Genomic DNA, 68,606 nt, shown 5'->3' with positions numbered 1-68,606 from the left:
TGAACCCACCTTTACTGTATAGATCCATCAACTTCCAATAGTAGATTTCTCCTTCGGTAACTGGACCAATTCCCAGGTGTTATTGGTCTGTAAAGCATTCATTTCTTCAATCATAGCATTTCTCCACCCTGGATGTTATAGTTCTTCGCTAACATTCTTTGGTATAGGTACATTAGATATGGTAGATACAAAGATATAATATAATAGGGACTACCGATGATAACTTAAACAGTTATATCTCTCTGGTTGTTGATTTCGAGTAATGCGTAGACCTTTACATATGACTATTGGTAGGGTCACTGCAACTGATGAAGGTATGATTGGAGAAGGTGATGAAGGAGCATGAGATGAGTCATCAAGAGATACCAGTGCATCTGGACTAGGAGTAGTACTATCATTAGTACTATTAAGAGGACGATCACGTCGGATGTATACTTGAAGAGGACAGGGAGGAATGGTTTGGGGGTTGTCTGGAAGACTGATTTGTTGTAGAGAAAGTATGGGTACTAGTAAAACTTGAGGAATTAAACTACTACTTCTAGTGCTTAGTGTAAAATAGGGAGATATTTCAAAACATGTCACATTTGCACTGATAAAATATTTATTCGATTTTAGATCATAGCACTTGTAACTTTTTTGGTGATGTGAGTATCCTAGAAAGACACTTAATTAATTTCGGTTGGAGTTTGTCATTTCTATTACATTGATCATTGACAAAGCAAGTACATCCAAACATTCTCAAAGGTAGATGATAAAGATTTTGACCAGGAAAGAGAACTAAGTAAGAACTTTGTTGTTGCAACACATTAGAAGGCATTCTATTTATCAAATAACAAGCTGTGAGGACAGCATCCCCCTAAAAATGAAGAGGAACATAATGGTGTAAGAGTAAAGTTCGAGCTATCTCAATGAGATGTCTATTTTTACATTCGGCAACTCCATTTTGTTGAGGAGTATATGCGCAAGAAGTTTGATAAGTGATTCCCTTAGACGACATGAAACTGGCAAAGGGTGAAGATAAGTACTCCTTTGAATTGTCACTGCGTAATACCTTAATTGAAACACCAAATTAATTGTTTATTTTAGCATAGAATTTTTGAAAAATAGAGAATACTTTAGAACAATTTTCCATTCAAAATACCCACGTGCAATGAGAAACATCATCAATAAAGGTAACGAAATACTGAAATCCTAAACTTGAAACAACACGACTAGGACCCCATACATCTGAATGAATAATGTCAAACATATACGTGGCCCTTTTATTGACTCTTTTGGGAAATAAAGTGCAACTATATTTTCCGATTTGACAAGACTCGCATTCAAATGAAGACAAAGTGGAAAGACTAGGAATTAATTTTTGAAGTTTTGCTAGACTCGGGTGACCAAAACGGTTGTAGAGAAGATCAGTTGAGGCAGCAGAAGTGAATGCAACTGGTGGTGGTAACTTTGACATGTGATATAGTCCCTATGACCCATATACTGTTCCAATCGTCTTCCCCGTTCTCCGGTCCTATACAACAACATATTCAGCCAAAAAAGTGAAACTACAGTTTAGGTGTTTGGTTAATTTGCTAACAGAAATCAAATTAAATGAACATTCAGGAGCAAATAAAACTGAGTTTAAGGAAATATAGGGAAGAATTTTCATGTCCCCTATTCCTTTTATTGCAGTTCAGGATCCATTAGCAAGGGTAACTGTGGTGAGGGTTGTGGAATGAATAAGATTTGAGAAAAGATTCTGATTACCAAAGGTATGGACAGATGCACCAGAATCCAATATCCAATGGCAGGAGGGTGAAGATCTGGTAAGACAAGCAAAGAAATCAGTTTTTGGGGTGCCAGATAAAGGTGATACTCATGTAGCCACTTTATACTGGAAGTAAGCACTATAATCTACTCCAGACAATTTAATAGAATTGAAAAGTTTACCATCTATGTCTTTACGGTCTGAACCATGTGAGCTATACTAGAATTGTTAGTACGTGGTGTTCGACCATGCAATTTCCAACAAGTTTGTCGAGTATGTCCTAGCTTATCACAATAGTTGCAAAAGGGTCTAGAGGTTTTAATGTTCCCCCTTTCCTAGACATTTTGATTCTGTGGATTTGCATTTTTCAAAGCTAATACAGATGTCTCGACATTATTGGTATCATTTGTTTCTTAACCAATATGCGATAATTGAGCTAAAACATCGATTAAGGAAGGAATTAATGAACTTGGAAATATTTGATCCCATATAGGACTCAAATCAGATCGAAGTCCTTTCAGCGCTAGAACCATAAAGAATTATCTCTTTGTTGCTCCTGTGTGCTGACACTTTCAGAAAGTGGCATGAGAGAGTCAAATTGATCTTTCAAGGTTTCTATTTGTCGTAAATAAGTCGCCATATCTTGATTATTCTGCTGAAGTTGGACCAAGTCTGATACAACCTTGTGTATGCATTGTATGTCAATTGTATGCAAAGTCTTAGCTTTAGCCCAAACTTTATAGCAAGTTTTACAATATTGAAATAGATTGAGTAATTTAGGATTGAAAGAGTTCCATATGAGATTGCATAATTGAGCATCAATTCGAGTCCACTTAGTAATTTCACTCGCAACAATATCACTACTATTTTTAACTAAATGGTCCTCATATCCTTGTCCCAGAAACTGCATCTAAACAGATGAAGACCATGGTGTGTAATTATTACTACCTTCTAATTTCATGGTAGTAATAACAGGAGAACTTGAAATGGAGGAAAACATTGATTTGAATCACTTGATTCAATATTGTATGTGACATTGGTTACTAGAGATTCGCCCTTCTCTGCCATTATGACTTTGACAGCAAAACGAAATACCAAGCAAAAGATTGGTTAAAAGAAATAAAAACAGAGGAAGGAAAAGATCAAGGCTCCTCTTGATGACGGTAGATATGGTAGAAACTTTTTTTCAGATCTGTACTGAACAAGAAACTTGCAGGAAAAAGAAGAAGCAGCCGATGTAGATCTGCTTTTGCTGGAAAATTTTCTGGTTGCTGAAAATTATAGGAGTGTTCGGTAAAACTAGAATGAATGAGTGAGATGGATGGAAAAGAGAAAAGAAAAAAAAATTCTAGAAGTGGCTACAATTAAGAGAGCTTTGATACCACGTTAATGATGCAAGTGTATTTCACTTCAAGCTTAAAATGATAGATTACATCAACAATATATACACAAAGCTAGACATAAAAGGTCAAGAGCATATCCCTAAGATCATGTTTCTACCTACAATAATTGACTAACACACAATCTGAAAAATACTGCCATATCTTGACATTTATACACTATCTTGACTTCAACAACCACCATATCTTGAAAGCAACCAACTCAAATAAAAGCTTTATGTGTTGTATACAACACACTTTATTTATGTCTCCAACAGGTGACAGCTAGATCATTCATGATCAATGGAGAAAATGTGAAAGAGAAATTCAACATTATTGATCCATTAGTCTTTTCATTGTTGTTGTTGCTCTTATTTATAGACAGGTTGTTGAGTTGAGTGAGCTTCTATTCAGCTCATTGCCAGCTCAGCATAACCGACTAACAACCTAACAACTTGTCTAACAACTTCTACAACTAACTATGACTCACCAATTAACCACCTAACTAACTACTTCATCAATGTAACAGTAACTCTGTACATTTGCATATACAAGCATTGATGCATTGTGGATTGAAACACTCCCCCTCAAGCTGCAGGGTGCATTATGTTAAGCACACCAAGCTTGCATAACAAGTGTGTATGTTGAGCTTTACTCAATCCCTTGGTGAGAAGCTCATCAACTTGATCATGAGTGTTAACATATGTAGCCTGTATTAAGCCATTCTTGATCTTGTCCCTGATGAAATGGCAATCTATTTAAATGTGTTTTGTTCTTTCATGAATCACAAGATTATTGGCCAATTGTATAGCTGAATCGCTATCATTGAATACTAAAATGGGCAAGGTAATGGGATTATTGAGTTCCTAAAATAATCCAACCAACCAGGTTATCTCTGCAACTGCTGAAGCCATGCTTCTATATTCATCTTTTGTAGTACTTCTGACACAGTGTGTTGTTTCATGGACTTCCAAGAGATTAGTTATCCACCAAAATAGATAGCATATCCAGTAACTTAACGTCTAGTGTTAGGGAAGGCATCCCAATCTGAGTCACACCAACAAGTAAGAGTGGCATAAGGGTCAGCTTTCAACTAAATGCCTTGACCCAATGAACCCTTCAGGTATCTGACTACCCTAATAACAGCCTCTCAATGTGAGTGTTTAGGATGTTGCATGAACTGGCTGAGGATTTGGACAACAGATATAATATCAGGTCTTGTGATAGTAGCATACATGACATGAGTTTGCCTATCAGTCTTTGATAAGAGGAAACATTAGACAGTAACTCATCTCCTTGTACACCTGTGGATTGGACTCTAAAGGAGTGAAGGCAGGCTTAGATCCACTAAGTCAGTAGATACTGCAGAATACAGGAAGTTTTGGACATGGCAAGGCAATGAGCAACAACATGTGGAAAATCAAGAAATCAAAACTTAGAGGTAAGAATGTGAAAACAAAAAGAGTTGTGGTGTAAAGAACTGGTTAATTCGGAAAATCTTTGAAGAACGGAGGTTGACTTTGTACTGTATTGAAAGAAGTGAAATTTAGGAACATAGTTATCTTTATTCTTCATTGATCATTGAGGGACCTATAGGTCACAGCATATTCAAGTCATGAAATCAGTCACTGATGTTTGTGTCAGGCAAGTTGCCTGTATTACAATCCTTGGGTGTGACACTTGTCTATATCTTGCGTGAATGCAAGATGCTTCGTGTACCAAGCTACCTTTTTTTGTCATTGCTCTTTCTGTTTGTTGTCTTGATGTTATATGTCATCAGTGTTTCCCATGTAAAACATTTACTGTATTAATTTCTATTTGTATTCATGTTTATTCCTCTTAACAATTTTAAAAATTCTGCTTGAGATTTTCAAGAGGATTAATTTGGTTTTTGTTATTCAATTTATATTTACAAGTTCCACCATTTTGTAACGTTAATATTATGAGGAAATCAAGTGCTAAAACAAAGCAAAGAAAGAAATGTTTACATTATTCCACTAATTTAGCAAATATTTGCAACAAACAAGTGACTTGAAACAATGAGAGATTCTAAGAACATGCTTAGCATGCAAGAAGTGGATTCTTGATCTTCTGCAGCATCACTACAACATCTTTCATGTTAGTCCTTCTTGCCGGAGATTTAGCACAACAATCTAATGCCACTTTCATGATTGATGCCACAACATCTAGCTCCTTCTGTAAGCGATTGACAGTTGATGTTAGCAAGTTGGCATCTACCACGTCCATTACTGCCTCTGGAAGTGAATAACTCACCCATTGCTTTAAGCTAAGATCTCCCTCAAACTCATTAGGCTTTCTCCTAGTCAACGTTTCCAGCAACATGATCCCGTAACTGTAGACATCGCATTTTGTTGACACTAGTCCATCCAGTCCATACTCTATAGTCAAATAATTCATTTAAAGATGCAATATGCTTTATAAGTGGGGAAAAAAAAGAAAGGAATAATTAATGTTCAAATAATTTGCAAAACAAAGAGATGTACCCGGAGCAATATAACCCAATGTTGCTAAGGTTTCAGTGTATAAATCCCTCTCAGCATCACCAAGTAGTTTTGAAATGCCAAAGTCGCTTAGGTGGGCAACCATATCCTCATCCAGCAAGACATTCTGGGGTTTAGATCACAGTGAATCACAACCGACGGGCACCCATGATGGAGATATTCCACATACTTGTTTCCTGTAGATTCTGATTACTCATTTGCAGAACTACTACTAATTGGTATACGGCTTTGCTATTGTTTCTCACACCATTACTTGGACAGCTATATAGCTTTGTATTCATAAAGTTAACTCTACCTTGATCACAAACTAGTTGGTATGGAATGAATCGCAGGTCTCCATTCCGCTCTATTAAGAACATTTTGTTACACTAAAAAAATTAAGTTCTCTAAAACTTAACATCCTCTATGTCATCTACAGAAATAAAATTACTCCATTAAGACAACCAATTGCAACCAAGATAACCCATAGAACTGAACAGGTGTCATTTTCCTTTATGTGTTGTTCTCCTCGTATCTAACTTTTCTAAGTTGCCTTTCACAGGTAAACAAAGAGGTGGATCATCTGATGTTAAAATAGGTACTCTCGGCTATCCCAATCTATAATATGATCATTTTTTCAGGTATTGAATCATACGATTCTGAGCATCCTGCTTTTAACATTCATTCTACAAAACCAAAACGAGACCTTTCCTTGCTGGTTGGTGAAAACCTTTGTGTTATTTTTCTTGTCTATTTGCTTTGTGTTCTAGTTAATCCACAATCTTTCGCAACAGCCATATGCCAATTATGTTGTGAAAGATGGACCAATAATGCATCATAAAAGTATTACTTATTACTTGACCGCAAATGAAAAACAAAACTATCGAAATGATCGGTACTTCACTACCTAATAATGGTCACTTAGCTCTTCCTGATCCATCACAATTTCGGCAAGAGACTGATCTTCCAAATCATCAATGTCATTTCTAGTTTCTTCATCAACATCATTGTTTCGAGGAGTTAATGTAGATGTTTACAGAGGAAAAACATACAACAAATGAAGAGGAAAAGAGAGATCTTATTTTGCTGCAAAGAAGCTGTTTAAATACAGAAAATCCTAACAAACTGCAGCGACAAATGCAGTAACACAAAAAAACTGAACTTTCCTAATAAATAGGAACTAAGTCCACCAACAGCTATATGCCTAAAGACTAGGAAACTCACAACTAAAAAATAGAAAAAATATCTATCTTCTGGAAAACAAAAGACACATCAGCAGCCATGTAATCATACCAAACCAACATCATTTAACAGCTCATGAGGCAGATTTCAACAGTTTGCTCCAGAAACTGAAGTAGTAGTAGGTGATCTTCCAATAAAGTGTCCAAAGAGGTCAGCCTAGAGTTCTACTGATAATATGGCAAAGAGCCCCGAAGAGCAAAGAATGCATTTTTAAACTTGACTTACACCATCACCTGTACCAAAAATGTATAAAGATGAGTAAAGTATGAAAGCTTCTATTGATTTCATTTACATGTATGTGTACATATATAAGAGAATACAAACTAAATAAGGAAAGAATCAACTAATAAAGAATTGTGATCTTCTCCAAAATAGAAACTAAATAACTATGATATGATTTACTGAGTTATGGAAGATCTGCTGAGATAGGAAAGATCAATCATGAGATATCTTTCAAGATAGGATGTATGCGCCAATACGGCCCCCTCAAGATAGTCAATGTGTAGCAAAGCCTAGCTTGAACAGGTGTTTATCAAAGGCTGGATTTGGTAGAGCTTTAGTTAGAGTATTCATGATTTGTTCTGCAGCACGAATATGAACAATGTGAACTTGATTCTGCTGAAATTGTTTGCAAAAAAAGTGAAGGTTTACAGCAATGTTCTTCATGCGGCTATGAAAAACTGGATTTACACACAAATAAGTTGCACCAACATTGTCACAGTAAATGGTTGGTCTTTGAGGGAGTGAAAAAAGTAATTCTTTTAGCAGATTTGTCACCCAGTTGGTTTCATCCAGCGCACTTGCAACAGCACGATACTTTGCTTCATTTGATGAGCAAGCAATTGTTCTTTTTTTCCTAGAAGACCAGCTCACAGGATTTTTTCCAAAAAAACAGTATGTAACCAGTAGTGAAAGCTCGATCACTCACATCTCCAGCCCAATCCACAGTGGAGTACATGGGTAGATTGAAATCATTACCTCTTTGAATGTGAAGAGCGGACTGAAGTGTTCCTTGGAGATACCTGAGTACTCATTTGAGTGCTTTCCAGTGCACTTCAGATGGAGAGTGCATAAATTGAGACAATTTATTCATAGAGAATTTAATGTCTGGACGAGTTAAAAATAAGATTGTAGTTTTCCAAGAACTCTCCTGTAGCGAGTGGCATCAGTTTGTTCTGCTCCATCTTGTAGTTGAGGCACTTTAGTGGCACTCATTGAGGTTTTTGCTGAATTACAGTCCGTCATGTTTTCGTCAGAGAGGATTTCATTGATGTAGTTAGACTGTGATAAAGAGATTCCTTTGGTATTTCGAAGCACCTCCATTCCAAGAAAGAAGTTTAGATTCCCAAGATCCTTAATGGAAAAATGCCCAGCAAGATGACCAATAACCCGATTTACCTATGAGTTGTGATTCCCTGTACCAGTGCATAAAAAATATTGTTTGACACTTTGTAAATAAAGAGTGAGGCATTAGATTCTGACTTGACAAATCCCAGATAAAGAAATGTCTTAAGTTCATTGTACCATGCCCGAGGAGCTTACTTGAGGCCATATATTGCTTTTTTTAGACACCATATATGGGAGGGAAATTGCTCTTCTGGAAAAACCTGGAGGTTGGACCATGTACACTTCTTCTTTTAAACGACCTTGCAAGAACGCATGGTTAACATCAAGTTGGCGTAGGGGCCAATTCCGTTGGACAGCATTAGAGAGAACCAAACGTGGCATGATAATCAACTCCAGAACGCCGTGTAAACCCCTTTACAACAAGTCGAGCCTTGTAGCGATCGATTGTCCCATCAGCTTTTCTTTTTAACATGTATAAACATTTGCAAGAAACAATGATTTTTGTGGGGTCATGTGGTACCAAATACCATGTTTGATTATTCAATAATGCATCAAATTCATTTTTCATTGCTCTTTGACACTCTCTTTGTTTGTTTGTTTGTTTGTTTGAATTTGGTCGGGGTAATGGAAGAGGATAACTGAGCCATAAAGTCAAGATGGTTTTTGGTTTGTAAATGTTGTATAGTGAACGTATCACAACACAATTTGGAGTAGGAAGACAAGGTTGCTGAGGTTCTGTGGCTTGAGCAGGGTCAGGGGGAGGTTGTAGTGGAAGTGAGGTAAAGGGACAGGCAATGACGTTTTGGCTAGCAGATGACATTGTCTTATTTCTGTGACTGTATGCAATTGGAAAAGATGATGATTGAGTAAATGAGGGATAAGAGTAGGTGTCACGGGTATCAGTAGGAACAACAACATTTGTAGGAGGAGGAGGAGGAGAAGTGTTACCTGAACTTGCAGATTCTATTGGAGTGTAGGCAGAGGAGACGGTGTCTTTGAGAGAATTTCTGCTATCTGAACTTCGGATAAGTATGGGGATGAGTAATTTGTTGCTTATGGGAGAAGAAATACTAGGGGATGTTGTTGGGGTAGTGTCAGTTGAGTTTTCCCACGCAAGATCTTTGTAAGTTGAAGAAATATTTAAAAATATATTTTGAAAAGGAAAATTATTTTCAAAAAAATTCACATCAGGAGATAAATATATTTTAGAAGATTTCAGATCAAAACATTTGTGACAATGATGAACTAAAGAAAATCCTAAATATACACATGGTGTTGATCGTGGCTCTAATTTATTTTTTGAATAAGGTTTGAGCTAGGGATAACAAAGACACCCAAAAATTTTTAAGGAATAGTAATCCGGATTATGACCAAACAACATTTGAAAAGGTGATTTATTTTGTAAAAGTGAGCTTGGCAAGCGATTTATCAGATAAACTGGAGGTTGACAAGCAAAAGACCAAAGAGTCAATGGAAGTGAAGCTTCATGAAGTAAAGTGCGAGCTGTCTCAATAATATGTCTATGACGTCTTTCAGCAAGAGTGACTCTTTGAGGGGTGTATGGAGGGGATAAAAGATGTTCAATACCCAGAGATCTTATTTATGGATCAAGACTTTTATATTCGCCACCACCATTTGTATAGATAGAAATAACTTTCATATTAAAATGACGTTCAGTTAATGCTTGAAAGTTTTTGAAAAGGTATGTAACCTCACTTTTATTCTTTAATTTGTAAAGCCAGGTGTATCAAGTATACTGATCCACAAAAATACAATAGTATAATTTTTTGTCAATCAATTGAACTGGAGAAGGACCCCATAAATCACTAAATATTGTTTGAAATGGTTTGGTACTTGACAAAGTAAAATGTTTAAGAGGATGGCGATGATCCTTATTCGAGGAACAAGAATTACAAACTGAAATTTTTTCTCTCGAGCAAGGTAGCGAGAATTTATTCAAAATAAAATGCAACACTCTTGCATTTGTATGACCCAACCGACTATGTAAGGTTGAAGTCGATGTGCCGGTGGAGGTCAAATGCACATAAGTAGAAGACATGGAGGGTAAATTTGGCCACTCATAGAGACCGTCCTTATTCTTACCGTGCACCAACGAAGTCCGCATTTTCAAGTCCTTCACAAAAAATGAAAGGGAAAGAATTCAATAGAGGTTAGGTTATCTTAACAAAATTTAGAGACATAGAGTAAATTACGTTTAATGCTACATTTGAAAGATTTATTTGATGTATTTAATTTAGTTGAACCAGTGTGAGTTATTGGTATTTTGTTAACATCACCCATGGAGACCTGCTCCATCCCATTGTATGGTTGCGAATTTTGAGGTTTGGTAGTGATGTGATGAGACACGCCGGAGTCGAGAATCCAAGGATTTTTTGATGCCCGAATCCTGAAACATAATTGGCTTTCACCTCAAAGTGATTGTGAGATTTCGATCGACAAACACTTGAAACATGACCCAGTTTATTTCACAACTAACAGCGAACACCACCAGAAAAGTTTTTGGTGGTCGAATATCTTCGTGGATTGGGTAAAGTAATGTGATTGTTGGATCGCCACTGTTTGTTGTTGCCATTGTTATTACTGGGGTGGCGATTGGTGCGATTGTTCGAAATACCAGGCTTGCTGGAGGTAGCAGCAGTAGCAGTAATTTGATTGGGACCTTTTTTTGACTCTTCATGTCGAAGGAAAAGATCATGATCCAGAAGATTTTCGTAGAGTTCTTCCTAAGTAATAGTTGAGTCCCGAGCACAGATTGCAGCAGAGATCTGACAAAACTCTAGGCCCAAACCACTGAGGATCTCGACAATAAGTTCAGAGTTGGAGACCGAAGCACCAGTAGTAGAGAGTTCATTAGAAATAGATCGAATAGTTTGCAAATATTCAGTGAATGTCTGGGAATCTTTGTTCAGACGCATAAGTCGATCATGCAGACTAAAAATTTTGGTTTGGGACTTGTTCGCATAGGCGATGTGTAGTGCATCCCAGGTTGTCTTTGCTGAGGTAGCTACTACAACAGTTGTGGCAATTGTTTGATCAACAAATGCCATAAGTGCATTTTGAATAAGTTGGTCTTGTCGAAACCATAGATTAAACATAGGATTGGCACTAGGTACTGTGCCTGTTGTGATAGTGTAAGATGGGGAAGGTGTATACCCATCAAGATGACCATAGAGATAATGACCATGCATAAGCATGGAAAATTATGCCTTCCACATCGCAAAATTGTGGCTTCTAAGTAATTTAATGGCCAATTGGGATGCAGGGTTAAATTGAACAACCATCGGGATGACGTTGTTATCAGCATTAACAACTCGAGGAGTGTCTGCCATTTGTCAAGGGGGTGGGATAGAAAAAGAAATCTTGTGGGTGGGATAGAAAAAGAAATCTTACTCGTTAGAGTATACTGAGGCTTCTGATACCATATAAAGATGAGTAAAGTATGAAAGATTCTATTGATTTCATTTACATGTATGTGTATATATACAAGAGAATATAAACTAAATAAGGAAAGAATCAACTAATAAAAAATTGTGATCATCTCCTAAATTGAAACTAAATCACTATGATATACTAAGATATGGAAGATCTACTGAGATAAGGAAGATCAATATGAGATATCTTCCAAGATACGATGTATGCGCCAATAAAATGGTCTGTGAGACATTACTCAAACAGAAGGTGGAAGATTAACAGTAATAAAGGATAAAATAAGCTCCTATTTTTTAAATTTCAAATTTAGTAGTTCCTTCTCTTTTGGACTCTTGTATATAGATAAGTATTATCCTTTTCTTAGTTTATATATTTTTTGTATTGTATTTATATATACTCAGTCTACAATCAATAAGAAGCATCGTTCATTTTATTCCATTAACAGTTTTATACTTCATATGGTATCTAGAGCCAATTAACTCTCACGAGTATTTTTTTTTTTGATCCCTCCCATTCTTCCCATCAAAATGGCCACAAACATAACTGCAACCAATTTAGATGCTAACACCACAATTGTCCAGTTTAATTCTATCACCCAGTTACCAATCAAACTAATTGGCAGCCACATTTTTTCCCTTTGGAAAGAACAAGTGTCCATGCTTATGCGTGGTCACAACATTTATGGCCATCTCGACAGTTCTCGCCCTGCCCCTACTCTCACAGTGGCTCAAAATAATCAGGAAGTTGAAAAATCAGAATTTGTTTCATGGTATCGCCAAGATCAGCTTATTAAAAATTACATCTTGGCCTCAGTTGATCCTATACTTGCTGCTACAGTTGTCGTTGCATCCACCGCCAAGGCTGCTTGGGTTGCTTTGCACACTGCATATGCCAACAACTCGAACACGGGAATCTTTAGTTTGCATGATCGTCTAGCTCGTCTCTCAAAAGAAGTGCTTCCCATCGCTGATTATCTCCACCAAGTTCGATCTCTTTGTGTTGAACTTGCCACTGTTGGAGCTCTTGTGTCTGATGAGGAACTGATTGTCAAAATCCTCACTAGACTTGGCCCAGAATTTCATGAAATATCTGCTGTGATCCATGCAAGAGACTCTATCATCTCTTATCCAGAACTTTATGAAAAGTTACTTGATCATAAACTTTTTATAAAACATGAAGAAGCAAAGAAGCCATTATTATCACCAATTACTACTTCTATTGCATAGAAAACAAACACACATCCTCGCCAAGTAATCAACTTTAACATGCCTCCTCGTCAAGAAAACAACAACTTCAACAGGCATCCCAATGCAAATTTCCCCAACACCAACAAGCCATGGCATAGTGGAAAAAATAACCAACAACAAAGATATGACAATGCTCTGAAGGGCTAGTTGTGTGACCATCCTGGTCATTCTACCAAAGTCTGCAAATCCCAATCACACAATTACCTACAAGCTCAAGCAAACTATGCTGCTCGGCTTTCAACTCAAGAGGCTCCTTGGATTGTTGATACTAGAGCCACTCATCATATGGCCTCAGATGCTTAAAACTTCACTGATGTGCAAAACTACCATGGTCCAGAAGAGATAGCAATGGGAGATGGTAGTAGTATTCCAATATCTCATATCGGTAACACCAACATAAGTGCATCAAATAAGCAATTTAAGCTTCTCAATACCTTATGCTCTCATGCTATAAAAAATAACCTTATTTATGTTTCTAAATTTGTTACGATAACCACACCTCCATTGAATTTTTTCCTTTTTCTTATCTTCTGAAGAGTCTGAGTACGGGGGCACCTCTGTTTTGCGGGCAGAATAGAGATGGTCTATATGAGTGGCCGTTGGGCAGTGGGCATCATTCACCACAATGCAATGTTGTCATTCCTCTGTGGCATTGACGTTTAGGTCATCCCAGTCATCATATTTTAAATAGGATTTTGCATCAGTTTTCTCTTCCAGTTTCACATTCTAGAACCAATTTTGTTTGTAATTCGTGTTATTCTAATAAAATGCATAGGTTACCTTTTTTTGAAAATTCACTGCAAAGTAAACAACCATTAAAAATTATTTATAGCAATTTATGGGGCCCTCTCCTATTTTGTCAATCGACAACAAACGATATTATGTCTTATTTGTTGACCAGTACTCGAAATACATGTGGTTGTTCACTATAAAATCGAAAAAGGAAGTTCTTGATGTCTTTCAAGCTTTACATCCCTTACTTGAGCGACGGTTTCAAACCTAAATTTTGTCTCTCTATACCGACGGTGGTGGTGAGTTTCAAGGTGTATCCACATATCTCAAAAGTCATGGTATTGAACACTTAGTGACCCCTCCCTACACACCCCAAAGAGTCGCACCAGTTGAACGCCGTCACAGACATGTTATTGAGACGGCCAAAACCTTGCAGCACCAAGCCTTCTTTCCCCTTGTTTTTTGGAGTTTTGCCTGTCACCAAGCAGTCTACCTTATAAATCGTCTAACAACTCCAAATTTACAAAATAAATGTCCATATGAAATTCTATTTCAAGAGTCTCCAAAGTATGAATCCCTTAGAGTTTTTGGTTGTTTATGCTACCCATGGCTCAAACCATATGGCAAAAATAAATTAGATCCAAGATCTAATCCTGTGTGTGTTTAGGATTTTCTAATAAACATTTTTGCCACCAATGTTTTGATCCTGTCAAGAATAAATTATATTTTTCAAGGGATGTTCTATTTTTGGAAGATACCTATCCTTTTCAGAATATGTTTTCCAATTTAAAACTCAAACAGCTGGGAAATTTGTTCAGATGTTCAACCTTTGAATCATATACCGTCAAGTTTAGATTCTTGTCATTCACTCCCAGATGCTCTGCCCGTGTAGTCTCCACTACCCAGCTCAACGTATGCCACATCAGAAGGCATATCCGCTGCATCAGGTAATTCTCAAACTTTATATTCTCCTTTGTTGCCACCTGCAATTCCACCCCCACTTGATAATACTCAACCATAACCATCATCCAAACCATTAATCACCTATCAAAAATCATCCGCAACCAAATACCTCATTGATGCCACTTCCTTCTACTGTCCAGTCCCCCAGCCCGCCTTCTCAATCACCCAAGGAAAACCCTTCCCAGAGCACACTTGATTTAATCCATCCACTCCTTCACATCTGGTGACCACTTCAACTCATCCCATGGTCACACTCTCCAAAACAAATAACCTCAAACCCAAGTAGTTTAGTGTTAGTGTCCAAATTTCCTTGCCATTTATTCCTCGTACATATAAACAAGAATTTCCTCACCCTCACTAGAGAGAAGCCATGAAAGCTGAATTTGATGCCCTTGTTAGGAATCATACATGGGATTTGGTTCTAGCTGCTCCTTCGATGAATGTGGTTGACTACAAGTGGTTGTTTCATATAAAATATAAATCTGATGGTTCCATTGACAGGTACAAATCTCGGCTTGTTGCAAAGGGATTTACCCAGCGTCCAGGATTAGACTAAGATTCGACCTTAGCCCGTTAGTCAAACCAGTAACTGTTTGGTTGGTGCTTACTATTGCGATGCAGTACCATTGGCCTGTCCATCATATTGATGTAAATAATGCCTTCCTGCAAGGATGTATTCAGGAAGAAGTGTATATGAGGCAGCCACCAGGCTTTGAAGAGCGAAGCCTCTCCACCCATGTCTGCAAGCTGAACAAAGTGATCTATGGTTTGAAACAAGCTCCCCGAGCATGGTACACTGAGCTCAAAAATTATTTGTTAACTGTTGGGTTTGCCTGTAATGCCCCGTAAAAGGCGTGCATAGATTAGTCTTTAATATTGAGCTCTTAGACTTAATGACTTCAAATTTTCTAAGTGTAAAATGACACTCAGTCATTTTAGCTGGCAATCTTCGGGATACAACTTTTCAACCTTACTGACATCTGTTTTTAGATTTTAAAGTTGTGTTACAATAATGAAATCTCATAGTGAATCTTGGATAAGTTTTGGAATTTTTCGGAATGCATAAGGCTGCGTTTGGATTTCAAAACAGTAGCAAAACGCATAGCCTATTGCCCAGTTTTCAGCATTTCAGGGTCATATTCAAACAATCATAACTCCTTGTATATAATGAACTGTGTGATCTATAATATATCAAACAAAATTTCTTTGAGTCCTCTTTCAAATTCAGTTGATTTCATCCAATTTTATTATATGAGTAAAAAGTTATAAACGATTTACTCCAGACTATCAAACTATTAACTGAGGGACAGATTTGACCTTAATTGTTCCTTAGGGGTATTTTGGTCATCCTTCACCCCTATATATACCACCAACACGGGATTTAATCCCTGAAACACCAAAATAAACCTTCATTCATCAAAATTGCTCAAGAACACTCCTTAGGGTTTCAAAATAAAAACTCAAATAGTTCAAGATTCGACCGTAGGTTTTAGAAGATAATTACATATTCGGAATCACAAATCCGCGAGCTTCAAGAAACATCTAGTATTTTCGGAAATAGAGGTACGTGGGGTTATCCTAAAATCTCATGGGTGTAGTTTTTATGAACATGAATGCTTTTAAATGGGGTTTTCAATCAAATGCTAATAACTTGCTTTCAATATGATTTCTAAGTCATTTTTCTTTATATCATGGGAATTGTTTGCCTATATACTTCAATGGTTGAAACCATGCATATGTGATTTGAGATTTTCCATGAAAGTTTGATAAATATGAATGATAAATTGCTTTCAAATTCCCATGATAATTTCTTGATACCCCATATCATATTCTGACCAACAAAAGAGAGCATGAATTTGAAATAATTATTGTTCACCACTTGTAAATGATGAAGCACCTTGGTTTTTACATGTTTATACATATGTGGATGTGATATTGATGACTTGCAAGTCGGGTATGGCGATACCCTACAGAATATGATACGTGATTGAATTAAATAAAGTTTGAATGCATTGATTTTACATGAGATAGGTGGATGCTCGAAGAAGGCATTTGAGTGTAAGGGCTCATCGCTGGAAACCGTGTTTGCCGACACGAGAATTTGGTACCAGGATAAGTGGTCTTGTGTACTTGACTTTATGTCATTCCCAAATTGGGACTATAGGTAGGAGCCCGGGCTAAGTGATCTTGGGCACTATCATTGGGTCGAGACACCATGCTTCGTGGGCTTGTGTGTCTCTCCCTCACTTATACTGTAATCTCGGCGGCAACCGAGGTTTGAAAGTTGGTGTAAATTATGTAGGGTATTCCACCTAGCTCAGTTGCATTTCATTGTTATTGAGAAACTATTACATTATGCCCATGTGTTTTCAAATGATTTGATATGAAATTGCTTTATAATGGCTCTCAACTATATTTTGTAAAAATATTATGTTTTGTTTTGATATCTCTGCGTGCCAGTACTTTTGTGCTGACCCCCTCCCCTCTCCAACCTCTCAGGTTCAGAGGCCCAGTCTAGGGGTCAAGAGAATCAGTAGATCATTCAGACAGAGTTGCAGAGACAAGTTGTGAGCCTTCTATGTTTCGGAAGGTCTTATGTCCTGCAGTCCTTTTATCTTATATTTAGTTTTGGGGTCTACTAGGGGGCCTTGTCCCAGTTTATATATAGTTACTTAACTCAGTCATTTGTTAGAGATTTTCGCAGACAGTTGTTTAGAGGTTGATTGATCTTGGGGGAACTTTATTTCCCCGTTATTGTTGCTTTTCATATTTATGACCATGTTTCCAAATTATTGTGTTTCTTCCGCATTACTTTGATCATATAAATTAGGTGCATGATTACCAGACAGATAGGGGTGTTTCGGGCCTCCATGGTTCGAAATGCTCGTCACGGCCAGGCCCTTGTTCGGGTCGTGACATTGCCAAGTCTCAATCTGACTCTTCTTTATTTATTTTGCATAAATTTGGGTTCACTGTGTATGTTCTTATCTATGTGAATGATATAATCATCACTGGAAATCATATTCGGGAAGTTCGTCATATAATAGATCGTCTTTCCAATCGCTTCTCTTTGAAAGACCTTGGACAGCTCCATTGCTTTTTGGGCATTGAGGTTATCTCTTCTACTGATGGTCTTTTTTTGTCTCAGAACAAGTATATTATGGACCTTTTAGATGATGTTGGCATGATAGGATGTAAAGGACCACCTACACCTATGACTTCAACTACCACTTTGACAGCTTCGGTTAATAATCCTACAACTGATGGTACTCTTTATCAATGGGTAATTGGAAAGTTTCACTACTTATCCTTTACACGTCCTAATATTGCCTTCACAGTTAGCAAGCTTTCTCAATTTATGCACAATCCACGTCACTGTCACCGGAAAGCAGTCAAGCGATTACTTTGTTGTCTTCATCACACCTGCCAATATGGTATATGGATCACAAAAGCTCCAGATTCTCGTCTGGTTATTTTTTCTGATTCGGATTGGCCTGGTGATCCGGAAGATCGCACCTCTACATCTGGATATGTTATTTTCATGGGCAGCACACCAATTTCTTGGTCCTCAAAGAAACAACGCTCAGTCTCTCGATCCCCTACAGAAGCTGAGTACAGAGGTGTGGCTGCTGCTGTTGCAGAAACCAACTGGATAACAAATCTTATTCGCGAATTTCGTCTTTCACTTAAGGGGGTTCCGCAGGTTTTTTGTGACAACATAAGCACCACTTACATTTGTTCCAATCCAGTTTTCTATAGTAGGATGAAGAATGTAGCCATTAATTTCCACTTTGTTCGTGAACAGGTCCAGAACAAAGATATTGAAGTACATCACGTTCACTCAGCTGATCAAGTGGCTGACATACTCACAAAACTACTTCCCAAAGCCTCTTTAGTACAGCAATTTTCCAAGTTGGGTGCTGTTGACACCACTAACTTGCGGGGGCGTAGTAAAGGATAAAATCAGCTCCTATTTTTTATTCAAATTTAGTAGTTCCTTCTCTTTAGGACTCTTGTATATAGATAAGTATTATCCTTTTCTTAGTTTATGTCTTTGTTGTATTGTATTTATATGTACTCAGTCTACAATCATAAGAAGCATCGTTCATTTTATTCCATTAACAGTTTTATGCTTCATAAACAGGAGGCATACCTGGAGCTAATATAAGTAACTGTTAGAACTTAGAATCATGCGCAAATCAAGTGCTAAAACAAACAAACCAAACAACAATTTTTACATGAATACAACAATTTAGAAAAATTTGAAACGAACAAGTAACTTGGAACAACATATTCCAAAAACATGCTCAACATGCAAGAAGTTGAATCTTGATCTTCTGCAGCATTGCTACAACATCTTTCATGTTAGTCCTTCTCGCCGGAGATTCAGCACAACAATCTAATGCCACTTTCAGGATTGATGCCACAACATCTAGCTCCTTCTGTAAGCGATTGCCAATTGGTGTCACCAAGTTGACATCTACGACGTCCATTACTGCCTCTGGGAGTGAATAACTCACCCAATGCTTCAAGCTAAGGTCACCCTCAAACTCATAAGGCTTTCTCTTAGTAAACGTTTCCAGCAACATGATTCCGTAGCTGTATACGTCACACTTTGTTGACACTAGTCCATCCAGTCCATACTCTACAGTCAAACAATTCATTTAAAGATGCAATATGCTTTCTAGGTGGGGAAAAAAGAAAGGAGTAATCAGCAAAACTAAGAGACGTACCTGGTGCAATATAGCCTAACGTTGCTATGGTTTTAGTGTACAAATCACCCTGATCTTCACCAAGCAGTTTTGAGATGTCAAAGTCGCTGAGGTGGGCAACCATATCTTCATCCAGCAAGACGTTACTAGGCTTCACGTCACAGTTAATCACAGGCAACGAGCACCCATGGTGAAGATATTCCAAAGCACATGCCACATCTATCATTATGCTTAGTCTCTGATTGGTGTCAAGGAAGTAGTTGTGTGAATAGAAATACTTCTCAAGGCTTCCATTAGGCATATACTCGAGCACTAAAGCCTTGAAATCAAGATTGGAACAACTAGTAATGACTTTAACGAGATTCCTATGACGAAGGCTGCACAAAACATCACATTCCGTATCAAAACTCTTGAATGCCGCATCCATTTGCAGTTTGAACACTTTAACTGCAATGGCAGTTCCACTTCTGAGAATACCTTTGTAAACAGAGCCAAAATTTCCAAAACCAATCAAATTACTCTCACTAAGGTCATCCGTTTCTTGGAGCAGTTCATAGTATGAAATTCTTTCTCGTGTTATGTTAGACAATGACTCAGCTTGTTGAGGCGCACTTTTACCTCTTCTATACCTTATCCATAGGAGCACAAAGTCCATAGTAACAAATACAACTGCAATTGCGAGCAAAAGAAAAAGAACAAGAAATTTTTCCCTATTTGATTTGTGCTTTGATGAAGTGGGGCATGGCGGGACCCGAAATCTTGAAGAACCACACAGTGCTTCATTGTGGATGAAAAACTGACTCGATAGATTCTTGGAAGGACCCCCAGAGGGTATTTCACCATACAATTTGTTGACAGAAACATTGAAATACTTCAAGTTTTGAAGTTTCTCCAAACACTTAGGAATGATTCCAGATATATTATTGTGAGAAAGGTCTAGGAATTCCAAACCTACCATGTTGCTCATTGAGTCAGGTATATCTCCTTGTAACTTGTTGTGTCTCAAAAGAAAGGTTTGCCAGATTTTGCAAGCCTCCAATTTCTGTAGGAATTCCATTTGAGAATTGATTCATTGACAGATCTATAAGTGTCGCAGCCATTAGATTTCCATAGCTGGAGGTAAAGAACCTACCACGTTGTTTGAGGATAAGTCAAGAACCACTAGATCTTGAAGGTTCCCTAAGCTTGGTGGTATATTGGAACTGAATTTGTTAGAACCGAGATGTATCTCCCTAAGGAAAGTAATATTCCCTAAACAATTAGGAAGAGATCATGAAAGTTGATTTGATCCAAGTAAATATCACCCAGATTCCAGCAACATGACCCCATAACTATAGACGTCACACTTTGTTGACACTAGTCCTTCCAGTCCATACTCTACAGTCAGACAATTCATTTAAAGATGCAATATGCTTTCTAGGTTGGAAAAAAAAAGAAAGGAATAATCAATGTTCAATAAATTAGCAAAACAAAGAGACGTACCTGGTGCAATATACCCGAATATTGCTAAGGTTTTAGTGTACAAATCACCCTGATCTTCACCAAGCAGTTTTGAAATGCCAAAGTCGCTGAGGTGGGCAACCATATATTCATCCAGCAAGACGTTACTAGGCTTCATGTCACAGTGAATCACAGGCAACGAGCACCCATGGTGAAGATATTCCAAAGCACATGCCACATCTATCATTATGCCTAGTCTCTGCTTGATGTCGAGGAAGTAGTTGTGCGAATACAAATACAACTCAAGACTCCCATTAGGCATATAATCAAGAACTAAAGCCTTAAAATCAAGATTCGAAAAACTAGTAATGACTTTTACGAGATTCCTATGGCGAAGGCTACGCAAAACTTCACATTCCGTATCCAGTTGCGGGTTGAACACTTTAACTGCAATGGCAGTTCCACTTCTGAGAACACCTTTGTAAACAGAACCAAAACTTCCAAAACCAATCAGATTACTCTCACTAAGGTCATCCGTTGCTTGGAGCAGTTCAGAGTATGAAATTCTTTCTCGTGTTACGAGACAATGACTCAGCTTGCTGAGGCGCACTTTTACCTCTTCTATACCTTATCCATAGGAGCACAAAGACCATAGTAACAAATACAACTGCAATTGCGAGCAAAAGAAAAAGAACAAGCAATTTTTCCCTATTTGATTTGTGCTTTGATGAAGTTGGGCATGGTGGGACCCGAAATCTTGAAGAACCACACAATGCTTCATTGTGGATGAAAAACTGACTCGAGAGATTCTTGGAAGGACCCCTAGAGGGTATTTCACCATACAATTTGTTGACAGAAACATTGAAATACTTCAAGTTTTGAAGTTTCTCCAAAAACCTAGGAATGATTCCAGATATATTATTGTGAGAAAGGTCTAGGAATTTCAAACCTACCATGTTGCTCATTGAGCCAGGTATAGCTCCTAGTAACTTGTTGTGTCTCAAAAGAAAGGTTTGCCAGATTTTTCAAGCCTCCAATTACTGTAGGAATTCCATTTGAGAATTGATTCATTGACAGATCTATAAGTGTCGCAGCCTTTAGATTTACAATTTCTGGAGGTAAAGAACCTACCATGTTGTTTGACGATATGTCAAGAACCACTAGATCTTCAAGGTTCCCTAAGCTTGGTGGTATATTGGAACTCAATTTGTTGGAACCGAGATGTATCTCCCTAAGGGAAGTAATATTCCCTAAACAATTAGGAAGAGATCCTGAAAGTTGATTTTGATCCAAGTAAATATCACCCAGATGCTGCTATTTACATATATGATCTCCAATATATCCTGTAAATTTGTTGCTACTCAAGTTGAACCGCTGAAGGTCTCTCAAATTGCCAATTGATGTTGGAATCGATCCGACCAAGTTGTTTCCAGAAAGGCTAAGGTCTAATAAGCTGCTTAAATTCCCAACCTCATTAGGAATTTGCCCTTTGATTCTGCCAATGTCGGCAACAAATGTTCTAAGAGAGGTGGAAAGGTTCCCCGTGGAGGCAGGAAGCATGCCGTTTAGAGGATTCAAATATACAGATAGAAATGTTAAATTTCTGCAACTGGTTAAGGAAGTCAGAAAGCTTAACGTTGAATCACTTGTTAAATTGTTTCTCTCCAAGTTTAGGAACTGTAGATGAGCCAAATGTCCAAGAGAATTGGGAATCAAGCCACTGAGTTGGTAGTTAGAAAGCTCTAGAATAGCAAGTTCTGAACAATTGGAGATAGAATGAGGAATAGTCCCAACAAGATTGGTTAAGTCGTTCATATAAAACTTTTCAATGTTGGGTAAGAGAGAACACATGTTTGGTGGGAGGCTTCCCGATAGATTATTGTTTGAAATAGAAATCACTCTCACCCCTGATATGTTGAAGATCTCCATATCAAGTGAACCACTAAAACTATTGCCCGAAAGATCAAGTACCTCCAACTCAACAAGATTGCTTATCTCTTTGGGTATTTCAGCTGGAAACACATGAAGAAAACAATGAATACAAGTGACATGAACTATTTAGCTCAATGCTTATCTATCTGATTCATGCTTTAGTTTGACCTGATAAGAAGACTTGAATTTTAATTGGTTCTAGGAGAAGGTATCGACAAGAAATCAGAAAATAATGTAATAATTTTCCTATTGTTATTGATCAAAGTCTTAAGAAGAATATACATATTATATTTTTTTTTTCCTCCATTAAAGTTCTTAGTATAATTTTCTATGAATTTCTGATTGTGCAGATTTGTATTTTTATATGGACTCAAATATTTAAACTGATACATCATTAGAAGTTAGCTAACTACCAATGGGAGTTCAAATTTACTGGTCATTTCTTAAACAGATTAATTTTAAACATTAAGAGACGCTCCTTATATGGTGTTTGTTGTCATACGCTTGAAGATTTATTTATAATTGTTACAGTTTATTACTCATTACATACATAAATTCATAGAATGAGACGCCATTAGAATATATATGTACCGATAAGCTTATTGTCACCAATCTGTAGATTCTGCATCTTGGTTAAGTTGCTAATTTCCTGTGGTAAGAATCCACTAAAGTTGTTCATCGACAGTGAAAAAAGTTGCAGTGATGAGATATTTAATATGGAGATCGGGACAAGGCCGGTAATCTGGTTTATCTCCATGGCTAACTCTGCCAAATTAACAAGATTTCCAATTTCTTGTGGAATCATCCCTGCAATAAATGTGTAATAAAATAAAATTCTGAAGTAATAAGATGCAATAGTGCTAGTATTCATAAGATAAAAATATACCATTGAAATGGTTAAATCCCAAGTTCACGGGGTATTACGCCCGTAAGAGCCATGTTGGAAAGATTCAAAGACGTCACTTGCTGGTGACGGGAGCCACAAGTTGTTTTCGTTGAGATAATGACATGTTAAGCTGGTTAATGTAACAATTACAACGTATATAACTTCAGATACAAACGTGCGGTATAACTTCTTATTTGAGGAAATTCATGGTCACTTAACTTTGTATCTATTATGCAAAAGTCACTTTTTAATCATTACACAAAAGTCATTTAACTTTGCTCCGACCATCACAAATGTCACTATGACCGGATTTTTTAATAATCCCATCGGAAAAATGATGTGGCAACTTTAATTAGTTCTTAATTTTAATGTAACTGAATATACAATATATTACTCATATTTTGAAAAAGAGTGATAAACAAGATAAATTCTTCAAAACACATAAAATAGTAATACATGTATGATATTATTTTTAAAAAATTATTTTAATTTTTTGTAGATAAATCAACATGCTAAAGATAGTTTTAAAATAAAATCTTTTTAATTGTGTAATTGAGTAAGAATTTTAAAAATTTATACAAATAATGTTATTATAATAGTTGTGTTAATAAAAGTGTTAAAATATAAATACTTTAATAGATGAAGATTATAGGATATTTAATTTTGGTATTTATCAATTAAATTAATTAAACTGTATGTAATTTATCAGAAACTGAATATTATAATTAAAAATTTTAAGAGAATCAATCGATTTGTCAAACAATTAAAAATATAAAGACAAACTCAATAGATAGAATAGCTTAGCATATAATTATGTTATACCAAACGAAAAAGCCCAAGTGGCAACAAAAAAATAATTTGATCAACAACATGTCATAATTTTAGAGTTAAAAAATAATTTTATCAACTACATGCCATAATATTAGATGAGAAAATAATTAACAACATATTTCTCAACTTTAGAGGATTTGGCCTCAAAATGCCTCATTCGCGCCATTTCGCCCGTTTGACCAACCAAATGGCCCCGCCCACACAAACGGGCAACACTAGGATGCTCCCAGCCTCCCTGGCATGCCCGAGTCGATTTTTGGCCCATGGCTCCCCAAACCTCAGGTCTACCCTCGAAATCGTGGCCTATAGTACATCGATTTGGCCTCAAAATGCCCCGTTCGCGCCGTTTCGCCCATTTGACCTACCAAATGTCCCCTCCCACACAAACAGGCAACACTAGGATGCTCTCCATCCTCTCTGGCACGCTCGGGTCAATTTTTGACCAACGGCACCCCCGGATCTCGGGCTCACCCCAGAACATTGGGATTTAGCACACCGATTAGGCCCAAAAATGCCTCATTCGAACCATTTCTCTCGATTGACAAACCAAATTGCCCCGTCCACACACACGGGAAATAATGGGATACTCCCTAGCCTCCCTGGAACGCGCAGGTCAATTTTTGACCAAAGAAAGCCCCGTACTCCGGGTACACCCCCAAAACTGTGGGCACTAGCACACCAATTTGGCCCAAAAAAACCCTGTTTATGCCGTTTTGCCTGTATGACGAATTAAATGACCTCGCCAACATAAACGGGCACCACTGGAATGCTCCCCAGCGTCCCTGGCATGACCGAGTCAATTTTTTGTCCACATCACACCCGGACCCCAGGCTCACCCCCGGAACCGTGGGCTATAGCACACCAATTTGGCCTCAAAATATCCTGTTAACACCGTTTCCCTTTTTGACCAATTAAATGGCCTCTCCCACATAAACGAGCAACACTGGGATGCTCTCCAGCCTCCCTGGCATGCCCGAGTCAATTTTTTACCTATAGAACCCCCGAACCTTGGGCCTACCTCTAGAACCGTGGGCTATAGCACACCAATTTGGCCTCAAAATGTCTCATTCACGTCGTTTTGCCTATTTGACCAACAAAATGCCCACATCCAAATAAACGGGTAATACTGGGACATTCCTCAGCCTCCCTAGCACACCCGAGTTAATTTTTTTCCCAAGAACCCCCAGACCCTGGGCCCAGCCTTTGAACCGTGGGCTTTGGCATATCGATTTAGCCCCAAAATAGCTCGTTTGCACCATTTCGACCGTTTGACTAACCAAATGATCCCACCTGCACAAATGGGCAATAATAAGACGCTTTTCATCCTCCCTCACACCCAAACCCCAGGCCCACCCCCGAAATCGTGGGCTATAGAACACTGATTTGACCTTAAAATATATTGTTCATGCCTTTTCGATTGTTTGACCAACCAAATGGACCCACCCATATAAACGGGAAATAATAGGATGGTCCCCAGCCTCCCTGGCAAGCTCGGTTCAATTTTTGGCCCACGGCACCCCCGAACCACGGGCCCACCCTAAAACCCATGGTTATAGCATACTTATTTAGCCCCGAATGTGCCATTTTGCCTATTTGACCAAATAAATAGCCAAGACCACACAAATAGGTAATACTGGGACACTCTCCAGCCTGCCTGACACGTTCGAGTTGATTTTTGGCCCACGACACCTCCATACCCTAGGCCCACCCCCAGAACCGTGGGCTATAGCGCACCGATTTGGCCTCAAAATTCTCTGTTCGTGTTGTTTCGCCTGTTTGACTAACCAAATGGACCTGACAACACAAAAGGGTAATACTGGATGCTCCTAGCCTCCCTGGCACGCCCAGGTCGATATTCGACCCACAGCACCCCTAAAACTCAGGCCTACCCGTCGAACCGTAAGCTATAGCATACCGATTTGGCCCCAAAATAAACTGTTTGTGCCATTTCGCCAATTTGACTAACCAAATGGCCTCACCCACAAAAAGGGGAAACACTGGGATGCTCCCCAGCCTCCTTGGCACGCCCAGGCTGATTTTCGGCCTATGGTACCCCCGAACCCCAAGCCCACCCCTAAAAGCATGGGATCTAGCACACTTATTTGGACCTAAAATGTCATGTTTGCCCCGTTTTACCCATTTGACCAACCAAATAGCCCTGCCCATACAAACAGGAAACATAAAGATGCTCCCCAGCCTCCCTGGCATGCCCGAGTCAATTTTTTACCTATAGAACACCCGAACCCTGGGCCTACCTCCAGAACCATGGGCTATAGCACTCCAATTTGCCCTCAAAATGTCTCATTCGCGTCGTTTTGCCTATTTGACCAACCAAATGCCCACATCCACATAAACGGGTAATACTGGGACATTCCTTAGCCTCCCTAGCACACCCGGGTTAATTTTTTTCCCAAGCACACCCGGACCCCGGGCCCAGCCTTTGAACCGTGGGCTATGGCATATCGATTTGGCCCCAAAATACCTCGTTTGCACCATTTCGACTGTTTGACTAACCAAATAACCCCGCCTACACAAATGGGCAATAATAGAACGCTCTTCAGCCTCTCTAACATACCCAGGTCAATTTTCCGCCCATGGCACCCCCAAACCCCAGGCCCACCCCCGAAATCGTGGGCTATAGAACACTGATTTAACCTAAAAATATATCGTTCATGCCTTTTCGATTGTTTGACCAACCAAATGGACCCAGCCATATAAACGGGAAATAATAGGATAGTCCCCAGCCTCCCTGGCAAGCTCGGTTCAATTTTTGGCACACAGCACCCCCGAACCCCGGGCCCATCCTAAAACCCTTTGTTATAGCATACGGATTTAGCCCCGAATGTGCTATTTTGCCTATTTGACCAAACAAATGGCCCAGACCACACAAATAGGTAATACAGGGATACTCTCGAGCCTGCCTGACATGTCCGAGTTGATTTTTGGCCCACGACACCTCCATACCCTAGGCCCACCCCCAAAATCGTGGGCTATAGCGTGCCGATTTGGCCTCAAAATTCTCTATTCGCGTTGTTTCGCCTATTTGACAAACCAAATGGACCCGACAACATAAAAGGGTAATACTGGATGCTTCCTAGCCTCCCTGGCATGCCCAGGTCGATATTCGACCCACAGCACCCCTAAAACTCAGGCCTACCCCTCGAACCGTAGGCTATAGCATACCGATTTGGCCCCAAAATAAACCGTTTGTGCCATTTTGCCCATTTGACCAACCAAATGGCCCCACCCATAAAAACGGGAAACACTGGGATGCTCCCCAGCCTCCTTGGCACGCCCAGGATGATTTTCGGCCTATGGTACCCCCGAAACCCAGGCCCACCCCTAAAAGCATGGGATCTAGCACTTATTTGGCCCTAAAATGTCATGTTTGCCCCGTTTTACCCATTTGACCAACCAAATAGCCCTGCCCATACAAACGGGAAACATAAAGATGCTCCCCAGCCTCCCTGGCAGGCCCGAGTCAATTTTTTACATATAGAACCCCCGAACCCTGGGCCTACCTCCAGAACCATGGGCTATAGCACACCAATTTTGTCTCAAAATGTCTCATTCGCGTCGTTTTGCCTATTTGACCAACCAAATGCCCACATCCAAATAAACGGGTAATACTGGGACATTCCTCAGCCTCCCTAGCACACCCGAGTTAATTTTTTTCCCAAGAACCCCCAGACCCCGGGTCCAGCCTTTGAACCGTGGGCTATGGCATATCGATTTGGACCCAAAATACCCCGTTTGCACCATTTCGACCGTTTGACTAACCAAATAACCCCGCCTACACAAATGGGCAATAATAGGACGCTCTTTGGCCTCCCTGACACACCCGGGTCAATTTTCCGCCTATGGCACCCCCAAACCCCAGGCCCACCCCCGAAATCATGGGTTATAGAACACTGATTTGACCTAAAAATATATCGTTCATGCCTTTTCGATTGTTTGACCAACCAAATGGCCCCACCCATATAAACGGGAAATAATAGGATGGTCCCCAGCCTCCCTGGCAAGCTCAGTTTAATTTTTGGCCCACGACACCCCCGAACCCCGGCCCACCCTAAAACCTTTGGTTATAGCATACTGATTTAGCCCTGAATGTGCTATTTTGCATATTTGACCAAACAAATGGCCCAAACAAATGGCCCAGACCAAACAAATCACCGTTTACACTGATCTTCTAAACCCCTAGACTGTGCCTCCGAACCTAGGAGGGAAAGGGGTCAATACAAAATTACTGGTACGCAGAGAAATCAAAACAAAATATAATATTTTTACCAAATATAGGTGAGAGCCATTATAAAGCAGTTTCTTATCAAATCATTTGAAAGCACATGGGCAAAAAGTAATAATTTTTCAACAACAATGTAATGCAGCTGAGCTAGGTGGAATATACTACATATCGCATTTACACCAACTTTCAAACCTCGGTTACCGCCGAGATTAGAGTATAAGTGAGGGGAAGACACACAAGATCACACAGCAGGATGTCTCAGCCCAATAAAGCATGGTAGTGCACAAGATCACAAAGCAGGGCTCGTAACCATAGTCCCAATTTGGGAATGACATAATTTTGGGTACACAAGATCACAAAGTAGGGTACCAAATTCCCATCTCAGCAAAGATGATTTCCAGCAATGAGCCATTACACTCAAACTCCTTCTTCGGGCATCCACCTATCTCATATAAAATCAACGTATTCAACTTCATTTGATACAATCACATATCATATTTTGTAGGGTATCGTCATACCCGACTTGCAAGTCATCAATATCACATCATTATTTCATGCAACCATTATATTCATCACATTTTAACATAACAACCCTCTCCTTGCAAGTCGAAAATCATATCCACTTTCAAAATATTTCATGTCATGCTTGTCAAGATGATTTCAAACAATTTACATCATATGAAAATTCAAAACAATTTCATATCAAGAGAGGGTTTTTCATATAATTCATGCTCTCAAATTAACATCTTTTTGAATCACAAGCATATACATATAAAATATATCAAATCACTTCGAAAATAGGTCTAAAGATCAAACCAATATCACAGAGATTCTTAAAACATGATTATTTTCATAATTTCAAAACCCCCATTTTTAAAACATGACTTTTTTAAGCCCATGGGATTTTTAAGATAACCCCACGTACCTCTATATCCGAAAATATTAGGTGCTCCTTGAAGCCTACATCGCGGGGATTCCAAATCTTCAATTTATTTTGAAGACCCATGGTTGAATCTTGAGTTGCTTGGGTTTTTATTTTGAAACCCTTGAGAGATTTCTTGAGTAATTTTGGTGAATATGGGTGTAATTTGGCTCTTTAGGGATTAAATCCCGTGTTTAAGTTGATAGGGGAAAGGTAAATTACCAAAATGCCATTAGCTTCCCAGAGGAGGCTGAAAAATAAGCCTGGCATGATCCACCAGGCTCTGCAGGCCTTAGTGAACTTCTATTAAGCAGGCGTCTCCCTCTTAATCGGGGGCTAAGGTTTAGGCCAGGCGATCCAGCGGGTGGCACTGGCCTATCGCGGGCTGCTACTGGAAACTCAATCCAAACTTACCCTTAAGCTCGTCTAAAAATTCCAAAACTCTGCCGAGACTTACTATAACCTTGCTCCATCGTAACACAATAATAAAATCTAAAAACGGAGGTCGAGAAGATCCAAAACAAAATCCCCGAAGATCACTAGTTAAAATGTGTAGAAGTCTCATCAACACTTAGAATATTTCAAGTTTTCAAGTTTAAACCACACCACTTAAAGCTAGTATATGTACGAATTTTATGGGGTGTTACACCTTGCCCCGAGCTGACCCCCAGAACTGTGGCCTAAAGCACACCAATTTAGCCCCAAATGCCCAATTCTTGCCGTTTCGCCTGTTCGACCTACCAAATGGCCCCGCCACATAAATGGGCAATACTAGGACACTCCCTAGCCACCCTATCATGCCCCGGTCAATTTTTGGCCCACGGTACCCTTGGACCCCGAGCCCACCCCCGGAACCCTGGGAAATAGCACACTGATTTTTCCCTAAAATACCCCGTTCGTGCTGTTTTGCCCGTTTGACCTACCAAATAGCCCCGCCCATACAAATGGGTAACACTTGTTTGCTCCCCAACCTCCCTGATATGACAAATAGATTTTTAACCCATAAAACCCCTGAACCTCAGGCCCACTCTAGGAACCGTAAGATATAGTACACCAATTTGGCCCCAAAATGCCCCGTTCGCTCTATTTCGCTTGTTTGACCAACCAAATGGACCCACCCAGACAAACGGGCAACACTGGGATGGCTTCCAGCTTTCCTGGCATGCCTGGGTTGATTTTTGGCCCACGGCAGCCTTGAACCCCCGGCCCAATCCTAGAAACGTGTACTATAGCACACCGATTTAGCCCCAAAATGCCCCGTTCGCACCGTTTCGCCTGTTTGACCAACCAAATGGCCCTGTACTCACAAACGTGCAATACTAGGATGCTCTCTAGCCTCTTTGGCATACCTGAGTCGATTTCAGCCTACGGAATCCTCGGACCCTGGGTCCACCCCAGAACCGTAGGCTATAGCACACTAATTTGGCCTCAAAATGCCCCATTCACATCGTTTCACCTATTTGACCAACCATATGGTGCCACCCCCACAAATAGGAAACACTGGGATGCTCCCTAGAATGTCCAAGTAGATTTTTGGCCAATGGTGCCCCCGACCCCACCCTCGGAACCGTGGCATATAGCTTACCGATTTAGCCTAAAATATCCTGTTTGATCTGTTTCTCCTATTTGATTAACCAAATAGCCCCGTCCATAAAAACGGGTGATATTGGGATGCTCCCCAGCCTTCATGGCATGCCCATATCAATTTTTCTCCCATGGAACCCCCAAACCCCGAGCCCACTCCCGGAACTGTGGGTTATAGCACATCGATTTGTCCATAAAATGCCCCATTGGTGCTGTTTTGCCTGTTTGAATAATCAAATAGCCCCGCCCTCACAAACGGGAAATACTAGGATGCTCTTTAGCATCCTTGGAATACGCGGGTCAATTTTTGGCCCACGACACCCCCTGACCCCGTGCCCACCCCTAGAATTGTTGGCTATAGCACACCGATTTAGCTTCAAAATGCTCCATTCGTACTATTTTGCCCGTTTGACCAATCAAGTGACCCTGTCCATACAATGAGAGATACTAGGATGCTCCTCATCCTCCTTGGCATGCATGGTCCCACGGTACCCCTAGACCCTAAGCCCAACCCTGGAACCCCGGGCAATAGCACACCGATTTGGCCCTAAAATACCCCGATCTTGCCGTTTTGCCTATTTGACCAAGCAAATGGCCCCGCCCATACATACGGGTAATACTCGGATGCTCTCCAACCTCCATGGTATACCTGGATAGATTCTTGACCCACGAAACCCCCAAACCTCGGGCCCACCCTAGGAACCGTAAGCTATAGTGCACCAATTTGGCCCTAAAATGCCCCGTTCGCTTTATTTCGCCTGTTTGACAAACCAAATATCCCCTCCCATAAAAATGGGAAACACTGGGATGCTCTCCAGCCTTCCTGGCATGCCCCGGTTGATTTTTGGCCCATGGCACCCCCGAACCCCAGGCCCAATCCTAGAACCGTCGTCTATAGCACACCGATTTAGCCCCAAAATGTCCTGTTCAAACCGTTTCGCCTGTTTGACCAAAAAATGGCCTTGCCCTCATAAACGTGCAACACTGAGATGCTCGCTAGCCTCCCTGGCATGCCCAGGTCAATTTTTAGCCTACAGAATCCCCGGAACCTGGGTCCACCCCAGAACCGTGGGCTATAGCACATCGATTTAGCCTAAAAATGCCATGTTCGTGCTGTTTCACCTGTTTGACCAACCATATGGTGCCACCCTCACAAAAGGGCAACACTGGGATGCTCCCCAGCCTCCCTAGAATGTTTGAGTAGATTTTCAGCCCATGGCACGCCTGAACCCTGAGCCCACCTGAGGAACCGTGGGCTATAGCACACTGATTTATCCCAAAACATCTCGTTTGATCTATTTCACCTGTTTGACTAACCTAATGAACCTGTCCACACAAACGGGCAATATTGGGATGCTCCTCAGTCTTCCTGGCATGCTCAAATTAATTTTTGGCCCACGCCCCCGAACTCCAAGCCCACTCCTAGAACCATGGGCTATATCACATTGATTTGTCCACAAAATACCCCATTCGCGCTGTTTTTCCCGTATGAACAATCAAATAGCCCCGCTCTCACAAACGGGAAATACTGGGATGCTCTACAGCATCCCTTTCATGCGCTGGTCAATTTTTAGCCCACGACACCCCCTAACGCCGGGCCCACCCCTGGAATTGTTGCCTATAGCACACCGATTTAGCTTCAAAATACTTTGTTCGTACCGTTTCGCCTGTTTGACCAACTAACTTACCCCGTCCATACAAACGAGAGACATTGGGATGCTCCTCAGCCTCTCTGGCATGCCTTGTTCATTTTTCGACCCACGGAACCCCCGGACCCCCGGCCTACTCCTGTAACTATAGGCTATAGCACACCGATTTAGCCTCAAAATACCCCATTTTGCCTCGTTGACCAACCAAATAGACCTACCCACATAAACAGCCAACACTGGGATGCTCTCCAGCCTTCCTGGCATGCCTGGGTCATATTTTAGCCCATAGACCACGGGTTCACCCCTGGAACCGTGGGCTATAGCACACCGATTTGGCCTTAAAATGCCCCGTTCGAGCCGTTTCGCCTTTTTGACCAACTAAATGGCCACGCCCAAACAAACGGGAAACACTAGGATGCTCCCCAGGCTACCTGGTATGGACGAGGTAATTTTCAACCCACGGTACCCCAGAGACTCGAGGCACACCCCCGAAATCTTGGGTTTAGCACACCGATTTATCCCCAAAACACCCCATTCACGCCGTTTTGCCTGTTTGACCAACCAAATGGCTCTGTACACACTAACGGGCAACACTGGGATGCTCCCCAACATCTCTGGCATGCCCGGGGCAATTTTTCACCCATGGAACCTCTAGAACCATGGGCTATAGCACACCGATTTGGCCCCAAAATGCCTTGTTTGTGCCATTTTGCCCGTTTGACCAACCAAATGGCCCCACCCACACTAACAGGAAACACTAAGATACTCCTCAGCCTCTTTGGCATGAACGAATCGATTTTCGGCCAATGACACCCCCAAACCCTAGGCCTACCCTCAAAACTGTGGGCTATTGTACAACGATTTAGCCTCAAAATGCCCTGTTCACGCTATTTCGCCTGTTTGACCAACCAAATGGCCCCTTTCACACAAATGGGAAATACTGGGATGCTTTCTAGCCTCTTTGGCATGCTCAGGTTGATTTTTGGCCCATGGTACATCAGGACCACAGGCCCATCCCCGGAACCGTAAGCTATAGCACATCGATTTGGCCCCAAAATGCCCCGTTCGCGCTGGTTCGCCCATTTGACCAAACAAATGGCACCACCTATACAAAAGGGAAACACTGGGATAATCCCCAGCCTCCCTGCACGCCCGAGTTAATTTTTGGCCCACGGAACCCCCAAACCCCTGGCCCACCCTCAGAACCGTGGGTTATAGCACACCGATTTGGCCTAAAAATTCCCTTTTCTCTCCGTTTTGCCTGTTTTACCAACCAAATGGCATATTCCATACAAATAGGCATCATTGGATGCTCCCCAACCTTCCTGGCATGCCCGAGTTAATTTTCAGCCCATGACAACCCCGAACCCCGGTCCTACCCCTAAAACCTTGCGCTATAGCACACCGATTTAGCTCTAAATTATCATGTTAGTGTCGTTTCACTAGTTTGACAAACCAAATAGACCTTCCCACACAAACGGGTAACATTGGGATGCTCCTCAGCCTTCCTGTCATGCTCGGGTTGATTTTTGTCCGACGGTACCCCCGAACCCTTGGCCTACCCCCGAAATTATGGTGTATAGCACATCGATTTGACCTTAAAATACCCCATTTGCTCTATTTCTCCCGTTTGACAAACCAAATAGCCCCGTCCGCACATACGGGAAACACTGGGATGATCCCCAACCTCTCTAACACGCCCGTGTAAATTTTTGACCGATGGAACCCCCAAACCCCGAGCCCACCTCCAGAATCATGGGCTATAGTACACCAATTTGGCCGAAAAATGCCCCATTTGCATCGTTTCATCCGTTTGACCAACCAAATGATCTTACCACACAAACGACAAATACTGGGACGCTCTCCAGCCTCCCAAGCACGCCCGGGTAAATTTTGGCCCCACGACACCCTCGGACCCTAGGCCCACCTCAAAAATAGGGGCTATATCACATTGATTTAACCTCAAAATGCTCCATTTGTGTTGTTTTGCCAATTTGACCTACCAATGGGCCCCGCCCACACAAACGGGCAGCACTGGGATGCTCCCCAGCCTCCTCGACATGCCCGGGTCATTTTTCATCCCACGGCACCTCTGAACCCTGGGTCCACCCCTGGAACCGTAGGCTATAGCACATCGATTTGGCCCCAAAATGCCACATTCGCACCATTTCACCCGTTTAACCAACCAAATAGCCCCTCCCACACAAACGAGCAATACTGGTACGTTTTCTAGCCTCCCTGGCATGCCTGAGTCAATTTTCGGCCTACGACCCCCCCGGACTCCTAGTGGACCCCCAGAACTGTGGGATATAACACGCCGATTTGTCTCTAAAATGGCCCGTTTACGCCGTTTCACCCGTTTGACCAACCAAATAGCCCCGCCCACACAAACGGTCAATATTGGGATGCTCCCCAACCTCCTTGGCACGCTCGGGTAAATTTTTGTCCTACGGCACCACCGAAACCCAGTCTCCACCCCCAAAAATGTGGGCTATAGCACACTGATTTGGCCCCAAAATGTCCCGTTCGCGCCGTTTCGCCCATTTGACCAACTAAATGGCCCCGCCCACATAAATGGGCAACACTAGGATTCTCCCCAGCCTCCATGGCATGCCCAAATGGCATACCATGCTATTTTGATCTTTGAATTATTTGTTTTTCATCACTTTTTTGGCTAAAGAAGAATTAAAATTGCATACCGAATCGGGAAAAAGTGTCGATTGAGTGGGATAGAAGAACTTTTTTAAAAAATTTACTTGACCAATCTGCCTTATGGCTGGTTGTCCGCATAGATCTCAAAAAAATACTCAAATACAAAAAAAAATTTACCTCAAACGGATATTCTAGCGCAAAGTTATGAAGGTTTAAAGTTTCACCATTTTACAATTACTTTTTTCCTATCTCTGTCACTCCCTATTTTTGATTGAACTTTTTGTCTTACACTTTCAATATTTAAAATTATATTTTTAAAAATAAGGTAGATAGAATAAGTTAAAATGTAAATTTAAACAAGTGTTAAGAATAGGTGATTTAGTATTAACATTTACTTTTAGGGGATTTGTACAAATTAATTAGGTGAATATCCAATTGTACAAAAGTCATACTTAGTAGACGCACACTTTTTAAATGTGAGACGTTTAAAAAATTGTTGCCTTTTGGCAAACTAAATTTATGTTTGGTCAAGAATATATTTATTGCCTTGTTGCTCTTTAATTGCATGAATTACTTTCTCCGTTCACTTTTACTTGTCTGCATCAATCAAAAATGAATGCTACACTAAATAAAAATGCTAACTACAAAAATAAAAAATTACATACACAAATCGTCACTTATTTTCCGTTAAATAGCATATAGCTAGCATAATTACCATTAATTCATCGTTAAATAAGATTAACAATGGAATTTTATTGTTTTGATAAAAATTATCCATTGCTAATGCGTGTTAAATTTGTATGATATTGAGGTTAGTTATATGACTTTATGCAAGATCTTTTTATTGATTAAAATTCTGGTATGGCTTTATGAATTAAAGATACAAAAGTAAATAGACTGTTTTTACATTGTACAGAAAGTATTTTATGAAAATTTTTCAAGAAAAAAAAAGTGTAATGTGAATTAGTTGACTAGTAAATGAAATTCTTTGATTTTTAAAGAAAATTTTAAATGTAATCTTATCTCTCTTTTCTATAATTATTTTTCAGTCAACTTAATTTTTTGTTTATTTGTGTTTTCTTTTCTATTTATGTTTTGCGGATTATTAACTTTTGTACAAATTATCACTCTCTTTTTTGCTTTCTTCATTGTTATCTTAATTTATTTTATTTTATTTTTGAAGAGAGACTTATTCTAGACATTATGGAATCATGGAATGCACAAATGATGTGAGTTTCTCAATGAAAACATTTATCCTAGTTAATTTTTTCGATGTTGTTTTCTATTTTTTATGTTTGTCTCTTTAGTTTTTAATTTTTAACTCTAGTTTACAAATCTTTTATTATATGTATTTTTTCTCCTTTAATGTTCTCATTATTTTAGATTTGAATATTTTGTCTTAATCAAAGAAATTTATGTAAAACATGCTTTATCTTGAAACCTATATTTTTAAAGATATTTTTTAATGGTGTTTGATAACTTTCATAAGTTGTAAAAGTAGGGGTAAAATATAAGTTTTTATTGAAACAAGTAATATGATAAAATGAGTATGGAATAAAAGAAAATTATTTTTTCACTGTTTTTTTTTTTTTAAAGATAATGGTTGAGCAATATTTAAATGGATTAAAAGAGAGTTTTGGTCAATAAATTTATTAATTATCAGAGAAGATCTTTTAAAGAGAAACACATAACATTGCTTCATCTTTACCATCAAATATTTTTCTTGTTTCTTTCAAAAAGCACTTATCAACTATTTTTGGGTATCTATCTCGTGAGTAAATTGAAGAAACTACTTGTTGTTTTTCATCCATTCGTAAGTTTATCCTTATTATTATGAATTCAACTTGTTATTTCGTTCATCAAATCATGAGAGGCTAATTCAATTACCCGGAGTTATGGGATCCATGGATTAGGGTCTGATAGGTTACTAGGCATTTAACGGATTCAACGAGTAGTAGGACATCTTGAAATTCTGTTGTTTTGACTGAAATCTGTTGGTTGCAAACTTTAGATTATGCCGTAGGTTTTATTTTCTTCTAACGGAGATATAGACTAGAGGACGTGAATTATCAGCAGGGACTCGGAAGCTACTAACCTTCTGTTTAATGATTGATGTGGTAACTGGATTAATCTACCTGAGATAACATCCTATTGGAAATAGATAAGTTATCTAAGTTTGAGAAAATTAGATAATAAATTGTTTGGTGAGGTCGAGAGATAAGTCAGACAACATCATAGTCAGGTATATTCTATTGTATCTACTTACTCGAAGAATCCCAAACATTACCTAGTATTTGTTAACTCCTAATACCCATGGTGAACATAACTCTGGTTTCTCACTTATATTGATTACAACACTAAAATATTGAAAGTAACAATTGACTCTCTGTGAAATTTAAACTCCCATCTTCGGAAATAGTAAACTACCAGTAAAGTATTTCGTAAATAAATTGAAGTTCACACCTTATTCCCTGTAGGATTCGACCCCAACCTAGTTGGGTTGTATATTGACAACGATCGCTTACACCCTTTCAAGAGTGTAATTTGAACGTTATCAGGCACCCCGAACCTTGAGCCCACCCTTGGAATAGTGGGCTATAGCACACCGATTTTACCCTAAAATGCCCCATTCGCACTGTTTCACTCGTTTGACCAACCAAATGACCCCTCCCATACAAACGGGAAATACTAGGATGCTCCCCAGCTTCCCTAGCGTGCCCAGGTAGATTTTTGAACCATGGAACTCACGAACCCTGGGCCCACCACCAGAACGGTGGGCTATAGCACATCGATTTGGCCCCAAATAGCCTTGTTCGCGCTGTTTCTCCCATTTGAACAACCAAATGGCCTCATCCTCCTTGGTATGCCCAAGATAATTTTCTCCCCACGGTACCCCGTACCTCAGGCCCACCCCAGGAACCATGGGCTATAGCACACCCATTTGGCTCGAAAATACCCTATTCACACCGTTTCACCCATTTGACCAACCAAATGGCCCACTCCACACAAACAGGAAACATTGAACGCTCTCTAGCCTTCTTGGCATGCCTAGGTTAATTTTTGGCCCACAACACCCCCGAAACCCGGGCCCACCCTCAGAATCGTGGGCTATAGCACATTGATTTTTCCCCAAATGCCCCGTTCGTTCCGATTTGCCCGTTTGACCAACCAAATGGCCTTGCCCATACAAACGGGCAATACTAGGACACTCCCCAGCTTCTCTAGAATGCCCAGGTAGATTTTTGACCCACAACACCTCGGGACCTCGGGCCCACCCCTGGAACGGTGGGACATAGCACATCGATTTAGACCTAAATAGCCCCATTCGTGCTGCTTCTCTCATTTGACCAATCAAATGGCCCCGCCGAAGCAAACGGGAAACTCTAGGATGCTCCCCAGCCTCCTTGGTACGCCCAGGTTTATTTTTGGCCCACGGCACCCCCGGAACCTAGGTCCACCCCAGGAACCGTGGGTTATAGCATACCGATTTAGCCTCAAAATTCCCCATTCGTATCGTTTTGCCCATTTGACCAACCAAATGGCCCCTCCTGTACAAACTAGCAATATTAGGATGCTCCCCAGCCTCTCTGGCACGCCAGATCGATTTTTGACTCACGGCACCCTTGGACCCCAGGCCCACCCCCAGAACCGTGGGCTATAGAACACCGATTTAGCCCCAAATAGCCTTATTCATGTCATTTATCTTATTTGACTAACCAAATGACCCCGTCCATACAAATGGGCAACACTAGGACGTTCCCCAGCCTCCCTAGCACACCCAGGTCGATTTTTAGCCCACGGCACCCCCGGTCCCACCCCCGAAACCATGGGATATAGCACACCAATTTTGTCCCAAATAGCACACCATGCTATTTTCATCTTTGAATCATTTACTTTTTATCACTTTTTTGGATAAAGAGTTAAAATTGCATACTGAGTGGGATAGAAGTAGTTTTTTAGAATATTGACTTGACCAAATTGTCCATATAGATCTCAAAGAAATACATAGTTTCAAAAAAAAATCGACTCAAACGGATATTCGAGCGCAATGTTATGAAGGTTTATAGTTTCACCATTTTACAATTACTTTTTTCTATCTCCTTTCACTCGCTATTTTTGATTGACCTTTTTGTCTATGAACTTTCGAAATTACAAATTGTTAATAATAGGCTTAGTAAGAAGGGTCTGAATGGCACTTTCAATATTTAAAATTATATTTTAAAAAATGAGGTAGATAGAATAAGTTAAAATGTAAATTTAAAGAAGTGCTAAGGATAGATGATTAAGCATTAACTGTTAGTTTTAGGGGATTTGTACAAATTAATTAGGTTATTATCCAAATGTACAAAAGTCTTACTTAGTAGATGCACATTTTTTAAAGTGAGGTGTTTAAAAAATTGTTGTCTTTTGGCAAACTAAATTTATGTTTGGTCAAAAATATATTTATTGCCTTGTTCCTCTTTAATTACATGAATTACTTCCTCCGTTCCCTTTTACTTTAACAATAGCAACAAACTCAGTGTATTCCCATCAAGTGGGGTCTGGGGAGGGTAAAATGTACGCAGTCCATACCGCTACCTCTGAATAAGTAGAGAGGTTGTTTCCGATAGACCCCTGGCTCAAGATAAAGAAAAATTAACAAGGTCATGGTAATACATGAAACAGAATGGATGGCATAACAGAAATAAGAAATGAGAAATAATAAAAATAGAGATAAGAGAGATACGAAAATAAGCGCAATGCGAAAGTAAAAATAGGGAATAAGAAATAGGAAAGGACACCCCCTAGTAGTAACATACACTAGCGGCTCCTACCAATGGACATAGTCCTAGGATTACTAACCCAGCTACACCAGAGCACCCTAACTACTAGTTACAACCCACACACAAACTAGTCTTCTACCTTTATCCGCGACCTCCACACTTCCTATCTAGGGTCATGTCCGCTGCATCAATCCCAAACGAATGCTAGACTAAATAAAAATGCTAAAAACAAAAATTAAAAATTACTTACACAAATCCTCACTTATTTTCCGTTAAATAGCATATAGCTAGCATAATTACCATTAATTCATCATTAAATAAGATTAACAATGGGATTTTATTGTTTTGACAAAAATTATCCATTGCTAATTCGTGTTAAATTTGTATGATATTGAGGTTAGTTATATAAATTTATGCAAGATCTTTTTATTGATTAAAAGTCTGCTATGGCTTTATGAATCAAATATACAAAAGCAAATAGACTATTTTTACATTGTACAAAAAGTATAAAATAAAAATTTTGTAAGAAAAAAAAAGTGTAATGTGAATTAGTTGACTAGTAAATGAAATTCTTTGATTTTTATAGAAAATTTTAAATGTAATCTTATCTCTCTTTTCTATCATTATTTTCAGTCAACTTAATTTTTTGTTTATTTGTGTTTTCTTTTCCATTTATGTTTTGCGGATTATTAACTTTTGTACAAATTATCACTCTCCATTTTTACTTTCTTCATTCATTGTTATGTTATTTTAATTTATTTTTGAAGGGAGACTTATTCTAGAAATTATGGAATCATGGAATGCACAAATGATGTGAGTTTCTCAATGAAAACATTTATCCTAGTTAATTTTTTCGATGTTGTTTTCTATTTTTTATGTTCGTATAACTTTAGTTTTTTTTTTCTTACTCTAATTTACTACTCTTTTATGATATGTATTTTTTTCTCCTTTAATGTTCTCATTATTTTAGATTTGAATATTTTGTCTTAACCAAAGAAATTTATGTAAACCATGCTTCATCTTGGAACATATATTTTTAAAAACATTTTTTTATGGGGTTTGATAACTTTCTTAAGTTGTAAGAGTGGGGTAAAATATAAGTTTTGATTGAAACAAGTAATATGATAAAATGAGAATAGAATAAAACAAAATGATTTTTCAGTGAGGCTTTTTTAAAGGAAATGGTTGAGCTATATTTAAATGGATTAAATCACAGTTTTGGTCAACAAATGTATTGGATTAAAACTTGTAAATGTTTGTGAGTAAGTGGATTTTTTATTCAGTTATATGTTTTTAATAGGCTCTCCTTTATAACAGATGAGAGATTTGAAAAAAGAATTATTTCATGTCTGTCTTATAAGGAAGTACTTTTTTTTGACGTGCTTCATATAAATCAAGCAGTCAAAACTCAAAATTGTTCTTCATTTTTGTTTACTATATTTTGTTCATATGAAATAGAACTTCAAATACTTTTAATTTCATTTATCATGATTATTAAATACTTAATATTAATAAATTGGAAAAGATCATTTATTGAGGAACTTTTCATATTCCTCCCTTTTTTAATTTGTTTTTTTAATCCATTTTCTTTAAAAAATATTTCTTTATAAATTGCTTATTAATTTCAACTTTTTACATAGCATGTTCACACACAAAATTAAAGATTATTTTGGCACATCCTATTATTTTTAAATTATAAAATTTAAATTTCTTCTTTACTTTTTAAAACCTTGTGTCAAGTCAAAGTTCAACAAATAAATCAAAATGAACGAAATAATTTTTAGTCAAAAATTGAAAGAGTAATATGAGTAACTCTTTTTTCCCAAATAATTTGACACATTTTTGTTTGGTAGAAATGCATGTATTAGCTTTGTGTATTACTAATAATATTTTATTGAATATGTTTTTTCATCCTATGCATAACTAATTTAAGTGTTACTTATACACTTACATTAATATTAAGGTGTGTATTACTAATACGTGAAAATCCATGGTATTAGTAACACAATAGATTCTAATGCATACGACACCTAGCGCATTACTCCAAGGATGCCCTAAAGTTTCCCCACCAAACTGTAGTACTGCATTAGTATGATTAAAGACATAATTATCCCTCAAAATTCTTTCCACATTCTTTCCATCATATTTAAGATAATTCATGTCTAGAATGACTAAAGATGCATTGTAAACAAATGTTTTTTTTTTTAAAAAAAGTTATGCAATCCATATTATTTTTAATAGATTAAATCAAATACTATATAAAAAAATATAAATATAACTAACGCAAGTTTTACTAATATACTATACTTTACATTATTATTACACACCCTACCAAAAAACCTTATTCTCACAGGAGCTTAATTAATGATAGGAGTAAATACAAGACAACTTGTTAATTCCAAGGTCATGAATAGACACAAGTTTAGCCAATTAAAAATAGTAGAGGGGAAAATTCAAACTATTCACATTTTAAGATGTGTTTGGTAGAAAGGTAAATATTTTTTAGAAAATGTTTCTGTATTTTCTTATGTTTGTTTGTAGAAAATTTTTGAAAAACATTTTCTTCATTAAAAAACGAAGACAATAACTTCTTAATGGAAATAGAAAAATTAAATTCTATAAGTCACATTACTGTATGCTTATAGTATCCTCCCACCGAATATTATTTTTTGCTCAATTAAGTATAAATTACTTTTGAGATAATAATCTTTTTTGCTTACTTACCAAACTTCAAGAAACCAACTTATAAAACATTATATATGTTTATGGTATTCTCCGATCCACCCAATACCCCCAATTCCTACCTCTTGACCATTCTACTCCCACCACCGCCGAGGCCCCACATCCCGACCCCCTCCCGCCTCTACATATATTTTTTTGCTAAATTACATATAAATATTTTTTTTCTTACTTATCAATTGCAAGATTACATACAAGAAACAAACTTATTTTTGAAAAAAATATTTTCATACCAAACACACCCTTAACATAAAATAATTTATGACTCTCTATTGAAAATTTTCAGGATAGACAAGTATATCTATAATTACTTGGTTACAAAGGGGTTGCATAAGATTGCTGAGATATTTGCAATCAAAGCAAATGTTGTAAATCCCGCAAATGTTGGTAAGTTTTTTTATTTAAATTTATGGTAAATTTAAACTCATTAAAATAATTATTAAAAGTTATTTACGTGTGACTTATAACCTGCGTGTAATCATGAAAGTAGTTGTGGATGCTTGGATTCTAGTAATCGGAGTAGTATGATTATGCTATACTATTGATAGATTTCATTGTCAAAATAATAGTGATGGAGTCAGAATTTTTATTGAAGGGTTTTAAAAGTGTACACACGAATTAATCGTGTACGGGGGTCATCATCTATTATATATACACAAAAAATAATTTTAACTAAATATAAAATAACATTTTCCACAGTAGGTCAACCCCTTCCTTGTATGCTAACTATGCCCCGACACAAGACATATCAATAATTTTCTATTCTAAATCAAAAGAAAGTAAAATTTGTCTAAATACTAGACATAAGACTGTGGAGGCTACTCTTTTATTTGATGATTATATTGTTTTTTTTTTTAATAATTATATTATTCCTTTGATTTTATTTTTATTTTGAGTTTATAATAAAAGATACATTTAAATTGTCACTTTTTTCCCATGAATTTTGCACTTTTAATTTAATTATATATCTGTTTTTTATGTATATGAACTATTATTATCTATGTATTAAAATGCATTTTGAAATAATCCAAAGTTTTGTCCCACCTTGCCCCGTTTAACTATCGCCCTACCCTGTGTCTTGTTTAACCTTTGTACTGCCCCGCCCTACTCTTGTCCTGCTCCATTGTCATTTTGAATCAATTATGTTATTTTCCAATCTGAACGATAGTGATAGTTAAAGGTTGTCTCCGTATGAGCTATAACTCACGAATAGTTGTAAAATTAGTTACCGATGCTTGAGTTAGGACAAGTTGCTTAGATTGTAAATCGCTTTGGGCAGTGGGCCTTTCTCGGACTTTGGGTGAATGCAACATACTTCGTGTATCTAACTACCCTTATATTTGATGACTATGTTATTTTAAAGAACTTCTTTATTCCTTTGAATTCAAACATTGTACTTTACATTATTGCATCGTTTTTCTTTCTACTGATATCCCATCTGATGTGTCAACGTATTCTCCAAAATACTGCTACACCGGTTAGCTCTCCTACCACGCAATCATTTAAGCCTAATTTTATATATTGTAGCATCTCTATTAGACCTGTCAATACGGGTCGGCCCAGTCCATTCGGATTAGTCCACACAGGCTAGCCCATACGGGCTTTGAGTTTAACGGGCCGAGCCATCAAAATGATAGGTCAAAAACACCAACTCCACACCATTACTCTGTGGGCTGCGGGCCTCACGGGCCAACCCACTTTTAAACAAAAAATATTTTCTAATTTAATTTTAGAATATTAATAAAGATAACTATTATCAGACAATATTACTTAATGTTAATACTTATTAATCAAGTCTCCAACACCTCTGAAAAATATTCCTAATAGTGAAATTAAATAACTTTTGACATGATATCCTTCGAACCAATTAAAAATATTAATAAACAATCTAAATAGTTGCATTTACTTGACTTACGGGCCGGCCCACGGGTTAGCCCAACCCATATTACTCAAGCCCCACGGGCCACAGGTTTAGATAGGTTAGACTAAGAAGCCCTGTTCTTAAATGGGCTACAAAAGCTGAAGCCAATACCATCAAATTACAGGCTGGGTCGGGCCGACCCAACGAATCTGGCCCATATTGATGGCTCTAATCTCTATAGTAATGTCTCTCTTTTGTTTAACTATTGGTGTATGATATATTTCATGTGGTGACACCTGAGGATGAAGTGAGGGCGGATTTAAGGTTTGTTGAGATTGATCATACGAGTCAAGGGATGACATATGTAACCGATTCTATGTAACGACGTTAGATTTATTGCTAATATGGAGCAGCATATCTGCATTTTGTTCACTTAACTTCATGTTATATCGTTCTGCTTTGGTTTTATGCAATGCAATTGTGACTGTAAAATTGAATTGATAATTAGTTATCGCGTAGATATTTCATAATGTAAGTCATAGATTTGGTTGTTGAAGTTCGTGAATAAGAAGATCGATCTCTTACTCTTTTTGATGTTCATGTGTCATACAGCCAACCAATGGAGCAGATCTCAAGTATGCCTCAACAGTCGGAGGGCAAAGTATGTTTAGATTTCCGAGACAATAGTAATTTTTTTATGTTTTGTTTTTTAAAGTTGCGACATAACTGACAAGGTTTTATTCTTCTAGGAAGAGGGAGAGGGAGATAATATTAACTTTGAACGAACTGTGCAGATGGAACCAAACTCTCGTCCCCTTAAAAAGATTAGGCTTTCAGTGCCAGAACTTTCTGAAGCAGGTTCGTTGTATTATTATTGGTTTCAAATACTTAGCTTTTTATTTTTTAGAATCTTTTGTCATTGATCTTGATAACACATGTGAGCCCACCTAATTTAGTTTAGAGTCTTATACGTCGACTTAATATGCATTTTGAACCAGATACCAATATCAACTTTTGTTAGCGTATGAAAATGTTATGGTTGTTTGGATGATATATTTTTCAATTATAAGATCTTCAAGGACGATTAAATAGTTCTCTGTTATAACGAAAACTCATATGAGATTCTTTGTTGATGATCATTATCAGGTTGTTCTGTGATGCAGCAAACTCCCTAGTTTAATCAAGATCTTACAATTGTACGATCTTCCTCTGGGTATGGCATTAAGAAGGTGATAAATTTGAGAAAGATCATAATTCATTATCTATTATACAGTATATGTAGGCTATATATGCCATGAACAAAGACAGATGAATTTTTGTTACTTCTTGTTCATTTTAAGAATTTTAACTTTTTCTAGTTGATGTTTTTGCTTTCTCCAATTCTTAATGGTTGTTGCATGTTTGCTAATCAACATAGAAAAAATAATCAATACAAGTAGGAAATATGACAGTATTACAGTGCATATGTTATATTGAGGTTTCAGGATTCAATTCTACAGGTCATCATAAATTTAACAACCACAACATATCTCTAGTATATTTCCACCAAGTCGTCATAAATGCATAACCAATAAAGGCTTAAATCTCATATTATTTTCTAATGAATGGGTAGTTGTTGTGATGAAATGTATGAGTCCACAAAGTACATTAGGACCAGGTCTCTATGCCCACAGATGCAATAGGATAACATTCGAAAGAAAAATCATGCAATAATGTAAAGTACAATGTTTACGTGAAAACCTCCTTACTTAAGGGAGGAAAACAGCACGACTTGTCTCACGGGATTTTCCAAATCTCTACTAATCTTCAAGCAACCAAGTGATTACAAGATCCTATAATCACTACCTCTTGCAAGACAAGTACAGTAACTCTACCACGCCTCAGCTGACAATGATCCTAGATAACTCTATCCAGGACTCAACACGTCCAAAATGTTAAGTTAAACTTGACCAACTTACAAATGACTCGATCAATTACCTATAAGTGATGCGACTCGAACTAAGACTCAAAAAATCTAAAATATTATTATCCTTTATATATCAAGAGTAGATTTACAATATGGGACCAAAACGCAAACAACTCAAGACACCATAAGACTAAATAAGCACTTAATCAGGTCCCATGGTGATGTATGAGTTGTGTTTAGAGAGACAGCTATTGCTATGAAGAAGAAATCTTGATTTTGAAAAATCTGACTTTTATTGTGTAAGTATTCCTTTCATTTGGGACGACAAAACCTAGAACTTCTCCCATTGATCGAGGTTGAACATCTCTACTGCCGTGCTACCAACTTTCTGCAAGAAAGTACATCTTCCAGCTGTAGTAGGCTTGGATATAGGACCTATGGATACTGAATTAAGCTTCGATCAGGTTCTTTGTGGAATAGTTTGTGAATTATCAAAAATCCAAGGGTGTAACATGTTGTGCACGATTGTTTGAAGATTTGGTCTTAATAACAAGTGTGGCTTTACATAAGAGGCGAGCATAGTGTTGTGGCCCTGGGTTCATCTGCACTCAGCACTTTCAATGCAAAATATAAATTTATGTGTAAAAATCTACTAAAATTTCGATCTCTAGTATGTAGGGATGAGTAGTTTCAGCAATACAATAGGTTCAATACGACGAACCTTAAAGGTTGAACTTATAGGGTTTAAATTCTGGATTTGCCTCTCCTTTTCAATAAAATCTCATAGTCCTCTATCATGACTTTTTAATTATTTTTTACAAAATCCCATAAGAAGTAATATACATATAGACTAAATGGATGCAACATTATAATGTTTTCAAGAAAAAAGGATATTAAATAGTCGAGTTTAGAGCTATAATATAAACTCAAGCCATGTTACACTTTCATCATTCTCCGCCCACGGGTGTAGTCTAGAAGTCAATAAAGTGAGTGAAAATCATAGAATACTAGGATTCGAGTTCAAGCATAGATGAAAAATGCTAGGTAATTTCTTCCCATTTGACCGATTCTTGGTGGAAGGTGGTAACACAAGAAAATGTAACTACAAATATCAACTTTTCAGTTGATATGATTTAATCAAACTTATGCAATTGAAGGCTCTTGGAATTGTGTCATTTTCATGTGTATCTCATGGTCTACCTTATCCCTCGCCAACACAAGGTGGATTTAGCAATATCTGCGTGGACTTTGATTTGAGTTTGAATATAGGCATAATACATCAATATGACCCTAAACTTGACATCAATAACATTGACCTTAAACTTTGATAGTGCACAAGTAGGCCCTTTAGCTATAAAAAACCTGAACAAAAAGTCACTCCAATTTTGTAACTACACGCGTGTACCTCACTTGCTCTGACGTGGATTACTAACCCACTGATATGGTGCCACCTAATAAAAAAAACACATTATAAGTATGACCTTTAACTTTGTTGGTGCACAATAGGCCCTTTAACTATACAAAGACTTGAACAAAAAAAACCCTTCAATTCCAACTCAGACGCACGCCGTTTTGCATGTACATCACGCGTTTTGCCACATAGGATCGGGGTGTTTATTTTTTTAGGTTTTGAATAATTAAAGGTCCTATTTATACACTGTCTAAGTTTAAGGTTAATGTTATAATTTGGTGTCAAGTTTAGGATCATATTTATGTATTATGCCTTGAATATATCATAGAACACGTCCCACCACTCCGTTAGCTATCCCCTGGAAAATTGATTGCTGAAATAAATTCCAAATGTAATTTAGCATTAGTAGGCGTTCTTGAGATTTTTATAAACTATCAGTTCTTGAGAGGGATTTATAGCAGGTCAGAGGATGTATTCTAGATTATATTAATCTTTAATCTCTAATGCATTTTCAAGAAACATATGTTATGGTGTCACCTAAAATTTTGCACATTAAATTCATTGGGCTGGAGCAATTGTAGTTCGAATGTATGAATCGTGGAAATCTGAGGCTATAATGCACCTGTATTGCGGCAGAGGCGGAGCCAAGATTTCAACTAAGTGGGTTCAATATTCAAAGAAAACTTAGTCGAAGGGGGTTCAACACCTACTATAACCACATAAAAAATAATTATAATCATGTATAAATAATATATTTTTCTGTTGAAACCCTCTAAAGAAGATTGGCTCCGCCCCTGATTTTGCGGTGCGAAACTGATATGGAGCAAGATCCTATTACCTAAGCATAGATTCTTATTGCGGTTTGCAATGCAAGGGAAATTACTCACTAAAGAGAGGTTGACGAGAATTGGTATACATTGTGGTGATGATAAGTGTGTACTATGTGATCGGATGCAGATAGAAAATGCCTCTCATCTTTTTGCAGTCTATGTGTATCTGTTGTACTATTGGAGTTTTGACGGTATTACTGGAATTTTGATGATCTACAAACTATACACTACTAAAAAAAATTGAAAAACCGACCACAGATTGTGGTTGAAAAAAACTGACCACATGTGATCGTTTTTTTTTATTATTATTTTTAAAAGCGACCACAAGTGGTCGATTTTATATTTTAAAATTTTAAAATAATTTTTTCAATAATTTTTATATTAATTATTAATTATTTTATTAATAAAAATTTAAAAAATAAGAAAACCGACACTTGTGGTCGTTTTTTTTTTAAAAAATGATTAAAAAATATTTTTGAAAAACTAACAACTTTTGGTCGGTTTTTATATATTTTTTTAATTTATTTAAAAAAAAAGACAACCACTAGTGGTCGGTTTTTCATTATTATTTTTTTAAAAATATTTTTAAAAAACCAACTGCAAGTGGTCGCTTTTTAAAAATTCTTTAGAAAAAAAGAAAATATTTTAAAAAACCGACCACTTGTGGTCTGTTTTTGAACTAAAATAATAATAATAAATAAATAATTTTTAGTGAGAAATAATTATATATATGTAATCAAATATTTATATATATACATATATATATATATATATATATATTATTTTCATTAGAAATAATTATATCTATATATTTTCAAATTACATTGATCACACGATGTCGGTAACGGTCTATTACAAGGTAATATAATTGTGGATGTGATATATATAGTACTCATTCCAGCATTCATATACATAAATATATATATATATATATATATATATATATATATATATATTATCTAGTGATCGATTGATGAACGATGTAGTCAAAACCTAATATTGTATTAAGATAATCAAATATAATTAATCGATCACTCATCTGAGTAAGTAAAAGAAGCACATATCATTATATTATTGGATAATATATTTGTGTACGTATTTGATAGATATAGTACGTATTTAGAACTTGATATAGTCAATAGTGTGTATATGTGTGTGTCTGTATAGGTATATATATATATATATATATATATATATATATATATATATATATATACATATTATAGAGTGAAGGTATATTAATGACATACGATAATGTAATCGATAATTAATCAGAGTATTTGTAAAATACGTTGTATATCATTATGGGGTAGTAAAATCGTGTATTTGATGTTTATAGTATGTATCTGAAAGCTGATAGACAATTAAATATATGTATATACTTATATCAAAGTGGTTTACAGTTATAAGCTTACCATTTTTTTACGATTTATCAATTCAAATATAATATTTTATTATTTTTCGTAAACATACACATTCACAATTATTATACAAAATACATTATCTATTATTATTGAAATAATGGACATTTTTAAAAATTTTGTATTTTATAACTCAATTGTGTCAATTCATAACAATTTTAAATTAATTTTACCCAATTTATTATAATTCTAGCCAAATTGTATCTAATTAGACTAAATTAAATTTTTCATCTAATTTTAATCAAAATCATAATATTTAGGTCTCAGTCGTTATTAATATTTATTATTTATTATATATTATTTACTATTTTATATTATCCAAGTTCTTACAATTTTAATCTATTTTATTCAATTCATTACAAGTTTAGCCAAATATTACAATCATAGTCAATTTGTAATTCAATTTTTAAATTTTAGTCAAATCATAATTAAATTCTCAACCTCTAGATCTCAACCGTTGTTGAAACCCAAATTTGACCTCCCGATACTACATTTAGGCTGTTATTTTAACAAAATTACTAATTTTCTAAATATTATTATTTTTTGCAAAAAAAAAATTTCTTGCATCAAATAGATTGTCGACGTGTCACATTCATGATTTAAATATATATAAGTTATTTTATTAAGTTTTGATATCATTTTATGATTTATTAATTCAAATACAACATTTTACATAATTTTATTAATTAAATTACTTTTTCACATAATTGTGCGCACTCACATTTTTTGCAAATACACTTTCTAAGTTTTCTATTATTTAATACTATTTATTGATATTGTTTTTTTTATTATTTATTATTATTTATTTGGATATATATATTGTTATTATTTGTTATTTATATTATTATTACTTAAATTATTGTTATTTAATTATTATTATCAATATTTATTATTATTATTACATATTTAAATAATAGCCTAATTAAAATTAGCTTTCCGAATTCATTTACCTTTTAATCCAATTTTATTCAATTTCTTACAATTATAGCCTACTTTACTCAATCCATTACAATCTTAATCCAATTTCTTGCAATTCTAGCCATTTGTTACAATCTTAGCCACATTCTAACCTCACGTAATCTTAAAATCCTAGCTGTTGATCAAAATTGATCTAACGACTAAGGTTTGATTTGCCTCTTTCCTTATTAAAAACAACCTAACCCTAATCCCTAATTTCCAAAAAAAACAAAAAAAAGGCAGTCTCCTTTGGTCTCTCTCTAGACTCTCTCCTTCTTACCTCCCCCATCGGCGACAACAGCGCCGCTGCCAGCGCCACTTCAATACCACCACGAGGTCCTCCTCGTGATCCTCCTTCTCCGCTTCAACGCCGTCACAGGCGCCGTCCTTTGGTTCCAATAAAACAGCCCCCGCCGACGCCTCTCCCCCCTCCGTGCTGTTCCACCTCCGACCAAACCTCACCACTCATGGCGTCACCCCTCCAACCCCGTATCCACCACTATCATCAGTGGCAAGCTGACCCAGCGCCGTCGTTGGATTCTTATGTTCGTCCCCATGCCTCCATCAACGGCGAACCAGCTATGCAACCCTTTTCTCATCGAAAATGATGGATTCTGAGAAAATCCGTCTAAGGTTTGCTATTCCGTTCAAACTCGTACTTTTTTTTTAATATATTTTCTCTTGTGAACGATCCTATTAAGATCTAATTGTGAGTTTTGAGTTAAATACTCCAATTTTCGTGTGTCGTTATGTGCCTAAACTAGCATTGTGGGAGAAATCTCAAAAATACGTGACACTTGCACTATCATTTTGACTATATTTTTCTGAATGCATGTTTATTTATATCTGTTAACTAACATATGTTTCTATCCCTCTTCTTTTTAAATGAGCAAATCCGCTGGGTTTTGATTGTCAATCCCCTATTCTAATTTCAAGTTTGTTTATATTCATATATCGACATATGTAAAAGTTGTATTTTTGTATGATTTTCGTTTGCCCTAAGCTATGACTTATGGATTCGTGAACTGTTACGGTAATAGTATTTAGTTCAAAGTATAATCTTGATTTCTCCATGTATAGGTGATTTTTTGTACTTAGTTGAGTTGTTCGTAATTATTTGAATAATATTGAACCTGATTATGTGCAAATTAAGGAGTAATCTCCTTATATCATCCGCCTCCTCCCTCTCTCTATACTTCTCTCTACCATTCTCTCCCTCTAAGACCTCTTCACCATCAATGGTGGCACCGCCGCTGCTCAGTCGTCGCTGTCGTCTCGGTTCTCTTGAATTTATGGACTGTTTTGGATGTTTGTTTTGGTGTGTTCTTGGTCACTGGTCGTTCTTGTATCAAAATGTGTAGTACTGACTTGATAATAGTTAAGTTTAGTTACTTGAAAATGGATACATATAGAAGTGTAGTTATTTGAAAATGGTTAAGTATAGTGACTTGAAAATGTGAATTAGTTAATTGAAAATAGTTAAGTGTAGTGACTTGAAATGCTAGTACATGACTTGAAAATGGTTAAGTGTAGTTACTTGAAAATGGTTAAGTGTAGTGATTTTAAAGGGGATTTTGTGTTTTGAAAGTGGTTTGGTTGGTGACTTAGTTACTTGAAAATGGTTAAGTATAGGGACTTTAAAGGGAATTTTTTTCGAAGGTACTTGAAATGTGGAATTATATTTTGAATTTAGCTAAGTGTGCTAACTTGAGAAGTGAATAACTACTTGAAAATGTTTAAGTATAGGTATTTGAAATGTGGACTTGTTTTTTGAATTTAGTTATGTGTGGTCACTTGAGAAGTGAGTTAGTGACTTGAAAGTGCATAATTGTAGGTACTTGAAACGTGGACTTGTGTTTCTAATTTAGTTTAAGTTTGGTCACGTGTGAAGTGAATTAGTGACTTGGAGTGTTTAGATGTAGTTACTTGAATTATGAACTTATGTTTTGAATATAGTTAAGTGTGGTCACTTGAGATGTCAGTTAGTGACTTGAACATGTTTAAGTGTTGGTACTTGAAATATGGACTTGTGTTTTGAATATAGTTAAATGTGGTCACTTGAGAAGTGCATTAGTGAGTCGAAAATGTTTAAGTGTAGTTACTTGAAAGGTGGACTTGTGTTTTGAATATAGTTAAGTGTGGTCACTTGAGAAGTGAGTTAGTGACTTGAAAATATTTAAGTGTAGATACTTGAAATGTGAACTTGTGTTTTGAATTTAGTTAAGCGTGGTCACTTGATAAGTGCATTAGTGAGTCAAAAATATTTAAGTATAGTTACTTGAAAGGTTGATATCATGTTTTGGATATAGTTAAGTGTGGTCACTTGAGAAGTGAGTTAGTGAATTGACCATGTATAAGTGTAGTTACTTGAAATGTTGACTTGTGTTTTGAATATAGTTAAGTGTAGTCACTTGAGAAGTGCATTAGTGAATCGAAAATGTTTAACTGTAGTTACTTGAAATATGGACTTGTGTTTTGAATATAGTTAAGTGTAATCAGTTGAGAAGTGCATTAGTGAGTCGAAAATGTGTAAGTGTAGGTACTTGAAAGGTGGACTTGTGTTTTGAATATAGTTAAGTATGGTCACTTGAGAAGTGAGTTAGTGACTTAAAAATGTTTAAGTTTAGGTACTTGAAATGTGAACTTGTGTTTTGAATTTTGTTAAGTGCGGTAACTTGAGAAGTGCATTAGTGTCGAAAATATTTAAGTGTATTTACTTGAAAGGTTGACATCATGTTTTGAATATAGTTAAGTGTGGTCACTTGAAAAGTGAGTTAGTGACTTGAAAATGTTTAATTGTAGGTACGTGAAATATGAACTTTTCATTTTAAATTTAGTTTAGTTTGGTAATTTGCGAAGTGAATTACTGAATTGAAAATGTTTCGGTGTAGGTACTTGAAATGTGAACTTTTCATTTTGAATTTAGTTTTGTTAGGTAACTTGTGAAGCAACTTTGTGACTTGAAATGTTTAAGTGTCGTTACTTGAATTATGGAATAGTGACTTTTGTTTTGAAATTAGGTACTTGAAATGTGAACTTGCGTTTTGATTTTAGTAAAGTGTGGTCACTTGAGAAGTGAATTAGTGACTTCAAAATGTTTTAGGTATTGGTACGTTTTTTCATTTTGAATTAAGTTTAGTTTGGTAACGTGTGAAGTGAATTAGTTACTTGAAAATGTTTAGGTGTAGGTATTTGAAATGTTAACTTTTGTGACTTGAACTAATCACTTGAATGTGATTGATTGTGTATATGGAATCTGATTATAGCTGGATATATCAACCAAATATCGATAATTGAATGGATGAGGCTGAGAATGAAGATGTGGATAATGAGTTATAGTTTTTAGTATTTGTATGTTTTATAGTTTGGATTTGGAACCTCAATAAATATTGTAAATAATGTGTGTATTCTTATGGTGGTTTGTTGATTACATATATATGATTGGTAGGATGTGTTGTAGATAATAATCAATGTTTGTAAATGATTGGTGGACTATATTGTAAATAATTTGATTTTAAATTTTTGTATTTTAGATATTTTCAATATTTTTTTTTTACAAAATAATCAAAAAACCCGACCACATGTGGTTGTTTTTTTTAAATTTTAAATATTTTATTTTACAAAATTATCAAAAAAACAGACCACATGTGGTAGCTTTTTAAAAAAATTTCAATATTTCTTTTACAAAATTATCAAAAAAACCTGACCACATGTGGTAGCTTTTTTAAAAAAAATTTAATTAAAAAATATTTATAAAAACCGACCACAAGTGGTGGTTTTTTTTAAAAAATAAAAATCGACCACTTGTGGTCGCTTTTAATAAAATTAATTAATAAATTTTAAAATAAAACCGGTCATCTGTGGTCGGTTTATTTTGAATTTTTTAATTCTAAAAATTATTTTTTCTATTTTAATAAAATAATAACGAATTAAAAGAAATTAATAAAAAATGACCACACGTGGTCAGTTTTTAAAAAGTTACCACTGTTTTACCGACGACGCACTTTGGTCGGTTTTGTGGTTTTCCTCTTTTTTTTAGTAGGGATACCACAAAAGACTTGATTGGTTTCTAAATCAGTATATATGGGACCTGGTCCCATAGGAAGTAGACTTTAGCAGATGATAACTGAGTACAGCGGGAGTCTGGAGACTGCACTTTTTGCAGAGACTTGGTGGCACTGCATTAGAGGTAGCCAACATCGACCAATGGCATGCGTTCTATGTTTCGTTCTCTCTTATAAAAGGGAACACTAACAAGGAACAAAACCCAATTTTTGCAATGACGATTACTCTCAAAACAAAAAAAGTCATTTCACAAGAACACTGCTCATACTACACCAACAAGGGACCTGATCGAGTTTTGACTAAGTATTGTTATGTCCTTGCTCTTACATTGTAAATCTACTCCTGAATTATAAAGGATAGTAGACCAATAGCTTATCTAAGTCTTGGCTAGAGTTAGTTGACAAGGAGTGTGATAGACTTGCTACATCAGTCTTGTAGTAGAGTTATTATAAGAGGATAGGATTAAGAGTTTAATAATTTGTGATTATTTGAATCTGTAACCACTTTGGTGCTTGAAGTTAGTGGAGAGTTGGAAAATCCTGTGAGAAGGGTCGTGGTTTTTCCTCTTGAGAAAGGAGGTTTCCACGTAAACATCACTTGTATTTTATCTTTTCCGTTGTATTTCTTTTATAACTGTAATACTGTGTTTGTCTGTTAAGGGACCTGGTCACCTGTTATTTGGTGGATGGATCCCTACGTTTCATCAATATCTCAGAAAATCTACAAACACAGTGTAATCTTTCTCCGATTTGGTTGTACGACTTATCCTTCAATTCTACTAATTGGTATTTGTTTACTTCACGATCATACATATACCATAATGATTGGGAAACTCCCAGCTCTGATATGAAATGAAACTACGTTATATATGATAAAAACATAAATAAAAACCATCCAATAAATAGACAACTTCACTTTGCAAACTCCTTCCATGAACGAATATATGTAATTTGTGAAGAACTAAAATGAAAGAGTGCCACATACATGAGATGGAGGGAGTATAATATATATATATATATTGATCTATGAAACTACTACTTACATGCCTTAAGGAAGAAGTGAGGTTTCCCTTTCGGGAGTCCCCTGAAAACTTGACTGCTACCGGAAAATGAAGAACTAAGAAAACTTTTCACACTTATATATATATATTCTAATATTATGATTAATATTTTTTTAAGGAATTTGATTCAAATTATTTGAAAGGATGAGTACATTAAGATTAGTTTTTTTAATTAATTAGTGTATGTAACGCCCCGAGATCCCATCCCGAGACGTCACACGGTGATTATGACCCCAAAGGACCACATGCTAACTCTTTACTGATATCTGTACCTGTACACTGCATAATATCTGAAATAAATGCAGAAACTAGGTATAAGGTTCAACACATCTATGAATACTCATAATACAAAAAAACTGAATACGAATACATCCATCAAAAAAGCTTCTAAAGTGTCTGAACTACGGAGTTGAAGGGACGGGTCCCCAACTAACTCCCTCAACTAAAAATAAACAAAGTTTGAAGCCATAATAGTAAACTGAGATTTGTCCTCGAAAGAAGAGGACTCACTGCTACTGCTTACTGGGATTAAACAGCTGAGGATACTCTGGATGCTGTGCCTCTGAACCTATGGTGTCAAATTAAACACCATAGCGCAAATACATCAGTAAAGAAATGTACCGAGTATGTTGACGAGGTAGGCTAATAAAAGGGACCATGCATGCACAATATCTAAAATGAATAATCATGAAGATGACGCATGAGAACACATATATGAATGCACAGACCATGAACACAGTCATCTCAACTCTAGCTACTGAAACTCGGATACCACTGTACTGTAGACTGAACTCACTACTGACATTGAGTTACTGAATCATTGACTCATCTGATACTGATAACTGAGATTCTGGACGTACTCACATCAAGGACTGGATTCTAAGCTTACTGCTTTTGACTGATAGGATTAGAGATCAACTTTTCTAATGGATTACTACGGAACCGATTATCAATGATAAAAAGTATGATCATGTCTGAATCTGACAATAAGAATACTCAATAGAATCTGAGATGTAGACCAAGCCTATCTGATGGGAGATCTCTATATATGAATATAAGTATCTGTATATGAGACCAAGCCTATCTGACAGGATGGTCCATGAATCAATGGAACTATCTGAATTCCTCACTAAGATAGACGACTGTACCATATAGTCCTGATTTCTGAAGATTGATACTGAAACTATAACTGTGGGAAGTAGTTACTTAACTGACATGCCCCAACCTACCAAAGGTGGGAGTCCAACCTATAACCCCAGCTGGAAGGGTGTCAATACCATGCCACGGGTAAAGACCTCTCTGGTCAAGCTTCTCTGACGGGATGACCCTCGCAGGAAGTCGCCCTGAGGAAATATAATAGTCAAACCTCTCTGACAGTGACAACCTCTACTAACGAGGAATCCTGTATCCTGTGCTGCCTACGCAGTTCTGGAGTTCATGGATTGCTCCTAGTGACTCGGCCTCTCTGACGGGAGAGCCGCCATCCCTTCCCTTGCTCGGTGCTAGCTTATACTCCCAACTGAAAGACTCTGATCTAAATTCTCAACTAAACACAACTGAAATGAATCTAATATTGATCATGTTTCTCAAAAGATCTGACTGAGTTACGCTAAGATTACTTAGTTCCCTATCTGACGAAAAAGGTATCTAATCATGTTATCTGACTGACGATACAGACCTTGAATAGATTACTCAAATTACTTTTGAGATTAGAATTGAATCACTTGAATACTATTAGATCTAAGCTGATTACAGGGATGAGAATAGATTACTAGCGATACAGAGATTACAGCGATAACTGAGATTATTGAGCTTTCTTAAGTTCTGCACTTGTATGAGGATACAGAGTTCTATAGTTCACTAAGTTCTGAGAATCATGGCTCGACTGGAATTATCGAGAAACAAACATGGGATCTAGACAACAACTCTATTATCGGTTATAAATACCCCCAGTACTCGATAGCATAAAAGTAAACCATAATCATTCATTCATTATCACGATCGTTCATATATCATCAAAATCATTCATGCATAATCATAATTATTCATTCATCATCATAATTATTTAAGAAATCACCACAAGCATTTAACAATCACAAACATCTCAGTTATCATCATAGTCACCAAGGGTTCAGTTTAAGCATCTCGGAAACATAATCATATAATAAAGTAGGGGAAACACACTACTAGCTTGTACTCCATTCAACAAGGTTTTAACTCAACTATTTCATCACTATATCAATCTTGACATGTGTTTGGATATCACATGGCTTGAGGAAACTTCATACTATCATGGAATAATTCATTCACTTGGGCATTTTATCAAACACTAGGCATGCATAAACTAACTCACAATTTGGGGTTTCATCTTCAACATGCTACAATGGCCCTTATGCTTCACCTAATCTCTTTATCAAACCTAGGTGGAACATTCTTCACTTATTGATACGATAGAGACTAGGAACTCACGAAATGACACCAAAATAGTCCACTCAACAAGGTACAAACCGAGGACCCTTTGAGAGCTAGTTTCGGCCAAGAACAAGAATACGAGTTTCACAAGTTAACAAGGAGTTGGTGACACCAAATCAGCCAACAAATCTAAGTTACAACAGAATATAATGAAAAACGAAGAAAAACAACAATCTTATAACAAGAAAACACCACATGGCTTACAACACAAGATACAAACTACTACAAGATGAAAACAAATAAAAGGATAGATAGTTAGACGAAGGTGGTGTAAATCCTAGTAACCAAAGAGTACATAAAACTCTAAGACCCCTAACACCTCCACACACACTCACCTAACTCTTACGATGATAAAAGATTGGATTCCACCACTCAAGCGCCAAGGTTTCTCAAAAAACAAACAATTACAAGAGATTCTACCCTTGAATTGCTATCCTAGTTACAAGTTTCGGTTTGCCTCAAGTAGAGAGAGGAATTTGGTGTTTCAAATGTCAATACTTACAACAATAATCACATAAAACTCAAAATACCTATCTTTTTCTATTTATATTACATAACAATTTAGACTTAAAATGACAAAAGTTCCCCTTTAATGAAAAGCCTTCAAAGGCCACCCCTCTAGTGTAGCAAATAAGAAAATAGGCGGCTTTGGGTGTGTATTTGGTCCATATCACGTCTCAACATTGAACTTCCTAGGTTGATAATTTTCTGCGCTTGTAAACACATTGATCTTCATAGTCGCACTTGTATCATCCTCTCCATCTTGAGAGGAATTTGCCCTCAAATTCAAGCAATCATCACCGGCAAGCTCTCCTCTTTTCATCATCTCTTCATTGCTCTTCATAAGGTTAGGATGTTCAACCAAGTGTCCCATGATATCATCAAGAATGCTCCTTGGAATTATATGTTCTAAAACCTGCACATAAGAAGATTTGATACTAGGCAAAGTGCTAGTATCTCGGATAGTAATCAACAAAGAGTCCTTGTGGGCAAATCCCGCAATCCCAACTCTCGGCTTCTCTCCTTTTTCATCCTCCTAACTCTCGGCTTCTTATTCCATACCCTCACTAAGAATGACTTTCGTTGACATATACATAGGAAATACAATCTCACCTTCACACGACCAAACATCTTCTTCATCCCCCTCTTTTGGATCCTCGGGTTCTACCTTCTCTCCATATAGAGATTGATAATCAATCTCCTTCGGTTCAAGTCCGACCTCCTCCACAACAAATTATAATTTTCCCTCCCTTAGGATCACATTTCTCCTATTTGGACACTCGTTAGCCTTGTGTCCCCAACCTTGGAATTTAAAACATTGAAAGCCCTTAGAACTAGAAGAGGAATGTGCTTTACCTTCATTTCTCAGAGGGTACCTTTGGTGAGCCTTGTTTTCAGCTTTTGCAGACTTGTCTTCTGTTTTAACCACACTGGATGGGTCATTTTTTTCCTTGTTACAACTCTACGGAGATTCCCCTTTGAACTTGACACTTGGTTTCTCCCGTAATTCCTTCTTAACTTCTAAGGCCTCTTGGAAGATGGCATCAAAGGTGTCAATATTGTGAAGTGTCGACCGTGAGGTAATGTCCCTATTCAACCCGACCTTGAATCAAAAAATATCATGGATTAATTCATCTCCTCGATGATCATGTTTCAAAATGAGTTGTTGGAATTCATCATAGTAAGCCATGACGCTTTTGTTCCCTTGCCTCAAGTTATACAACTTAGCAAGGACATCTTGATGGTAACTCTCGGGTAAGTACCTTTGTCTCATGAGGTACCTTAACCTAAACCAAGAAGTGGGGCTTCCCGTCAATCCAAACATTTCCAAATCACTTACATTGACAAATTGCTTCACATAGTCCCACCATATAGTAGCATAACCCTCAAAATGTGCAATCGCATAACAGCTCCTTTTCTCCTCGATAAGGTCATTAACTTGGAAGATTCTCTCACAAGTGGATTCCGAATCTAGAAATTCTTCCGGATCACTCTCACCTTTGAATTTTTGAAGCCCCACCTTGATGGTATTTAGACCTACATCACGGTTTTGGTTCCCTTGTTGGTTTGAAAGACCAACTCTTCCTTCTCGGCCGTGAATTTCCCTTGGATCACCGTGCCTACCTCTCATCTCCTCCCTCCTCATTTAAATATCATCATATGGTTCATAACTAGCACGTTGTTCTCCTATACCATACCCCTCAATATGGACAGGTCTATTTGGGTTAAGTGGAGCTTGTAGCGGCAGGATTGGATTTGGATAGTGAGGTCTTTGGTCAAGTGCATTTTGGATGGGAGGGCTTGGGTTTGGTGGTGGTATTTGGGTTCCAAGTCCTTCTTGTTCGAATTGGTGAAGTGGAGGGTGGCTTGGTCTATCATGATCTCGGATTTGGGAGTAAGGGTTGGTTTGATTTGTCGCAATAGGTGGATATAGCATTTGGTGCATGGCCTCGGGAGTACTAGTTGGTGAAATATGCCGAGGGGTAGAAGGTCGGATTCTTTGGATTTCCACTCTCTTCAATGTCCCACCCATTATTGACACTTCAACATTTATTGATATCACATCCTAGTCTAGTTTTTCAATACCCGCGGTCATCCTAGCCATGTCTCGGGAGATAGCTTTAAGGCGAACCAAAATGATACTAGTAGCATTGTGTTCCCCCGTGGGTTGATAGTGTGAGGTCTCGGGTTCCATAGCACCAAAAAAACATTCCACAATGTCAAACATAACACACCAAAAAAAGGTTCAAGTCTTTGAACCGAAAGCAACAACACCACACAAACAACAATAAGACAAAACACACGTTGTTGTTGAAGAAAATTTGTTCCAAGACTTTCATGTTCAATACTACACCTTTGAGGAAGATATTTCGGCTATGGTGTAGGTGGACAAGATTTTAGACTCTCTTTTCAAGAGTCAAAAAGTCATCTACCAACTTTTCACCAACTTGCACTCTTTTGGTAAAACATCCTTTTGGAGTAGCCTTGTCTCTTTCCTCTTTTGTCTATTCTTGAAAAGTGTTGTTACTCCTTTTTGGTAAGTATGATTTTTGAATGCCTCTTCTTGTTTTACTACTTTGGTGTTGTCTTGTAATTATTTTCAAGACAAACAAAAAGTCTTATAATTTATTTCTCTCATCAATATCAAACAACAACTTCTTCAACACAACACAAGAACACAAGCTGAACACCACAACAATAAGTAGAAACCGTCCACTTAACACCACAACACAACCGGAATCTTGCTCAAGAACTTGGGTCTTAGACTCAATAAGTGTTGAAGAGAAAGAGAAAAAGCACTAGAAACAAACTAAGAAAACAAAATACACTCAAATCTAGACACAAATCTCGGCCAAACACAACAACAACAACAAGAACACTCAGCCAAGAACATCAAACTCAAGAACACAACTCTTTTTGTGAGATTTTCAACCTTAGATGCCTCTTCTAGTGTTACAAAACAAAGATATAACACTAGAACACACAAAACACACAAAAATCACAAGAAAAATAGGCACAAATCTCATCAAACAACAACAAGACACAATTTCGGCCAAGACAACAAGAATTGACAGATTTGCTTCTTTTTGGAATTTTCAGCTTTTCAACACCTCTTTTTTTTTTTTTTGATTTTTCGACTTAGAGAGCCCAAGATTGGTAGTGTAGGAACACAACCAGCCTTATATTTGATACCAAATGATACGATAGAGACTAGGAACTCACGAAATGACACCAAAACAGTCCACTCAACAAGGCACAAACCGAGGACCCTTTGAGATCTAGTTTCGGCCAAGTACAAGAATACGAGTTTCACTAGTTAACAAGGTTTTGGTGACACCAAAATCAGCCAACCAATCTAAGTTACAACATAATATAATGAACAACGAAGAACAATGACAATGTTATAACAAGACAACACCACATGGCTTACTACACAAGATACAAACTACTACAAGATGAAAACAAACAAAAGGATAGATAGTTAGACGAAGGTGGTGTAAATCCTAGTAACCATAGAGTACATAAAACTCTAAGAACCCTAACACCTCCACACACGATCACCTAACTTTTACGATGGCACAAGAGAGGATTCCACCACTCAAGTGCCAAGGTTTCTCAAAAAACAAACAATTACAAGAGATTCCACCCTTGAATTGCTATCCTAGTTAAAAGTTTCGGTTTGCCTCAAGTAGAGAGAGGACTTTGGTGTTTAAAATGTCAAGACTTACAACAATAATCAACTAAACCTCAAAATACCTATATTGTTCTATTTATATTACATAACAATTTAGACTTAAAATGACAAAAGTGCGTGTTTAATGAAAAGCCTTCATAGGCCACCCCTCTAGTGTAGCAAATAATAAAATGGGTGGCTTTGGGTGTGTCTTTGGTCCATCTCACGTCTCAACATTGAAATTCCTAGGATGATAATTTTCTTCACTTGTACACACGTTGATCTTCATAGTCGCACTTGTATCACTTATTCAACCATTTCTACACCCATTTGAGATGAACACATCACATAAAAAGCAACATATGGAAAATTCATCACAAATCTCACATGGATTCCACCTACTAGGGTTAAGGCTCATGAATCTTGTAAACAAACATGAATCAAAACTCAACAACACACTGAACATCAATTTCAACTCATACAACTTATTAACAACTCATAAACATAAAAATCTTTGAGTTTTGAAGAATCAACATCTACATACCTTAATCTTTGAAAATGGATGAAATCTAATGCTTGAGACTCTATCCGCACTTGTAATAAATAATTCTTAAAGCCCACACTATGAGGAACTTGATTCTTGAAGAAATCTTGAAGATTTAGGGATGATATTTGAAAGTTTAGAGTTCTTGAATTGAAACCCTAGATATTCTCTCTTTAGAGAATTGGAAGAGAAATGGAGAAATTAGGGTTTGAATGGGGGTTCTCATAGTTATAGAGGCTTACAAAAGGTGGGAAATGACCAAAATATCCTTGCAAAAACGTCCTTAAATTGCTTAAAAAAATAGCTGACGTCATCTGTGACAAGCCGTCAAGTTGGTGATAGGCCGTCACGAATTGTCCTCACAAAAGAGTGAAATTTGGAGTTTCTGGTTAAGGTTGACAACATTGGTGATAGGTCATCACGGTGTGGCGGCTTGTCACAAAATGTCGTTACCAGGGTCAGAAATCTACCTATGTCTGACGACATTAGTGATAGGCCGTCACGGGCATGACGGCTTGTCACAATTGTCATCACCAGTTTCCCAGCCAAACATGCTGGAGTAAAATGGGCATAACTCTTTTCTCCGATATCGGATTTTGATGAAATTGGTATGTTGGAAAGATAATTCAAAGAGATTTCATTTGATATATAGTAAGTCCTCTAATTTGATATATACAAGGAGTTATAGTCGATTGAAGTTGATCCAAATTTTGACGGTCACTAAAACTTGAACGATAGGAAAGATTTCAACTCGCCCTTGAGTTAGGGACCTCTATGATCTTAATTCATGCTCAAATAGATTCCCACATGATTCAAAGTATTTCATACTCTGGAAGATATTTCTGAAACATTTAGACTCAGATTTTTTGCTTTACCAAATACGCTCTAAGGCTCAGACTGGAAGAGGATTTTGCAGGGCATTATAGTGTATTACATTTTTCGTAAAAGATTTTGGCATTTTCTCACTCACATATATTAATTCTATTTTTTCTACTCATAACAAACTCACCTTTTAATTTAATTCAATTTTCCTGAGATAACTTTTTATGTTTTGACACTTTTGACTAATTCACAAAGTGGAGAGCAAGTTCATTGAAATTATAGCATATAAGTTAAAAAAAATCAAATATGTTATTGAATTATTAGAAATGACTCATCTATGTCATCTGTTTAAAGTTTGACTCATTTATGTCGCTGTCATTAAAAGTTTAACTCATCTATGTCATTGCGTTACAGAAAGGTTTATTCGTGCTATTACTTTCTAGCGATGGTTTTGCAAACTCATTTTTACCACACAACCTCTTATTAGAAATACACGTCACCAAATCTAAATTAATCAATATTAATTAAAATTAAAATTAAAATTCAAAACAAATAAATAAAATTCAACCCACACCCTACCCAATTAAGGTGAGTGACGTTATGAAACTAAGTGTAAAAATAAACAGAAAAGGGTCTAATATACCCTTCAACTATTGAAAATGGTACACAAATACCCTCCTTCCACCTTTAGGCTTAAAAATACCCTTCCATCCATCTATTTGGCTCAAAAATACCCTTAATGTATTAGAAATGGCTAAAAGATGCCCTTCTTCCTCTATTGGTTCAAAAATACCCCTCCATCCACCTATTTGGACCAAAAATGCCATTAACATTAAATTTAAGTCCAAAAATGTCTCCTCCTTTTAACAAAGTTTGATGTGAAATATAATTTTATTTAAATTAAATACATGACATTATTTTTATTGGTTCAAATATAATTAGATTCAAATTCATTCACAATTTAATGGTCCTCTTTTAACTAATTTTTTTAGTTATATATAAAAATTTAAAAGAATTAATTAATGTTTAAGTGAAAAATTATAAAAGAATTTCTTAAATAGGATAATTAGCAAAGGGCAAATACTCTCATAGTTAATGATTATCTATGTGTGCTCAAATATTAGAAAACATATTTTAGGTAAAATTTTGAAGACTTTCAGTTCTTTTTTGGTTTTGAACTTTTTATATATAAAAAAAAAATTGAAAGTAATTTAATTCTTTATTTAATTTAGGTAAGAATGCATAATATTTTGCACTTCTATCCTTCTCCAACATTAAATCATAAAAATAGTAATAATACAAAAAAAAATAGTAATGTTATATATAAACCATAAAAAAATAATAATAACTTTTAAAAAAAGAAAAATTCTCCCTTAGAAGACTATGAAATGGATAAAATCATTTAATATTTTTCCTTATATATATTAAAATGTAATTAAATAAAACACCTCTGCGTGAAACCAAAAAAAAATAATAACTTATTAAGAAAAAAACATTCTCCCTTAGAAGACTTTACAATAGATAAAATCATTTAATCTTTTTCCTTTAATTTTTATTTTATTAAATAAATATATAGAATGGAATTAAGAGCCGTAAAATATATAAATATGAAACCCAAAACATATAGGAAAATTAAGAGTCCTAAAATATATGGAAGGAAATTAAGAGTCCTAAAATAGAAAAAAAAATATTTCTTGAAAAAACAAAAATAACCATAAATATAGCTATTATGATGTACCATAAATTACTTGATAATTTGGTACCAATCTAAAGCTAAAAAAATAAGAATTAAAAAAAAAACCACCCCTGACGTAAAACCCACAAAAACTATATAATAATAAAAAATTATAATTAAAAAAAAACAGAAATAATATAATAATAAAAAGTTGTAATTAAAAAAAACCCCAAAATAATATAATAATAAAATAAATTGTAACTAAAAAAAGCCCACCACTACGTGAAACTAAAAAAATAATATACTAATATTAATGCATATCTATTCCACCAAAAAATATATAATATCATAATTAAAAAATTGTAATTACAAAAAAAAAATTAACCCTACGTGAAACCAAAAAAAATAATATAATATAAAGGAGTAGCCATTTTTGTACTTAAATTTAATGTTAAGGGTACTTTTGATCCAAATAGGTGGATGGAGAGGTATTTTTGAACAAATAGAGGAAGAAGGACATTTTGAGCTATTTCTAATACATTAAGGGTATTTTTGAGCCTAAAGGTGGAAGGAGGGTATTTGTAAACCATTTTTAATAGTTGAAGAGTATATTAAACCCTTTTCCGAAAAATAAATAGTGAAATTTATTATTAAGTGTTAGTGTTAGAGATTTGTTTAAATTAATTAGGTAATTGTCCATAATCCAAAAGCCATATTAACAGAATTCACTTTTTTTTCTTCTTTTTTAACTTTTTTTATTTAAGTGACATCCTTGAATGAAAGTTTCTTTATTTTATTTTTTTTGAAAAAAAGTGTGATTGGAGTTAATTAGTAATAAATGAAGCTATTTAATTTTAGAGAATATCTAAGTTGTAATTTGTAATCTTCTCTTATTATTTTCAAGTCAAATTTTTCTTGTTGGTTTCTATCTTTTCTTTTATTTAGATTTTGCATGCTACATTAACTTCTCTTCAATATATAATTAAAATCTTATTTTCTCTTCTTGTTAGCTTATTTTTTTTCTCTCTTTCTCCACTATTCTCTCTTCTTCTTTTCTTGACTTTCACTTTTTTATTCTGTTTTTTTTTTCTTCTTTAGTTATTATGGATTCGTGGAGCAGTCAAGTGATGCATGTTTTTAAATAAAAACTATTTTTCTAATTAAATTATTGATGTTTTCTCCATATGTGTTCTCATGATTTTAGTTTTCTTTTCTGTTAACTCTAATTTTTTTAATGATTCTTTGGTTATAGTCATTCTTTTCTCTTTTTATGTTATCATAATTTTAAGTTTAAATTTTCTTTTTAATCAAAGAAACTTATATAAGACATGTTATATCTTGATGATTTGTTTGGATTTTTTTTTTGGTTTTGTTTTGATAGTTATTTTTAAGTTATAAAAGTAGGGAAAATGTACATATTTTGATTGAAACAAGTGATATGAGATGAGTGTGGAATAAATAAAACGTCTTACTAGGGGGTCTTAAGAAAAAAATTGGGTTACATTTGAAAGGATTAAATCGGGCAGGATTAATAAATGAATAGGATTAAAACTTGTTCAAGTTTTTGTGTGTGCATTAATATTTTAGGTCACTTAAAATTTCTTCAATTTTATGTATTGTTTTTTACAAAAGATCTTAATATTTACTCAAAGGAGATTTTAAAAAATCATTTTATGTTATTTATTTATTTATTTATAAGTGACCAAGAAATCTTAATTCCTCAATTTTTGACCAAGAAATAAAATAATGTATACAACACTCTTCTCACACTCCATTATAAAATTACACTAAATATATATTATTATTATTATTATTGTAATGAGATAATATTAAATTTTAAAGAGTAAATAGGAGCAACTACTTTTTTCCCAAATAATTTGGACACTTAAAAGTCCACTTATTCAGATAATACCTCAATTAATGATAGGATCAAATATGACACAATTCATTAATTCCAAGGCAATGAATAGACACAAAAATCTAATTAATGATAAAATTGTCCAAATTAAACTAACATAAGGGAAAATTTTAATAATAATAAATTACGTGGCACGGTACAACTTTAAGAGTCAATTAAATTATTTTTCCATTGAAAATTTTCATCTAGCTTTTAAATACTTAAATTTATTAATTATATAAGTTTTATTTCATAAAAATTAAATTTTTTATTTCTAAGTTTAAATCTCGAAATTTCAATAACGCCACATAATTAAATAATTTATGACTCTCTATTGGAAATTTTTAGGTTTGACAAGTATGTGCATGATTACTTGGTTAAGAAGGGGCTGCATTTGAGTGCTGATTTATTTGCCATCGAAGCTAATGTTGTTCGTCCGATCATGTTGGTAAGTTTTTTTTTTAAAAAAATAAAATTATTATTGATCTGAAGTTATTATTATGCTATAATATAATAATCCTGATTATCATTTATTAAAAGTTGTTTA

At 36.5% G+C, this 68,606-nt stretch overlaps 3 protein-coding genes and 1 long non-coding RNA gene across 4 annotated transcripts; 1 reads left to right on the top strand and 3 right to left on the bottom strand.

Moving 5' to 3' along the window:
• Window positions 1-18,918: 18,918 nt before the first annotated feature.
• Window positions 18,919-20,380, bottom strand: LOC107869214 (probable LRR receptor-like serine/threonine-protein kinase At3g47570). The gene is made up of 2 exons (XM_047411500.1): window positions 19,345-20,380; window positions 18,919-19,256 (listed from the first exon to the last, which is right to left on the bottom strand). The coding sequence occupies exons 1-2, from the start codon at window positions 20,378-20,380 to the stop codon at window positions 18,919-18,921; spliced, it is 1,374 nt and encodes a 457-aa protein (XP_047267456.1).
• Window positions 20,381-20,623: 243 nt separating this feature from the next.
• Window positions 20,624-21,897, bottom strand: LOC124897901 (receptor kinase-like protein Xa21). Its single transcript, XM_047411499.1, has 3 exons — window positions 21,717-21,897; window positions 20,806-21,390; window positions 20,624-20,700 (listed from the first exon to the last, which is right to left on the bottom strand). Exons 1-3 carry the CDS (start codon window positions 21,895-21,897, stop codon window positions 20,624-20,626), a joined length of 843 nt encoding a protein of 280 aa, XP_047267455.1.
• A 180-nt stretch (window positions 21,898-22,077) lies between these two features.
• LOC124897900 (LRR receptor-like serine/threonine-protein kinase GSO2) lies at window positions 22,078-23,500 on the bottom strand. The gene is made up of 2 exons (XM_047411498.1): window positions 23,287-23,500; window positions 22,078-22,775 (listed from the first exon to the last, which is right to left on the bottom strand). Exons 1-2 carry the CDS (start codon window positions 23,498-23,500, stop codon window positions 22,078-22,080), a joined length of 912 nt encoding a protein of 303 aa, XP_047267454.1.
• A 19,756-nt stretch (window positions 23,501-43,256) lies between these two features.
• Window positions 43,257-46,058, top strand: LOC124897852. Its single transcript, XR_007054803.1, has 4 exons — window positions 43,257-43,351; window positions 45,438-45,486; window positions 45,575-45,683; window positions 45,972-46,058. It is a non-coding gene; the product is annotated as an uncharacterized LOC124897852 (long non-coding RNA).
• The last annotated feature ends 22,548 nt before the right edge of the window (window positions 46,059-68,606 follow it).

Source organism: Capsicum annuum, chromosome 4, assembly GCF_002878395.1.
Source record: "Capsicum annuum cultivar UCD-10X-F1 chromosome 4, UCD10Xv1.1, whole genome shotgun sequence".
NCBI lineage: Eukaryota > Viridiplantae > Streptophyta > Magnoliopsida > Solanales > Solanaceae > Capsicum > Capsicum annuum.
Note: the sequence above shows the minus strand (reverse complement) of the source record. Positions and strands in the feature narration are given on the sequence as shown.

Coding starts and splice junctions, on each gene's coding strand:
- LOC107869214 (XM_047411500.1), bottom strand. CDS start 20,380: ATGGAATTCCTACAGAAATTGGAGGCTTGCAAAATCTGGCAAACCTTT. Junction 19,257..19,344: donor GTTAGGCTATATTGCACCAG/GTACGTCTCTTA, acceptor GTTTGACTGTAG/AGTATGGACTGGATGGACTA.
- LOC124897901 (XM_047411499.1), bottom strand. CDS start 21,897: ATGGTAGGTTCTTTACCTCCAGAAATTGTAAATCTAAAGGCTGCGACA. Junction 21,391..21,716: donor CTGGCTCAATGAGCAACATG/GTAGGTTTGAAA, acceptor CCTATGGATAAG/GTATAGAAGAGGTAAAAGTG. Junction 20,701..20,805: donor ATTCGGGTATATTGCACCAG/GTACGTCTCTTT, acceptor GTCTGACTGTAG/AGTATGGACTGGAAGGACTA.
- LOC124897900 (XM_047411498.1), bottom strand. CDS start 23,500: ATGATTCCACAAGAAATTGGAAATCTTGTTAATTTGGCAGAGTTAGCC. Junction 22,776..23,286: donor TGGTGACAATAAGCTTATCG/GTACATATATAT, acceptor ATGTGTTTCCAG/CTGAAATACCCAAAGAGATA.